The following is a 72,089-nucleotide window of genomic DNA, read 5'->3' as shown; positions in this document are numbered from 1 at the left end:
CTGTTTTTTCAGTTCAAGAGAACCATCAGGCTCTGTCTTTCAAAGAATAGATGTGTGCCCAGTCTTCCAGGGAACCATTGCCAGGGGAAAGTGTGACGTCATAAGAGTCCTTAGATTTTAATACATTAATATTTAGGTAACTCTCCAATGGATGGGCCATGTCTCCTTCGTTCACCACACTCTGCACAGCAGGGAAAGTCCACGTGTGAATTGTTAAGGTAGCAGATCTGAAAAGGTATTTCTCAACAGCAGGCACTTTCTCTAGTTCTTACTTCCAGTGATAAACACATATTTATTACTAATTTTGTATCATGAAGGGTTTTAAAAGCAGATTCACTGGCAGTAGGAAGACATTTTAAGAAATAAAATACTTTGAAAACTTAAAATTTTTTCTTTCCCTAGATTTTAAAGATTTTGGCTACATTTATGTTCAAAACATATGCCTATTCTCCATTAACATTAAATATTTATCATTATATGAAAACATGATGGTGTATTAGAATGTCTAAGTCAAACTTTAAAACCATTAGAAAAAGCAAAAAGGTTGTGGTTACTCTTTTTATGTAAGTGGAGACAGAAGAAATCTCTTTAAAAATTACTCAACTGCTTCGAACATAGTATTTTCAAATACAGCAATGTAGCGAGAGTTTAGAATGCAGTGTGAAGCCATGTTTTAATTATATTTCCCAAAGAAAATAATTAAGACTTGTGTGAATTTTTCTTTCAATAATATGTTGACCCATTTATAGAAACCCACTTCCTAGCAAATCTCTCTGCAAGTCCAGAAACATCTCAGTCCAGAAAAATAAAAGAAACCAACCAGGATCATCAAATGAACATAAAAGATGATTTCTGGGATTTAATCTGACATGAATATAAAAATATTTGTTCAATTGGGATCTAATTCAAGTCTGTCTCTTTTCTTCTCAAAGAAGGTTGACATCCCATTAGTGGGCGTCCACTATGTGCAAAGTAATACTAGGAAAATAAAGAATATTCAGCCACAATCTACTGTCTTCTTGGAGTTTCTCTTGGAGAGATAAAGACCTTGATACTTCTACTGCAGTGTGGACTGTCATATTGTTATAACAAAGGTAGTAATTACTGTAGAACTAGGAAAGAGAGAGATTGATTAGAACAGAATGGGAAAAGGCAATAAAGAAGTAAGTGTTACCCTGGGAGTGTTTAATTGGTATTGATTGATGGCTATGGATAAATGGACAACAAAAAGGACTTTCCAAACAGAGAAAACCATATTATAAAAAGTAAAGAAGAGTAAGGTGCAGGGGACTTTGGTTCCTGTGGTGTGTTTAAAGATTTTGAGCAGGAGAATGACACCATAAGATATCTCTTGTGGAGAGAAGACACTGGCAGGAGTTTAATTATGATCTCCTAAACGAAATGTGTACACTCTGATAAGAGGTGGGTGGAATGCAAGAAAATCACCTAGACAGTACCAGAACCTACCTCAGTTTCCTGGGAGAATTAAATGAGTTAATAATACACACTTAACATTTAGGTGAGTCCACAATATATTTATATGAGTCAATACACAAGAGCAACTACTATTAATTACTTACATTCAAACTCCCTACATTGAAATCCTTGATCCAGCATTTATAAACTGTTTTACCTAGGATAATTTGCATATATTTTCCAAAGCTGAGTTTTCTCACTGCATAATGAACATAATATTCCATTATTTAAAACTTGTAAATAAGGCAAAAGGATGACTTTGTGTCATTTTATTGTCATATTGAAACACTAATAGGTCTCTACAAAGCAACAACTATTAATTCTAAAGGGGATTGTACCTTTGTTTTACTTTATTATTTATTTGGGCCAGACTCTATAAAATTTCATGTTAACTTGTATATTTGGTTTTTTAGATACAATTTTTTTTATTTCAGAATATTACAGGGGTACAAATGTTTAGAGCTATGAGCATGTCCATCTCCCAGACAGTGAGCACCGCACCCATTAGGTGTGAATATAACCACCCCCTTCTCCTCCATCCCACCTGTCTAATAGCTGGTAAATGTTACTACCATATGTGCACATAAGTGATGATCAATTAATACCAATTTGATGGTGAGTACATGTGGTCCTTGTTTTTTAATTCTTGTGATACTTCACTTAGGAAAATGGGCTCCAGCTCTATCCAGGATAATACAACAGGTGCTAGATCACCATTGTTTTTGAGGATGAGTAGTATTCCATGGTATACATATATTGCATTTTATTAATCCACTCATGTATTGATCGACACTTGGGTTGTTTCCCCATCTTTGCAATTGTGAATTGTGCTACTATAAACATTCTAGTGCAGATGTCTTTGAGATATCATGTAACGCCAGTGAGAATGGCTTTTATCAAGAAGTCCCAAAACAACAAACGTTGGAGTGGATGCAGAGAGACAGGAACACTCATACACTGCTGGTGGGACTGCAAACTAGAACAACCTTTATGGAAAGTAATATGGAGATACCTCAAAGAGATAAAAGTAGAACTACCATTTGATCTAGCAATCTCATCATTGAGCATCTACCCAAAGGAAAAAAAGACACTCTACAAAAAAAAAAATTAACTTGTAGATTTGTATCTGTTAGAGCTGTCAGTGATTTCTGTCTCGTAGAAAAGATAGCCCCCAAAACAAAAAGTTGTATTGTCTTGTCGGACACTGACTACTTTTGTACTCCTGTGTGGTGATGTTATGCCACAATGCTTTGTTTCTGTCTTATATGTACTCCATTACTTCAATTCTTTTTAGCCAGCTTTAACATTTTGCTTTTTCCCTCATTAATAGAATAAATAAATCTTTGACATGTACTTAACTATAGATTTATGTAAGAGTTATTTTTAAACATTTTTGGAAATGGTTTTAAATAGCTAATATTTATTGAGTACTAATTAAATAATACATGTGGTGTGTAATTATTAACTTTCTGGTTTCTGAAAATAATGAGATAAAAATAGTATAATACATATTTTACAGATAAGGAAACTGTTGTGTAATCATCAGTTATTGATTAAGTAAATGTCAAAACATGGTAAGTGTACCTTGCCCTAAGAATTATTCTTCAATCACCTTCACTTCTTGATTAAAGAAACTTAACATATAATACCACAGAGTTAAATTATCCTCTTATGATTCAAAGCTCCATGGTTATCAGATTAAGGAGAATATATGGCACATTTATTCTTTGAGATCTTTATGTTATAATTTATTATTTTCTCCTTTGATTTCTTTTTATCCTGTATTCTGTGACTTTATGCTAGTTATACCATCTCAAATTTTGAAATTGCCTTAGGATCCCAATCCCCAGACACATAATCCAAAGAATCACATATGCACAAAATTCAGTAACTTTTACCTCTACAATGTTGTAGAAGATATAAAACAATAGGATTTCTAACTTCTGTCTCTTCTACTGTTATAGTTTCTAATTGGACCTGACTCCCATTTCTCCCCAGTGTGAGGCATACCCTGAACCAGTCATGTCTAACCTCATTAGAGCAAGGCATCACATTGTTCCTGGTGGGGTGGAGGCATTTAGAAGTAAGTTGAAGTTAAAAAAAAAAATACATGCACTATAAATGTATGTATGTTAAATATTTATAATGTTATTTATGTTCTGATATACTCAAATTTTTGCACCTTATAAAACAAACATAATTTAAAATTGAAATGAACATAACAATGAATATAAGTAAAAATTCAAAATTTTGTTTCTTCAACCCCAGTTGATTATCTGTTATCCTCCAAACCCCACCAGGATGAGTACATATGACATATCACTACCGACATTATCTTCCCCAAAGAGGATCTGATGAGCTCACTCTCCTGTTCAATATCTTCACAAACACACAATGTATCAGACATAACCTGAATCTCTTGCCTCCTTACTTTAGATAGTATTGGTCCCTTTGTTAGTAATGCCTCCTGTATACCCACCTCTCTTCATATACCCTTAACAAGCCCTAAACACTCAAGGAATGCTAAATATTCCAGGGTCCCTACTGTCTCGGCACTAGCTTCTCTCATTCCCCTGTTCCAATCCACGTTCCACCTTCAGATGTTTCTATATCCATTTCTATCTGTGCTCTGGCACTGTGTCCCAGGCGGAGTACTCCCTCCCCCACTAAAGACCTCTCTTGTGAACATGGCAAAAGAGACTTTTCAGATGTGATTGAATTAAGGATGCTGAGATGAAGGGGCTATCTTGGATTATCTGGGTGGACCCAATGACAAGGGTTGTTTTAAGAGGGAGCCAGTAGGGTCAGAGTCAGAGAAGGAGACGTGATGACAGAAACAGAGATAAAAGATGTTGTGCTGTTGATTTTGTAGATGGAGAAAGGGACCAGAAGCCAAGAAACGCAGATAAACTCTAGAAGCTAGAAAGGACACAAATTCCTCCCTAGAGCCTCTAGAAGGAACACAGCTCTGCTGACCCATTTAATACTTCTGTCTTCCAAAACTTTAAGAGAATAAATTTGCATTGCTTTAAGCCCTTACATTTGTGGTAATTTGTTATAGCATCAATAGGAAATGAATATATCTTGTATTGGCATGATTGGGCTCTTCCTCTTTATTTGGAAAGTTCCAAGATGATAGATCATGGCTTCTTTACAGACTTCTTTAAAATAGAAGCTCAATTAATACTTAAAGAAGGGATGACTTTGAGAACAAAACAAACAGTTTAATTTGTCCTTCCCAATAGAACAGGACATTTATTCTCAGTTTGGTTAATCTAAAGGGATACTGTTTATGATCTTGATGATTACCTTGAATAGTTTCTTATATTTTTCCTTAGACTGAGAGTTTGCTTGCCAAATTCATCCCCATGGTGGGTAATGTGTAGGTTTATTTATGGGCCAAGGCATTTAGATACCAAATGGAAAAACATAGCTCCGCATGCCTCCCTGTATTTTTTTGCAAGAAATAAAATTGAGACATATTTCCACAGTAAATCTAAATGTCTTCTATATTACCAGGTTTTAAAAGGTTATGTACATTAGATATTACATCATTGTTTGAAGTACATTAGCACTTTTGAAAACAGCTGCCTTCAATCTCCATTCTCATAAAAAGAGCAACCACACAGTCGTGCTTTTTCTAATGGCTTTAAAATGTATATTAACCTAGAAATTCTGATCCACACTAATGTTTGTGTACCATAATATAGAATATTAATGGAAAACATAAAAGAGGAAAAGTCTTTACAAAAGAGGGCAGAAGGAGAAACTTATGTTTCTCAAAGTGTTTTGGTCTCAAAATTCATTTCCTTTGGCAATGAGCATGTTTTCATAAAAGCTTCATGAGGAAAACGTACTAATAAACGTGTGTATTCGGCACATGATGTCGGAGAAGAACAGAGCCATTGATTTTGAGAAACTTTTCTAGATGAAAAAAGTTTTGACCTTTGTATATATAGCTGATCTGCCCTCTGTGACTTCACATTAAAGACTGTCCTACTGCACACAGGAAGTTGGCAGACACAGGTAATGTGCGCTAAATGTTAGCATCTTACCCAAATATACCAAATATAAGGATTCCTGGGGCTTTAAAACCAGCTTTACTCCAGGAAAAACTTCCTGAAATATTGGGTATATACTTTTTTTCTCTGAAGAATGTGATCTCCATCGTTTTGGTTCTAACTGGGAACTCTTTGTCTGGTTTACAGAGCAGGAAAAATGGAAAACACATTCTCATAGCAAAGCGCATTTCAATATCATTCAAAATACAAGAATGGAAAGGTACAGAGAGCTATTACTAACATCATCATCATTATTATTATAGTTACTAATCCTTTATTCACTTTGGCAGGGTAAATATGGAAGAAAATCCAATTCTTTGAATGGAAAGGATAAACTTGCCCTCAGCAGCAGGAAGTTCTTCCTGTGTTAACAACCAGAGAGAAAATTTAGGACAAGTGTCCCTAGCACTGTGCCATATTTTGCCTACAGTAAAGAGTCAACGAGCGTTTCTTAAATGGCTATTCCTTCCCTGAACCAGCAGGGAGAGGACATATACATGCACACTTGTGTACTTAATGACTGGAAATAGGGTTAAGTGCTGCATTTAACTTTCTCAAGGCTGAAGAAAACTTGATTTTATAAACATCAAACATGATGTTTGGGAGGTTTGTGGCTCTCCTGATCCCCTGCCCTGCTGTGGAGCTGAATAACACAATCTCAGTGACCCTGTGAACAATAAGGTCCCCTCTCAGCCACCTGTTGGTAATAAGGAGTATGGTGTATTTTTTTGTGTGTTTGACAAGCTCACAATTTACCTTGGGATGTAAATTTAATCAACAGCATTTAAAGGCTTTGAACATGAAAACAGTGTCAGAGAAAACTACAAGAAGGACATTTTGAGCCATGAAAATTGCCCATTGAGCTAATCTTTCACAGGTTAGTATGGAAAAAAATGTATAAATACTGAAATGATCTCCATTTGGATCATAGGGGAAAGGATATTTCATTGTAAAATTGGTTGTATTTGGCTTATTTTTATTTATTTGCATTTAATTTTTTTTCTGATACTATGCATTGACACTTCCCTTCACATTCACTTCTTAAAATGTATCCAAAATGTCCTAAATATTGATTCTCAACCTCTCTTGCAATGTTTCCTTAACACCCCTCAATTATTCACTGTCTCTTCATTGGTATTAAGGTAATAACATCCATAAATATTTTAAAATCTTGCTCTGTTAGTGATTACCAACAGAGACATAACTACTTTTACTTAATTACCGATATTGTTTTGTTTTTAGGTCCAATTGTATTGCTTTCAGATAAAGGCCTTTTACTTTTAAAGACTCAATGTTTAGAGATGCTTTTAAATATATTCCTCAGAATTATGCTAAAAAGATATATTTTGACCAGGCCTAGGATCATGCTCGCTTCAGTCCTTGGCAGCGATACCATGTGAAGTTATTAGAGTATGATTCTTGAGATACAAATTGGCCATCTCATACACATAAGCCCTAAAACAAGTTTCAAAGTTGTACAAAATAACTTCCAGTCTTAAGTAACTCGCAAAAAATCCAGGCTTGCCAAGGTAAGGTTCCAGAACAATTTTTATATTCAAATCAAAATAATTGATATTTCTAAAAAGAAAGCCCGAAAGACATTAAGTGTGGTTTTTATTAATCTATTTAATAGATTAACGTTTTCCTGGCTTAACCGATCACTTACATTATCACTTGAAAATTTTCATAAAAAAAGAAGTCCTGGTTTCCTCTGCCTCTGTGCCTGGAGTAGAAAGGCCTCTTCTAACACCCAAGAGGCACAAAGAGCATCTCAGATCTGATTTGCAAGACTCCTGGGAATAATCCCATGTCATGGTACTAAGGTAGCACCAGATGATACCTTTCAGGCTACTCTCCATCACAAGCCAAAGGATCATGGGTATGTGATTTAGGATGGCTTAATTTAGATTTTTAGATCTGTTTAAATTTTAAAGAATTCTTGCTTATTCATTCAATCAGTAAAGATTGCACACTCTCCATTGCTAAAGCACTGTGGTAGACAGCGGGTATGCAACGAGCAGTGAAATGGGCCCTCTCAAGCACCAGAGGAAGCTGAAAGTGTCCTTGGGAGAGAGTTGTTTATTACATCCTTACACATGGATACGGGGAAGTGCCATATGCATTCAGCTACATGGAAATCTGCCTCTGCCTGTTTCAATAGGCAACAATGAAGCTAAAATGTCAAGAAGGAATAAAATTATATTAGTCAAACCAAACATGAGGAAAGAACATTTTAGGCAGAGGGAGCAGCTGTGATAGCCAATAGATGACACATCTCAACTTATTTTTTAAATGATCATCTCAATATATAAAGATAAAAGTCACAATAGAGATATGGCATACCCTCTCTAATCTCAAGACTTTGACTATTTAATGAGCATATGATGTTATAACAACAATAGGTTCAGAAAAACAAATCTCCAGTGAAGCTCTCACAGACGTTATTATGTTTAATAATTAATAACAGAAAACATAAGGTCAATAGATGAAATAAACAGGTATCAGTGGACTTATATTCATATTAGATGAGTAAACATCTATGTTTATCATCCTATGATTCTGACATCTTCTCAGAATATTCGTTCCCCAAAATTGTAAGCAGAAAGCATGCTATATTTTTTGAAAATAAAATTTTATTTTCTATACCTTACTTCCATCATTTCAGTATTTTAACTATCATTTTAGAATATAACCTATTATAAACGTTACCCACAAGTATTTTAGAAAATTCTGGAAATATAGACAAAAGAAGTTAAAAGCAATCATTGATAATTTCTCCTCTCACAAAGATAACCATGTAAGTGTGTATTCCACATAGTTGTTGCATCACAAGATACAAACATTTTTAAGGCTTTGTCATACAGGACATGATGACTTCTCAGAATAATCACATTAATTACACTTACATCAGCATTGGGCAGGGTTAATGTAAAAAATTATATTTTTTATTATGGCAGCTCTTCAAATATAAGATATTTTTTATGTTTGGTGGACATTTGTATGTACAATAACTTTTTTGAAGTTATTGCTTCATATATTATATTCATATATTGTTTCATATATTATATTCATATATAAATATTTCATATATTTTTGTTTGCTATTTTAGAAATACTAATTAAATTAATTGGTTTCTTGGCCTTTGAATTTATCAATCTTAAAAACATTAAATTGTTAAAAAAGTTATTGTTTTGCCATTTGTGACAATTTGGGTTTTTTTTTTAAGAAAAGAGTATATCACATGGGCAATATTCCTTAAAATACACTGCTGCTATTTTCCAAAGAATATTTCAAAAGAGTAATAATTTTTGGCTTTTATTGTGTCTCAAATTGAGATTCAGCTTTCCATTTGTACAAGGGATTTTATTAATATTTCCAAATCATTAAATATTTGGAGGGTAATATTTAAACTTAGTATATTTTAATGGGATAACTCCTAGATATTTTGTACCAAATTAAAAAAAAAACTTTTATGATTTTGGTTTTTATTGTGTCTCAAACTGAGATTCAGCTTTCCATTTGTACAAGGGATTTTATTAATATTTTCAAATCATTAAATATTTGGAGGGTAATATTTAAATTTAGTATATTTTAATGGGATAACTCCTAGATATTTTGTACCAAATTAAAAAAAAACTTTTATGACAATGGAAATACATGGTATGTTTTTATGTTTTGCAAATTAGGCTAAATTCCAAATTCAATGTTTAGAACTACATAAAGCATTCTGTATATGTTTCTTGTTTCAGTGAATAGGGATTTCTTATTATTTTTAAATAATTTTATGTGATTTAGCCACAGTGTGTTATTGCATGTATGCTGTAATTACAATTCAAACCTTGTAATTTTCCTAATAATACATTTTCTAATTACGTATAAACAAATAAAATCATCCATTATGACATTATTAAATGCCCATGTTTAAGAGTAAAGCAAGCATATGTGATGTTATAATTCATTATATTCTAGATTTTATAAATTATCCATCATTGATAAAATCACATTTATTTTTAAAGTCTCTGAATTTGCTGATTTGATGAAAGAGGAAAACAACTAAACTTTATAAATTTGTTTCAGTTATAAAATCAATTTGAATTGAAGTCTCGATATCTAGTGCCCACGGAATCCACAGGGTAGATCACTAGCAAAACAGATTTTACTCTTATGGGCTTTAGCTAGCTGCATCTATTCTATCTACCCTCATTCTCGTAGGTAGGTGAGTTTAGATGTCTACCTGAGTAAGTTTGGGTTATATCCACACAAGTGTTTGGTTGACATGATGTACCTCAATATCACATTTTCTTTTCCTGATAATGACAGGTTTACTGAATTCACAGACTCTATGAGGCTGTTCCTTTGTTTTTTCTCTTACGGAAAATATTTTGGACCTAAAGGAATATATGGCAATTTTTTAAATACTCTATTAACATTGGGATATGAAAAAGATATACAATGCCACTCAAAAGGAAAGGGATTTAAATGGAAATCTACCTAGCTGAGTCTAAGATTCAGCATTTGTAAAATACATTTAAGTAACCTCTTTGTAAGGGTCAGTATAAGCTAATTATAATGTACTCTTTCTTTTCTTAGAGTTACAAAGGATTAACATTTACATGACTTTTCCAAGAGTAGTGCTGGCAAATTATAGCCATATATTCTAAAGAGGTTTTTGAGAGATGATTTCCCATCATCAACATCCATCAAAGAAAACCACATAGAAGCATTAATGTGTCCAACAGAGAGTACCCACTAATTTTTACACACAGCTGGGGGGAAAATAGGGTCACCAATATTTACACAAACTGTTAATATTATAGGTGTCCTGAGGATCACACTCCTCTTTAGTTTCTACTAATCATTATCAATTTTACAAGGTCTCAGAGTAAGCTGCCGCCCTTTGACTTGGTTATCCCACAAGCCTCTGTGAGCCAACGACCTTCACAGTTGAAGAAGTTAATTGCCACCACAGTGCTATCAGTCAGAGGAAGATATCTGATGAACTATTAAGACAAGCACTCAGTAGCTGGGATATTTTAAATAAATATGCTCTTTTTCCAACACTACAGAGGAAAAAACTCACATTGCATTATCTTAGAGCTCCTCTGGAGAAGGTACATCATTTGAAGATGCTGAGAACCCCTTAGAATAATTCACTGGATAAGGTTGAGGAATGAACCCAGAAATAAGAAGACTTTTAAAGATGCTTAATGAATCATTGAGGATGTAAAAAATGAACACAAATTGTTATCAGTATCTCCTGTTGTAAAGTCTCTAACATGCCTAGAGAAAAGTTTAAAGGTTAAAGGGAGTAATTATTCATAAGAAAGAATTAATATTCACTTTCCAAGAACATATTTTAAGGAAGATTTATTTGCATAGAGTAGTATTTTGCTCTAAGATCACGTAACTAGGTTGTGAATAAATACCAAAAATAGCATTTAATCCTAAGCAATCCTTATTTTTCCTAAAGAGTTACAATACCATGCAGGAAGAGGGAGCCAGTTTTCTGTGTTTTCTCATTATTTCAGTGGGAAATTGTGAAGCGTAAGTTACATGTCTTATTGAAATAACGTTTATATTTTTTAATAATATCTATCAGTCTATTTATCTACAGTGGGTTCATGGATACTAAACTTGAGTTCTTTCTGGTTAAAGCCATGTCAGTGATTGTCTAATACTCTATTAACTAAGTATGAAAATTAACAATTTTCCAAAAATTATTATTAAGAATTTAAACCTTCTTTGGAATTACTTTCGAATGAGCTATATTCTTTAGTTTGTTTTTTCCTAATCTTTTAGCAGAAATCTAATTAACAGAAACCTCTTTAATTATATTTAATATTTTAACATTCCAAGAAGTTTTCAGATTAATAGTTTGCAGCTAAAATCTGCATTGTTTTCTTTTTAGCCACACTAACATTCTCTAATTTCAAAAGTCTTCAGGGAACATTACAGAAAATGAAAGTAAGTTCTCCATATTAGTTTTATATTGCTGGGTAACAAATGACCACAAAATTAGCTATTAGAAAACCACACAGACACACACACACACACACACACACACATTTATTATCTCAGGGTTCCTGTGGGTCGGCTTAGGATTTCACAAGGCTGAAATCAAGGTGCAGGCTAGGCTGTGTTCTCATCTGGAGGCCAGAACAGGAAAGAATAAACTTCTACTCTCACTGGGACTAAAAGCAGAATTAATTGTCTGGTGTCTGTAGAACTGAATGTCTTGGCTTCTTGCTGGCTGTCAGCTGAAGGCTGCCTTCATCTCCTGGAAGCTTTTCACAGTTGCTAGAGGCCACCCCCACTTCCTAGAGGCAACCTACAGTTCTTTGCCATGTGGACTTTACCAACGTGGTGACATACTTCAGCCAGCCAGCAAGAACAGTCTCTACAGCAAGTGTGCTAACAGGGCAGGTCTGATATAACGTAATGTAATCATGGGAGTGGGGCATCCCATGTGTGACACCACATCCATCACCTCTGCCATCTTCTATTGCTTAGAAACAAAGTCAAAGGTCCTACTCAAACTCAAGGGGCTAGGACCACACAAAGCGATGACCACTAGGAGAAGGAGATCATGGGGAGTCACTTAGAGTTCCTCTGCCACAGTCTTTCCAAAAAAATTTCTTTCTAGTAGCGTTTGTTTTTACTTATCTAAGAATCAGTTGATTCTTAATTTTAAGCTTGAAGTGTAACTGTACTTTTATAGTTAAAGCATATCCATTTTTAAGCCTTTGAAGACATTGTGAAAGACAGTGACTATATTACCCTATGAGAGAAAGAATGTGTATGTATAAGAATCTATATAGAAAGAAAAAACATTGAGAAAATTTGTATTTGCACACAAATTTATATAAATAGACATACTGATGCATAGACATATTTAAATAAAAATTTAAATAAAAATGTAAAAAGCATTTGTATTTTTATTTTTAGATTTAAAATGCATTGTTTATCACATCTGCTAATATTTCATACTTACAAAGGCAAAGCCACCATCCAAATTAATGGTAGTAATTAACAGATTGGGCTTTTCACCACAGGCAAATGTCTGTCTTTTAGAGTTATAAATGAGCATTTAAGAGTTGAAGCAGCAGGTGGTATATTTTCTGGGAACAAAATGATTATTTAACATAATTTTATAAAGAATGAGATAGCCATGCTAATGCCCACTTAAATATAGATTATGTAGATAAGTTCTTAATATCACATTTTATTAAAATTTTATTTAATACTAATTTAACTGGCCTGTGAGATGCACTTGTGAAAGTTTTTATTTTGTAATTGTGCTTGGTTTCTATTCTGTTTATTTAGAATGTATTAATCTTATTCTAAGGAATCTAGGTGGAAAATTTTCTTAACCAATTATTATATAGAGAGATTTAGAAACTCACTTTGTTTAACATGAAAGATGGCTTGAATATTTAATTTATTAGTTGACACAATTTCTAATAAGATTTTAATAATTGTCTATGGATTATATTGATGGGTCAAAAGTTAGTTAAAAAATCAACAGATGGAACTGTATTTTATATTTGATACATTATATTGATAAGATTACCTTTGGTGATCTTCATAAACTGCAATATCTTAGACAAATTAACTAGCCTATTGACCCTTAGTATAAAAGATATAGTAATTATTACCTAATATGGCTACTTGATTTGTAAAACAATATGCAAATATACCTGATTCTAAGAAAGCTAAAACATTGTGCCTTTTTTATTCCCGCTCCTATCCCTCTAAAACACGTATAAATTAATTCACAGGAATTAAAAATTGAAGAGCCCAGATTATTAAAATTTTTATTTTGGAATAATTGTAAACACCAGAGAATCTATAAGAATATTACATAGATTGTTTATCACGTCAGATAACATTTCATATTTACAAAGACAAAGCCACCATCTAAATTAATGGTAGTAGGTAGGGCTGTAGGTCTCATTATGCTGTCTTTTCAGTCTTTTAATATGTTACATAACTTTTTTTAGCAATTCCTTATTTTCTAATACAAAAACATGTTGCAGGGCTCATATCATACTTATTTTGTTTCAGGCCTGGAATCAGCCATTTCTTCACGGTGCAGTGGTTCTCATTTTGTTAGAATTGTGTTTAAATACTAATATCTGGGGGCTAGATGTGCTCTTTGCAACTTGGGTGAGATCTCACATTCTCAAGACTTTGCATCTCCCCCAAAAAACAACAACACAATAACAACAAAATGTCCAAATGGTGATTACTTTTCTAGTTTCCTTCATTTAAAAAAAACATTTAAAATAAATTACAACTGAAGCATAATAGAATCAATAGCAAAATGCTTAATGATATAATTTGATGATCAAAAAAACCTATATTCATTCAAGAATAAAATAATGCATTTTGAAATTCATCTTGCGAAAATTATTTAATCGGATGTCTAAAAATAAAAATATTTCCCAAAAGAAATTTAAAGTCACATGTTATTGTTTGTTAAAATGTATTTTATTATACTTTTAATGAGAACATGAATAAAAGAGGGATTTCTTTACATAATATTGATATTATATTTAATATTGACATATTTGACATATTTTAGAATATGCTTTCATTTTTATCTGCATAATATGCATGAAATATGTGTATACACATACTTCATAAGTTATGTATGTAGTTTCTACCTTAAATCTTAATGAAAATAGAAAGCTATTTCATTTTTTCTGTAAGTGTAGGTAGTGCTCAACATATTGTAGATGCAAAGTTGTATGCTTATTTATTAAATAAAGGGTATTAATAATGTTTAAAAGATCCTTATCCTTATTTCTAACTGTCAGCTTTTTTTTAACTATAATAAATTTAACTTGTTAGCAATTTTTGTTGTTTCTTCCTATATTTAGTGCCTATAATGTTATATACTAATGTTTACTTCTTGACTTTCCATAACAGTTATCTATAAGCAACATCATTCTCTTTCTTTTGTAATATTTTATTCTAAATTATATTTTATGTGATGCTATAATTTATTCCTTTTGCTCTTTTGATTCACATTTTTGGGGAATAATGTATTTTACTATTAATTACGTAATTAATTTTATCTTTTTGTTACTGTCTCCTTAGTTTCCAAGCATTATTTATTTTAAGTTCATCCATAGCCTTTATCATATCCTAAATCTCCATATGTAGATGGGTCTAATTCTTGTCTCTATTGTACTCCACAAATCCATTTGTCAATCCATGTATCAGTACCAAATTATTTGAGTTATGAAGAATTTATAGTCATATCTGGAATGGTATGTTCCATCGTTTTTCTTTTTTATTATTTCATTGCTATTGTAGTTTTTTTTCCCGTATGAACCTTAGTATCAATTGGTTTAACTCCATGAAAAATGATTACTATTATTTTTCTTTCTGGCCAGTATGAATTAAAATTTAGAAAATAACTTAGGCATTACTAACATCTTTGTAATGTTGGGTTGCCCTATCTATAAACAATAACAAGGGATGGTTTCCATTTGTTGAAGTCTACTTTTGTGCCTTTCAGAAATGTTTTAAACTTTTCCTCAACTTGTCCCCTAACTGGTTCTATTAATTTCACGTTACTTACATATCTAAACAACTTACTGAATTTTTTTCAGTTAGTTTTGTTATTGATTTTTTTAGAGTTTTCCAGATATATATTCATGTCAGCTGCAAATAAAATTCATTTCCTATTTTTGTGCCACTCAGTCATTTCTCTTGATTAATTGCATTGGTTAATACTTGCATTAATGTGCTGAATAGTAGTAGAGATTGTGGGCATACTGCCTTGTTCTTAGTGGAAACATCACTACTCTTTCTCATTAAATAAGATGATACTGACTTTAAGTGTCTTATGCTCTACCAACTGAGCTAGTCAGGCGATACTGACTTTAAAAGACGTGTGTATATCTGTGCATGCAGGTGGATACATGAATATATATGTGTGTGTATATGTGTGTATGTATTATGAATATATACACATATATAAAACATGTACATATTATGTATATATACATAACACATAATATGTCTGTATACATGCACATACACGTATGTACAAAAGTGTCTGCGTGTGTGAAAAGGTTTTTTTGGATTACAATTTTAAATATTATTTCTGTTCTGTTGGTTTTCTTGCCCTTCAGGAACTGAGATAATATGAATATTACTCCTTTTCCTGAGTCTCATTTTTCACTACTTTCCACTTTACCTTTTTCAGTCCTTTTTTTAAATCTCATTTTTATTCTCTTGGTTGCTATCCTGTCTTTTTTCAATACTCATAATTAAAATTCAATTTCAATCTATTCTTCTTTGGACATCTTATATTTTATTATTTATTTCTGACATCATTTTGCCCCCCCCCCCATTTCTTTCCTTTGTCAACTGTCTTTATTCCTGGGTTTTCTTCATTTTTGTTACTGTTCATTTCTATCTTAGTTTCTGAACTTACGAACCAAGGTAGTTTCTCACATTCTTAAATGCTTTTATGAGTACATGTAACTCCATTTTAACTGTTGTTATACAGTTTTCTTTTTTATGATTGTTCTCTCAAGGAGAATTTTCCTCAATTGATAGATGTTAACTTAATAATTTTTTTCCTGTTTGTTAAGAGACATTCCTGTTCTTTGAACATGTTCTAAACATTTGCTTACAGAGTTCTCTCTTTGGAAAACAGGTCCATTCACTGAGAGAAAAGAGCACATAACGCATAGGATTAGGGTTAGAGTCAGGGTTAGTGTTAATTAGTGTTTTTACAAGATTCCCAGTTTAATGGTGCTCTCCCCTGTCAGTGTTGTGAAGTTCAATTATGTAGCTTATGTTCTGTTTGTTTTGGTAGTGTTCGTGAGAACAAAAATATATAAAATGGTGGAACTTCCTTATTTTGGGAGACTGGCTAATATATAATTTTCACAGAATAATGTCCAGTTCTTGTAACAAAAAGTTTTTTGTTATTTAGCCTAATGTATTTTAACAGGAAACTAATATCAAACTGAATAGGGCAATTTAGACGCTCTATACAAAGACGTGGGAAAATGTTAAGCACAACCAACAGGGCATGGTGCAGTGCTCTGAGGCCACCAACACAAGAAAGATATACTACATCTTTTCTATAGGGGCAAAAGGCCAACTGGTTGTCTGAAACCTGGTGAAGTTGCTAAATAGACAGTGACACCTTGCAGCAGCTCTGGCCATGGAAAGGACACAGAAACCAGCTCAGCTGACAACAAGAGATCCAGGGTAGTAAATATGCTCTCTCCTTTCTGTCTCATTAGGCACTTAATCAATTGGCAGAAAGATTTTGAGTACTCACAATAGCCTGGTATTTAATTAATATGCATTTTTTCATTACTGGTGAATTTATCTTTTCTTAAAAAAGTTTAGTAATTATCAGTATTTCATTTTCCCTTAAAATATCCATCCACACCTTTTTCCTATTTTCTTTTCTTTTTAATGTTCTTTCTCCAGATTCACGTGACATATGTATATTTTTAAATATCTCTCTACTATTATTGTCACAAATGTTATAAATATTTTTCTTAGTTTGCCATTGATATTTACTTTTTCATGATGCCTTTGATGTATGGAAGATACATTGTGTGTGGCTAAATATACTCGGGTTTATTATATTATTTCTTCTGGAGATTTTTTCAAATATCAGAAATACCTTCTTATTCAGTAGTGTAAGACATTTGTAGATTCTTTCTTTTTTTTTGTGATAGCTATGATTTAAGTATCGATTTTTTAAAAGTTCAGATTTTTTTCACATGTAGTTTGATAAAAATTCTAAGAGTATCTGTGTGTTTGTTTTGTTAAAAAGGTAAACTAAGGTATAATAATATTCTAAAGAGTTTACTTGAGGAAACATCAATTCATGAATTAGGCAGCTCCAAATCAGAAGTGGTTCAGATTCTCCACCAAGGGAATGCAAGGGAGAGGCTTTATAGGACCAACAAGGAAGTAGAGCACAGAAAATATTTGACTGGTTTACAGTTATGCAGTTGTGTTATTTGTTCTAATCATTGGAAAGTCACTAGTTGGATAAGTTTGTTGTCTGCTTCGGATTGGTTGTGCTTAAGTTCTGTTTTTCTTTAATATAGACTCTATGGTCTGAATGTGTCCCCCAAAATTCATGTGTTGAAAACTTAACTCCTAATGTTACAGTGTTGGGAGGTGAGGCCTCATAAGGGGTGCTTAGGTCATGAGGGCTCCACCCTCATCAACGGATTAACGCTGCTACATAAAGGGCTTGTGGGTGTGGTTTCACGCTCTCCCATGCTTCTGCCCCATGAGGACACAGCGAGAAGACCCTCACCAGACACCAGATGCTGGCACCTTGATCTAAAACTCCCCAGCCCAGAACTGTGAGAAACAAATCTCTGTTCCTTATAAATCACCTAGTTTCCGGGATTCTGTTCAAGTGGCACAAACAGACTAAGACAATGGGCATTTACAAAAAATAGCTCAAGTTAAGTTTCACTTATGTTTACAAATCACGCAAGGTCATTTCTGAGTCCTAACTGGCTTATCCCAGTATCTTTTTATTTTTTAATTTTTAATTTGACACAGTAATTGTACACATTTATTGGGTACCAAGTGATGTGATACATACAATATACAGTGATCACATCAGAATAATTAGCATATCGTATCCATCATCTCATACACTTATTTCTTTGTGTTGGGACCATTCAATATGCTCCTTCTGGCTACTTGAAACTATATGTTACTGTTAACTATAGTCCTCCTATGGTGATATAGAACACTAAAACTTATTCCTCCTATCTAACTGTAATTTTGTATCCTTTAACAAATCTCTCCCTAACACCCTTCCCACCGCTCCCAGCCTCTACTATTCTCTGTTCTATTTTTCACTTCTGTGAGATCAACATTTTTTTAGCTTCCACATATGAGTAAAAACATGCAGGGTTTAACTGCTTTTTTATTTTTAGAGATGGTGTCTCGCTATGTTGCCCAGGCTGGAGTGCAGTGATTATTCATAGGCACAATCATAACACACTGCAGCCTTGAACTCCTGGTCTCAAGCTATTCTGCTACCTCAGCCTCCCAAGGAGCTGGAACTTCAGAGGCTAGCCACCCGGCCTGGCTTAATTATCTCAATAATTTGTGAATAATGTATTCCTTTTCATTTTATTATATGCATCACATCAGAGTCTCTTTAAAGACTATGTAAATTGTTTCATTGATCTATTTATGCCAGCAACACCCTATTTTAATTATTGCAGATTTATCATTTTTGGCTTCCGATAAGGCAAGTCACTTTGAAGCCTGTTTCTGCTCACTGATCCCCACATTTTACACGGACTGAGTCCCTTATTCAGTTCTTTCAATCAATTTCCTACCCAGATGAAATAAATCCAATAGAGGCCTTGTGCTGAGAAATCTGAATTGTAGAGTAAGAACACAGAACAGTTTGCACAACACTTTATGAAAACTCAAAAATTCACCCAGTCCAATTTGGCAACATAAATCCCTCCTCATATTGCATTTATATAAACTAGTGAAGGTGATCAGATCATCTATAAACCTCTTCGAATTGTCACTCATAAAGGTAAAGTATAGGATGGCTTTATTCCTGTCAGAAAAATGTATATGAATAATTGTTTGGCTTGATGTCTGCACTTTCTAGTCAATATAATACAGTTTTGAATTGTGAGTTAAAGGTAACCTAAATAAGGAAGAAAATTATAGTCCAGCTTCAGCTCTGATTCAGATTAAAGCAAGAGTTGTTCCCACACTCTTAAAAACAAGTGTTGACACGTCCAAAAGCTATGCCTGCTTTCAATGACGAACGAGTCTTCTTGTCACACCTTGGGGAGCTGGGCTCATGAATGTGCAACATTCATCACCTCTCTCATTCTCTGGGCCACCTGCTAATTTGCTGTAAGCAACAGAATTGATGATAATATTTTTGTTTCTTAACCCACTAAATTACCTTCATCCTCCAAATGGTCTAATTGGTATTCTCTTCCTTGAAGCATCAATGGCTGATTTTTATAAGGAAATGAAAATGACAGGCAGAGTCCCCGTCCTGAGCTCCTGGCAGACAGATCAGTCTTGTGACGTGCCTGCTGCCTACGGCCCTTGCAGAAGGTGATGGCTTGCTCAGCATTACCTGGTGGGGTCCTACATTAAGACTTAAAAGCCCCAATTTAATTTGATTAACTATTCTTCTGGCAAGTGCTGTTGCCTCCTTCATCCCTAGACTTTAGAGACCTTTTACAGAGTCTGTTGTGAATAAATAAATCTGACAATCTACAGGATATGATTTGTCATTCTCACAATGTTGACAAAAACAACCGGATTTAGAAATGAAAGTGCATGGCATAAGGAGTTGGGGGATGGCAGGAATGCAAAGGAATGTTTAAAAATGTGAGGAACCACGTGCAGACAGAGAAACTCTGAGCCTGTCAGTGCCCCTGCAGGGGGGCTGGTTCACATGCTGATTGTGAGCAAGGAAAATCTCATTTAAAGCAAGTGGGAAATTATAGTTACCAAATTAACAATTACTTCATTCGCATATATATCTTTCACTGCTACATTTCTATCATTGCGTGGGTCACTTCTAACCTTAGGGCTCTTTATAATTTGCGATTTCATTAGTGTAAAAAATATGCACTCCGAACACTGACTGGAGAGACTTCCACGCAGAAAGATCAACTGCACGAGCCACGCTATCTTCAGCAGCCCCTGGACTGCTGTGCTATGAATGGGGTGTGCAGACTGCTAATGCTTTGTTGGGAGTTCTTTCAACGTGAAAACTATTTAATGCATTAGCTTTGAAATGATGATACAAATGCATGCTCTAGAACAGTGAAATGCTAAGGTCTGTCCCTCTGAAGAGTCCAATGGCCACACCAGTCTCACATTGTGTAAGAACGCAACTTCTTCACAATCTTTGACAGTCTCCACATTCTGAACTGCTCCTCCAGATCTAAAGCCCCAGCATGCTGTGTTATTTGCAACAAGCTGAAGGCTCTGCCTCACTTACATTCCTTGTCTCTTCTATGTGACTCATTAAAATATTTTGTGATCCATGATGAGTCTGATTTGTTAAGTGATTCATTTACTCAAATGTTTATGAGCATCTATTACAGGGAAGTTTTGGTGACAGGTGGCAGAATTTAAAGGAGAAACAAGATAGTCATTGCCTTGCCTTTTTCAAGCTAATAGCCTATAAGAGAGACAGGTGCATTGAATAAGAAATTATGGTAACAGTTGATTAGTGCTGTGATAGAATTTGAAGGGGCAATAAGAACATACATGTAGCAAGATCACCTACCCTGGAAAGGTGAGACCAGATAACAAAATGTCTAGTAAACACTTGTTGGGCATCATTAAATGCATAAGATGAAATTTAGGCTGGTGCCTGAAAGGTGATTTGGACTTGATTCAGTGGAAAGATGACAATGCAGGGGCAGGAACGGAGATCAAGGGAGGCAGAAGGACAAGCATGGGAGAAGATCAGAAGCCAAAGACAGCAAGGCATTTTGAGGAATTGAAATTAGATGAATACAGCTGTCACAAGAGAGCGATCAGACTGAGGCTGGAGGAGGAGGCCATGGGAGGTCTTCTGAGCCAAGTTAAAGAATCTGAAATGTATCTTTATATAGCTGGATGGTTACAGTGCTCACAGGTGCCTACTAAATGAGAGTAGACTTAATTTATACATTTCTTAGCGCTAACTGAAGGTGTCAATGTGTGGCACACAGAAGGTACTCAAGAAATATCTAATGATTCTGAAACTGAATGACTTTGCCAAATAAAAATTGTAACTTCATCCATTGGCAATAATTTTATAATACACATATGTGCAAATTTCCTATTGATCAACTTAGCAAACAGTATTTTATCTTTAAAAACAGTTCTTTAACCTTTAGCAAAAGCTTAATTTCAAAAAAAAACTTAAAGGCCCTGAAATAGATGATTGCAAATTTCCAATGCATTGAAATATAATTATAAGCACACTGAATGGAAGCACTATAAATAAAAATAACTCATCAAGTTGTTTTTATAGCCAGAGTAAGGCAGAGTAATTAAACCAAGAAATTAAAATATGTAAAAATAAAATGTAACTTTATACATCAGATTTAGCAATGATTTTCAAGGAAAACTGTGATTGATCTTACAGTTTTGGAACAGCCTGTTTTGGTCAAATTGTAGTCCATGCTTTGTTTTGCTTATCTCAAAGATTGCCTTCCATTAGCAAATTTACAATGTAAATTTTCATGTCAACTTAAATTGATAATACATATAGTTAAAAAATGTGTGTATCTGTATGTGTGTTTCTGGCAAAGAGCTTTACAGGAGCGACTCTCATTAAAAACATCTGCTAGTATGATTTATATTATAAACAGTCTTCATAGTTACAAAAATACAGGCTACTGCTGATGACAAATTATTCATTCTATTCTACTTAATAATATTCCAATTAGAGAATTATAAATTATTCACATGCATATATTGTGTATTTTTTTCTTTTTTTTTTTTTCTTCCCCTTTTTCTTTTTTATTATTTAAAAAACTTTTTTTTTTTTTTATTTTATTTTTTTTCCACACTTTTTTTTTTATTCATGATAAATTATTAAGTGAACAGTGCAAGTTAAAAACAATAGTTTCATATTTTTTCCCCACCCCCCCTATTGTGTATTTTTTTCTATGTGTACATGTAGAACACAATTCAATGACAGGTCTCTATACAAAAATAAAGAATCATAAATTGATTATAATTATCCATGAGAAAATTACAAAACTCTTCATAGTATTCCAGGTATCCTATGAAATATTTTCTTACAGATTTTTTAGCATGTACCAATAATCAACCCATATTATTTTCTATATGTAAATGACAACGTCATTGATTTAGCCTCTTTTCAATGTCTCAGTGTTTCTTGGAGAATGTATAAGTTTTTATTTTTGTTTCTGTATTTATAGGGAGAGCTTAAAAACTGCTGAAAATGCTAGTTTTTGAAAATACAGTCACATCACTTAATAATGGGAAAACGTTCTGAGAAATGCATCAATAGGGGAGTTCATCATTTTGCAAATATCAGAAAGTATATTTACCCAAACCTAGATGGTGTAGCCCGACTACACACCTAGGCTATACAATATAGCCTATTGCTTCTAGGCTACAAACCCATACAGCATGTTACTGTACTGAATAGTGTAGGCAATTGTAACACAATGGCATTTGTATATGTAAATATATCTAAACATAGAAAAGGTACAGCAAAAAATATGGTGTAAAAGATAAAAAAACAGTATACCTGTGTAGGGTAGTTACCAAGGCAAGAAGTTGCTCTGGATGAGTCAGTGAGTGAACGGTCAGTCAACATGAAGGCCTAGGACATTACTGTATGCTGCTGTAGACTTTATAAACACTGTACACTTAGGCTATACTAAATTTATAAAAACTAAATTGTGGTCTGGGCACAGTGGCTCACCTCTGTAATCCTAGCACTCTAAGAGGCCAAGGCGGGAAGATCACTTGAGGTCAGCAGTTTGAGACCAATCCAACCAAGAGCGAGACCCCATTTCCCCTAAAAATAGAAAAAATTAGCCGGGCATGGTGGTGCATGCCTGTAGTCCCAGCTACTTGGGAGGCTGAGACAGGAGGATCACTTGAGCCCAGAAGTTTGAGGTTGCAGTGAGCTATGATGATGCTACTGCACTCTAGCCCAGGCAACAGAGCGACACTCTATCTCAAAAGAATAAATAAATAAATGAATAAATAAATTGTGCTATGACATTATAACAGCTATGATGTCACTAGGCAACAGGAATTTTTCAGCTCCGTTATAATCTTATAGGACCACCATCATATATGTGGTCTGTCATTGACATGATAGTACATATTCATATATATGCATGCACTCACATAAACACACACACAAAAGAATACCAGTTTATTTCTATGGATAAGGACAAAACGAAAAGGTTTGTCTTTTCTCCTCCACTCCCCTCCCAATTAAAAGAGATGAGCCTCTGTCACATGGAAAACTGGAAGCAAAGAGAGGAAGTAGCTATTTCCATGCAGCCACCCTCTCTTGGAAGTTGCTGCCTCCCCTTGCTTCTTCAGAAGAGTAAAAGTTACAGGTTGCAGAGAGTAAAGGCTTCCTATAGTTGCCTCCTCTTATGTCATGCTATCCTTTCTTGGTGTCATTAAATCCTGTCCACACTTTGGTAAACAATCCCTTTATCAAATTCTCCATAGTTACCCCCATTTATGTGCTCTCTGCTCCTTGCAAGAACCTTGGCAGATACAGTAGTTGGCACCAGAAATGGTCCCAGGAAGCATACTTTCAAATGGGATTCTGAAACTGAGTTGCTCATATTTTTGAGGGGTACACAGAAAGCCTTTTGTCATGGGAACGTAGTACCACATTAAGCCACAGAATGAGGTGGCATCATGTTTACTCAAGTTTTCCCTGATGATGACCTGGGATGAGATGCCGGTGAAACCAAGGTACGAGAGATCACATGGCCACAGCACTTAGCTGCTAAGGTGGAATTAGTAATTATAATGAAAAGAGTGCCAGATGGCTGCTTTCGAGAGCTCTTTTTACCACGGAGAAAAAGAAACAAAGACCGAGAGTGTCCAACTTAGAAAGCGAGTGGAAAATCAGAAAATCTTGACGGCAGCTTTGAAGGAACACCTCATCTCCTATAGTCTCAGATTGAATATAGCTAGACACCATGACCTGCCTCAGGACTGATTTTGAAGGTTGAAGAGTTGTAGCCATGTGCCATCATCCCTGGACTTAAAGAATGACTTGCCCATTACCATTTCGTCCCATACAACGTTGCCTCTGACCAGGAAAGGTTCAACAACAGGCTCACTCCCATATATGTCACTGAGTTTACTACATACTCTAGTCTCAGAAGCTGGTTGGGAGACAATGCCTTGCATGATCAGGGGAAGTCCAACAGAATGTGGTATATGCCTTATACCAGCAATCATCATACTGTGCAGGGATCCATGGGACTGAAAATTAAGAGATGGAGGTAGGAGTGTCCCTCTCACTATTATACCAAGAAATATACTTGATAAATTTTTGTTTCTTTGTCTGGTAACACTATAATTGAAGATGTTTGAAAGTCCTAGTGTCCGAGAGAGTAATGTTTCCACCAACGACTACAGTCAGGTATTGATAGAGTTAAATTATGAGTCAGGTCCCTGGCCATTCTGGGGTCCTCATGTGCTGAACTAACAGGGTGAAAAAGGGACCAAGAAGACTGATTTTATTACTAAGGGGAAATTGTGTTGCTGCTACACAATGGTGAGGATGGGTATGTACAAATAAATATGTCTGGAATCCAAGAGATTCAATGGATGCCTCTTAGTACACCATTGTCCAATCGTCCTGGTCAATGACAGACTCAGGCAACTCCACGAAGAACAGGACCACCAAAGATTTGGGATTTTTTTTTTTTTTTTTAGAAACCAAAGTTTGGCTACCACTCCAGAGAAAGAACACTGTTAAGCCAAGGTGGCGATAGACAGAAAAGTAAAACAAAGAATGAATGGTAGGGGAATAAAATTCTGATTGTTGACTTTCGCTTTGTGATACCTACAGAAATGGGGACTGTACCAATGATGTTTTGTTGTTATTAATTGCTCACCCCTTTTTTTTGCCCCTGCTATCTTATATAAATAGCAATGGAGTCATTAATATTTTAGATTTAAAGATAAGAATATATCCTAATTGGTATTTCCCTAAAATGTTACTTGGGAATTCACTGTGTTGAGTGCATAAATTTTCTACCCATAAAACAATCGAGTGGATATAAAAGATAAAAGTGATGGACTATGCTACACATGTCCTATTAATCTCCCCAGTAGTGGGAATTAGCAAGAGATTAGAGGCAGGAGGAGAGGAGGTTGGTGGCTTTATTTTCTGGCTTCTCCTTTGTTGGGTCCCTTCAGTTGGCCCATAAACAAAGGCCATATCTCCTTTCCTTGTAACTGCTATCCCTGAGTCTCCTCAAGTACAGGGGAAGAAAAGATTCCCTCTCTGTTGCTAAGTCTGTGGCACTGCATTATTCTTCATTGATTTTCCTAAGCCCTGCCTACCCTTTGCAAATACTCCTTTCATTAACCTCCCCTAATTTTCCTGTTTGATTAACTGCATAATGGTTAAACAACTTTTGTTTAACAAAAGTTAGCTAAAGGTAAGAGCATGAAATAGTCATATACTTTAAACATTTCAACTTAAAAAACACAAAAGATTTTCCAGTCTTTCAGAACAGGTATACTGCTTTTTGTTTCCCGTTAGCTTTCTTGCATTAACTTTACTCACAACGCATTACTTAATTGTTTCTGGTTTTGGGTTTTTAAAGTGGAATAAGAACATAAAAACACTTGTGAAAAATATCTGAGTACAGAATTCTAAATTTTTATTATTCTTTCTTACTCCTTTGTACCTTTAAATCAACAGAAAAATTTTTTTCCACTGGATTATTTCTTTTAATATCTTTCTTGTAGTCCAACCATATTAACAGAAAGCAAAATTTAGTAAGAGTTATTATACTAGAAATCTAACTTAAGAAAATTCTAGAAAATCCCAAATAGCTGTACTTGAAAAATATGTGAATTTTGCATTCTCTATGATGTTATAATAGATCTACTAACATTTGCAGTTTATAAAATGCTTTCATATGCATTCTCTTCCACGACAACTTTCAGGCAGATATCATCGTCTTCATTTTAATGCTGAGAGGATCATACATGTTAAATAACTTATCCAAGATCTTCTAGCCAGGGAATGAGAAAACCAATACTGGAATAAAGAAGGGTTTTTTTATTATTATTTTAATAGAGGGTACAAGTGGTTTTTGGTTACGTGAATGAATAATGTAACAGTGAAGTCTGGGCTTTTAGTATACCTGTCACCCACATAGTGTACATTGTCCCCAATAGGTTATTTTTCATCCCTCAACTCCCTCTCACTCTCCCCTCTTCTGAGTCTCTGATGTCCATTTACTACTCAAACAGCAAAAATTTTTAAGTAACTTCCTCTACTAAATCTCTCCAATGTTTTCAACTTGATTTTTATAGAAACAACTCTACCTTTGACAAATCTATTTCAATTAGCACAATTATATAACTAAAATACACACAATAATAATATGTCCAACTGGCCTAAATAGGGAACAAAAACCACTGACCTAGATAAGCATATAACTCTACTGGAAGAAGGAAAAGTGGAAAATGCAGGCTACCAGGCACAATGGTTTAACAGACTGTGGGGATCAATGAACATGTTTTACTGATGAATAGTGAGCATCAGTGAAGCCAGCACATAGTTGAGGCAAAGTTTGGTTAAGAGAATTATGACAAGTGCATCCATGGAAGGAATGAGAGTGCCTGGGAAGAGGGTGTGGGTTTAATCTAAAATATCCAGGACAGAATCACGAGGAACAAACACCAGCAGGTAAGAGATGAATGAAGAGGAGAATCTGAGAAAGGGAGACAAGGTCAGGAATATTGGAGACTTGCCAGGAATTACTGGTTACATAAAAGAGCATAGTCTATATTTTGCATCCTAATGCAGTTAAATTCACAAATTAATTTTTGGTTCTGTCTTAGTTTGGCTGCTTCCTGCTGACATATAGGGGAGTGTTTGCTTTTCATGGAACAAGATGTTTTGAGATGAGCACGGGATCATAGTTAAAGGGCCCTGGCTATGAATTCTGCCTCTGCCTCTAATGTGTTGCAATTACTCAGTGTCTCTGAGCCTCATTTACCTGAACTGTGAATATGAATAATTATCACTCAGCACAACCACGAGGATCATATAAGGAGTCTTGCACAAAACTTACTCTTCAAAGTGCTCAAAAAAATATACATTTCCTTCCTTCTTCTTCAGTCTATTATATCTAGGGTACATTATAAAGTGGCTGAACACTGAGAAGAAATTCCTAACCACTCTTTCAAAACAAATGTGTGAATTGCTGGTTCTTGTTCACAGTGTAAGTGGCTCGGTTTAATTTCTCTACAGCTGAGGGGAAATGTTCTGCTTCGTAGCCCAGAATACATGCTTTGTGATCTCCTGATTGATTTTATTGATTTTATTTCACACTACTTTGGCCATATTTCTCAATTCAGGTGTTCTTTCATGCTATGCCATTTCAGTAGTTCAGTCAAGCCCCTTGTCTTAGTTCATTTTGCATTACTATAAAGGAATATCTAAGGCTGGATAATTTATAAAGAAAAGAGGTTTATTTGGCTCACAGTTCTGCAAGGCTGTACAAGAAACACAGTCCGGCATCTGCTTCTGGTGAGAGCTTCAGGAAGCCTCCACTCATAGCAGAAGGGGAAAGGGAGCAAGAGAGAGAGGGGGCGGTGCCCACACTCACTCGCTCTTCTAAACAACCAGATTTCACTTGAAATAATAGAGTGAGAACTCACTACAGGGAGGGCACAAAGCCATTCATGAGGGGTCTGACCCCATGAACTAAACACCTCCCACTTGGCCCCACCTCCAACATTGGGGATCAAATTTCAACATGAGATTTAGAGGGGACAAATATACAAACCACATCATCCTTGGTGTGGTGCAGTGTGGCAGCCCTGTTGAAGCCCAATTCCTTTCAGGAGGACATCTTCCTGTGGCGAGTCATAGAGCTAACCTAGATGTCCATAAAAGTATCTGCTGTAGAAACAGCACCTCCTCCAAAGGTATGATAGAAAGTCCATCACTTCCAGATACCCTAACCAATTCTTCTTCTCATTGTTAAGCTGATTAATAGTTTATTGGAGGCAAAGATGGAAAATTTATCTCACTAATCTATAGCCCCACTCTATTTTGCATGTATTCTTATGCTTTCTTATTTTGTCAACCTTTTTAGTTTTTTAGTTGTTTACATTATGTATAGGCTATAAATTACCATGAAGAAAAGATGTCTACACTCTATTCCTTAACCACATTCTGGTAAATAGTATGTTTGAGAATAGGTTAAAATATGGAGGAAATATATTAATAAATGTGTAAAACTAATGTAATCCTTTATGTAATCTAACAACTAATTTTAGGCACAAAGTATTAAAAAAAATTTGGAAGATATAGCAATGTTCTTTCCCTCTCATATATCATTATAAATATAGGAATTTAAAACATAAGTTTCAAAGTGGTCTTGGACCTAAATTTCCCGAAGATAAAAGCCAATGTAATTCCAGAGACCCATCTATTCATGACTTGCCCACAATGACCCATTGCTCTCTCCACTTGACCTTCGGGATTCTAACTGTCACATCAAACGAACTTTAGAGTCAACAACTGTGGCAAAATCCGGCTGTAATAAGCACTGGAAATGATGATTGTCCATTTCAAAAATTCAGGGGTTCAGTTACTGAAATGTACCATAGATTTTTTATATTTAATTGTAATTGTTCTTAAATAGAAATTGGTGGATATTACATGATGATTTTTATATGACAGATTCTGAGATTTATAAGACTCCAACCTGTTTTGAAATTTTTATTTATCAAAATATCTCCAAAATGATAATTCAAATTCAAAGTCTTACTTCTGAAGTAATGAAAGGGATTATTAAACTCCATGCCCCCCAGCTACCCACCTAAGAGTAAGTATAAAAAAAAAAAACAATTGCAGCTGTTTTATCCAAATTTATAGTCTTGCACATGCTGACTTTATTTTTCCATGATAGAAAATAATATTTTCTGTGTGACACATTTTTTATGATGTGTATCAGTTAAAATCTTTGACATGAGGATGGTCTGACTGAAGCAAGGATGTACCTCAATGACCATGATTGCTATGAAGTGAGTCATCTTAGGCTCTGTGTACCAAATGATTGCATGAAATAAGGAAAACACCTGAAATTCTTTAACATTAGTTCAGCCCTGTTTCTACCTGTTGTACCAAACCCAGGAATCACTCTGATGAAGAAAACACAACACTATCATTAAGATAGAGAAAAATTGGAGTAATCACTGTGGATGTCCAGCTTTTCAACAGGACTGAAATTTGCTAAGTTTATAATAGGATGCAGACCCTGTGCTAAGTACTCTGTATAATTATCTAATGACAATAAATGCAAGAGGTGAATGTCATTATGATCCCACTCACCAGGGGAAAAACTGATTTAGGGAAGTTTTCCTGTTTATCTATGGTCACACACCTGGCTCATTAAATCCAGGTGGACTAACTCTAAAGCCCTTGCATTCTCAAGAAGCTAAACAGTGACTCAGGCTGGTATAGAGTAAACAATGACAAGCTCCTCCAATTAGTGTTTAAAATAAACAATTCAACAACAACAACAATATCTTCGGAGGCACAGATACATGAAAAGAGTTTGAAAACCAAGATCAACCCAATGGTACTGTCTCCTCTCCTCTACTTGATACCCCACACCCTACAGGAGGGATGTTCTGCATTTGTAGATTCTTTTCTTCTTAAAGATTTCCCCAGTGCTCATTTTTTACCTGACTGTAATCTGCAAAATTTGTAGTACAAGTTTCCTGCTTCAGGAATACTAGACTACTGGACCCTACAATAAACCAAATAAGCTATCTATTTGGATCTTTCTTCTTTCATTTGTGAATATTAAAAAATAATCTCACACAAGACTGAAATGAAGAATCATAAACAGACCATAATGTCTTGTACAGAAAGAGTGTGCTAAATACTTATCTCTGCTATTTAATTTGGCTGTATCTAGCATAAGTAAATGTAAGATTAGCATAAGAAAAAAATGGGCAATTAAACATTTGAAATAATTTCTGTCTTATGACTTATGATGAACTAAGTATTTGCAAGGAATTTCATGTTGCCAAAAGGTGCAGTATAATTTTGAACCAGCATTAATATAAAATAAATCTTACAGTATGCTAATTTTTTGCTGACATTATATCACATGAGTAAGATCAGTTAATTCAATTTACAGAAAATCTATGACATCTTAATAAAATGTATTTCAGAAAGTGAAGAAGAGGAGATTACTAAATATAAAATATCATTATCAAGAAATAATTGTTTTAGCATATTGTTACTAAGAGACTGCTACCTCCCTCTCTAATAGACATTAGCACTTTGTGCTGATAATGGAAGGAAACACATATAGCATGTTATTTAATGAATAATATTTAGAATAGCATCTGCAAAATTTTTTAAAATATTTATGGTATTTTCCATCAGTCAGTGAAATATTTTCAACCTTATCTCTTGGATTATGCTTATTTTAAAAATCCCAAATAAACATGCATGTGTGTGAACGTGTATGTAAAATCTTGTTACTACTAGTCTTTTTAGCTGGAGACGCCAGCATGATTTAAAAACAGGAAAAATATATGCAATAAGAAAATTTTTTCATTTAAATGAAAATAACTGCCTATATCTAACTAATGATTCCTTTGATGAGCACAGATTATATACTCTGCAATTATTTCCTTCCACCATAAGTATGACACCAGAGAGATTCAGTTCTTGACACTCATCTGGGGTTGGATATCAGTCCAGGGAGAAGAAACACTGTACATAGGATTTTCCACTGTTTTTGTTTTATGTATGTATGTATTTATTTATTTTAGAGACAGAGTCTTGCTCTGTAGCCCAGGCTTGAGTGCTGTGGGTACGAGGATAGCTCACCACAGCCTCCAACTCTTGGTCTCAAGCAATCCTTCCACCTCAGTCTCCAGAGTAGCCGGGACTAGAGGCATGTACCACCATGCCTGGCTGGTATTTTTGCTTCTACCAAATAATTCAACCAGAACTCTGAACAAAGTTCATTTTTTTTAACGAATTATTTTATGACTCTCTAGGTAAACTTCTAAACAAATGCATTGAGTAATTAAATGAAAAGTAGGCAACAATTTATAGGCAGACGATGCTGCTGGGAATTTATTTTAGGAGCTGAAAGATCTCTTAGCTCAAATTAGCTGGGTCAGCATTTTTGCACTCTGTCGCCATCTTGGCTAACTCAATTACATAAGAGTTCATGCTTTTACTTTCGCTCTCATTCATTTGAAATTGTCTCTTTTTTGTACCTCCCCTTGCACACATTTTCTGCATACTTTCCTATGGACTTTGTTTCTCTTGCTTCTTTGCTCAGCTCCTGAAATCTTCATGCACCAACTAGTTCTCTCTCTCTGCTGTGCTCTCACTAACACAAAATTTACAATTTTTTTCCTGATATCATCCAAATTGAGGTCTGTGTACTTCTTGAAAGCCTGCTCATCTGCACTTTGTCCCTGAATGATAGCCTTTCTGCATGGTGAGAAGAAACCATTTCCCTCGGTATATTATGGTTTCTAGCAGAAAGTCATGATGAGTAGGGTCACTCCTCTGCTCCTACTCTCAAAGGAAAAAAATAACCTTCCAAAACATTCTTGCTTCTATGGTGCATTAATTTTTATACACTTTTAAATATTCTCTAATGGCAAAAGTGGGATGTCAGAGATTTTTTAGTGGCTGGCAGAAGCACTTTCTTAGTCCTTTTAAAAGTTCACTCCTGAAACATGTAAGTATTTGAATTTAACCAAGACATTTGACAAAACTTTTCATTTTGAACTGACAAAATGGTGAAATGTGGACTCCATACTCTTTAATGGCTTTACATTTTAATTTATCTACCATTCCCCCAAAGCTGCCAAAATGATTTCCACCATGAGTGACATTTACATTTTATGATAGGGGACTCTGTCCATCCTTGTTCTGTTCAAAATTTTTATTAATAATTTGAATTACAATAAAGAAAGAATGCTTACAATATTCAATAAAACACAAGAAAACCCTGCCTTAAAGTTTACATGGATGTACTGAGTCTACTGAAATAAACTTGTGAGACGGATTTATGTAAAATACTACAGCTAGTAGGTAACCAGATATTTCTCCATTTTTGTTAATTTCCAAAATGTTACATCACATGTGAAAACCAATTTTGGGTGCTAACAGCTGTTGAACAATGAAATAAGTTATTTGGATGAGAATGAGATACAGCTCTGACGTCAGACTGCTTGAGTCTAGATTCTATATTCCATTCTCACCAGCTATGTGACTACAAGCTACTTAACTTCTCCGTGCCTTTAGGGATAATGCTAGTATCTATCGTATATAATTCCTGGGAGAAATAAATAATATAATAAATGCACATCATTTGAGCATGCCTGGCAGATGGTATTAGCTCAATAAACCCCAGTAATTATTATTATCTTCTCTTATTATCTTTTCTAAATATCTTTGCATCTGGATTATGTTTCCTTCTATATCCAGGCTTAAATTTTATCTGCAATAAAAATGATGTGGTAAGAGAAATCCTCTGCTAACTGCAACTCTTTTTTAATTTTTATTTGAATATAGGTTTATGTATTCGCACAGTACTGAAGAATTAGGAAGTTTTCTTAGATGAGACAGCACATACTTCATCACTGTGCAAAGAAATGAGCAATTCAAGAGAAAATTAGATTAAATCCTTAAATTAAATTCCAGATTTTAAAAAAATGCCAGTAGAAAATGTACCCACATGTCTTGCTATTAAGATCTAATATTTTCCCAAATGTGTAGTAATGGGGGTTGGAAAGACATCCCTTAGGCATTCTCATGAAAAGATTTGGACAAATAGCTTAAATAGTGTGACTAAGGCCTTTCAATAACATCAAAATCACCTCCAACTTAATTCTACTCATTCAAAGAAAGAATGTACTTCATTTGTAAGTTAATACCAGATTTCTTATTAATGTAATAATTGGCAAACAACATTATTTGGCCTTGATATGCAGTGAACCTAAATATGCTTTGAGGATTATTAAACCAATGGGATCTTCAAAGCTAAGAAGAATAAGAAGATACAATTGCTTTATTTTTCTCATGTTTTCCTCTGTGACCTGAATGTTCAGATCTTATTTACAAAGTGATTTTTGTGTTGGAAAGGTAATTTTTAAAAAATCATGATTTCATCAGAAAAGACTAGGAGTGAAAGTTAATATAGTAAAAGAAAAAAAATGAGCCAGAATAATATGTTCTATTTCCATTTCACTCACTTCTTATCCCTCATATGAGTGGAGAAAAATGGATATTTACATTGAATTTCCAAGAGTTTGACATGTTCTTACCTAAGTACATCTTCAATAGAACATTTTCAAAATTCTCTTATAAACATCTCTCTATGAGCATTTTTCTAAGAACAGAAGAGGTCTATTTTTGACTACGTTTGTAAGCTCTGCCAGAGGGAGACGCTTTGCCTCTCAGAGGAGGCCTTCGGAGAAGCCTCCTCCCTGAGCACTCAGCGGTCATGAACTCGCTCCTCTTTAATATATAAGCTGTGCTCATGGCCAACTTTATCAAAGGTATGCAAAGGACCTTAAATATCTGAAGAACACTGAATACAAATATAACTACAAATGATATTCAATATTTTAGAAATTTGAATTTATTTTTGATCCTAAACAAAACAAACAAAACCAAAACAGAGTCCTTTAAGTTATGCACACACATCACACCCCCTCCTCAAGCTGTCTCAGTGTTTCCCTTCACCATCAAATGCCTTAAATATGATACACTATCTCTTAACAACTACACCACCATTCATTCCTCTGTTACCACAAACTTAATTTTTATCTATGTATGTATGATTCTCATCATTCTATTATAACTTCTCATGGGCAAAACAATGCCTTCCAACATCAATGATTTTTTCCTCTTCTCCCTCCTTATTCTGTTTGTCCTCTCTGCAGTATTATTCGCAACAGCCAGGCATGAAAACACCTCAAATGTCCATGGATAGATGAGTGGGTAAAGAAATTATGATATACACATATGATGGCATATTATTCAGCCTTAAAAAAGAAGAAAATCCTGTCATTTGCAGCAACACAGATGAACCCAGAGGACAGTATACTAAGTGAAATAAGCCAGGCACAGAAAGACACATACTGCATGAGCTCACTTATATGTAGAATCTAAAAAATGTGAACTCATAGAAGCAGAGTAGAATGGTGGTTCATCATAGTGTCCCAAGTTTCAGTTATGCAGAATAAATAAATTCTGGAGATCTAATGTACAACATAGTGACCATAGATAATAATACTGTATTATAAACATAAAATAAGAGAGTAGGTCTTAAATGTTCTCATCACATGCACACAAAAAGAAAGGTAGTGACGAAAGGTGATGAATATGCTAATTAGCTTGATTGTGGTAATTATTTCACAGTATGTATATATACATATCTCTCTCTCTCTCAAAACATCAGTTTGTACACTTTAAATACATACAATTTTTATGTGTCAATTATATCTCAATCAATCTAGAAGATATTTTTAAAAACAGATGAATGAATAAAGATTTAATTTTAGTATCCTGATGATAGTATACTAAAACCCATCATCAATGGGATTATGTTTATCAAACACAAAATACCTTTCTTGGACCTCAAAAAGTGTCCACCATAATCTTACTAATGTATAATTCTATGTTTTTACTATCATTACAATCAAATTCACACACTGATATCCTTATGGAGTGGTTTACTGACACATCATGTCATTTTGTTTACAGATAAAATACAGTGAACGAGGTGACGCGTCCCATCTCTGAGAAGGTTGATAAATCTTAGTGTACTCAGAGCAGAGTTAACATTGTAAAAGACTATTGGAGGTGGAATAATAAATGCAAATTAAGGGAAAATTCAATTTCTATTCAACCAGGCACTGAATTTCAACAATATGTACTGTTATGTCAACTTAGGTGCTATTAGAAAAAGAAGAGTGATTTTCAAAGTTTAGTATTATTACTGGGGGGAAAAGCAACATTTTTTTTCATTCAGCATGGAAACTTAAGACAAAGTAACCCCCTTTATGTCAACAATTTCAGGGTTTGTGTTTCAGGCTACTTTATAAAGGCAAACTGCAATGTAGATTATGTTCAAAACAAAAAAGATGAGAGATGCATAGACAATCTTCCTCATTATTGAGGCTCATGACTAGGACAGGATGCTGGTAACTTACTAAAAATTCTACCAAGGATCATTTTAAGGGACCTCAAATATTTTCCCAATTGAAAATATAACTAATAACATGAAAGAGAGCAGAGGAAAATAGATATTGATTGTAGTCGTAAGATTAAATTCCACCTCCAAATGTCTTCTTTTTCCCCTTACTGTATGTTACAAAAGTTATTTTCTCAGGCAGCAAAGGTAAAGGTCAATTTGGTCAATGCAGACATCAGAGCGTTGATAGTTTTAAAGGCAAAATGTGTTGGTGCCTTAATTACGTAGGCAATTGCCTCAAATGCCATATCTATTTGCCAAGACATTTGAACAGAACTTGTGTATCTCAAACCGAAGCTGCAGGTCATTTGTACCCAGTTCACTGCAGAATCTGAACAGGCACCAGGAGTCAGAGAGAACCAAGAATGTTTCATTATCATGAAGGAAGAAGGTATAATAGAGCATTATAGTCAGCATGACTCAGAGACGTGTTTATTTCATACTAAGTACCGAGGCTTATAAGTGCAGATTGAGTTATTTTCCCAAATTATTTTCCTAATCATTTAAACAGTGTTGTCTCATCATAAATCATGTTTTCTCAGGACCAGTAACATATGGCCTTTTCAGGATTTCCCTTTTGAGTTAGATAAATATATTATTTTGTAGCAACAAACTCTAGATTATGATTATATCCTATAAAGGGAGAATAGACCTTAGAGAAAAAGGAATGAAAAAGAAAGGACTGATTGGGTATAAAATTCACAGTGACTACATACATAGTGACTTGAACATGTTCATCAAATATAATCATGGTATAATTTGTTTCTTAATGTAGTAATAGAGGAAAGCACTGATAAAAGAATAATGGTAAGATGAGAGAGGGAATGTTATTTAGGTTTTATATACATAATCAAACAGACAGATCTCCTCTATGCTTGAGAGAATTACAGCTCTGTAACAGAGTCAAGTACAAAATTACCTAAAGAATAGTCTGACTTCTTTTATTTTTCTATTTGCAAAAAGTGACTGATTTAATGTCAGCAAAGCAATGATTCTTAAAGTTTGTATCCCTCTTTTGTAAAGAGGTAGAACAATAGAACATTACGCATTAAACCAATTGGAATGAACCATAAACTGCACAGATATTGTTAAAAATGAAAAAGTAAGCTCAGCACAGTAGTATGTGCCTTTAATCCCAGCTACTCAGGAGGCTGAGGCAGGATGATCACTATAGCCCCCAAGTTCAAGGCCAGCTTTAGCAATATAGTAAGACCTGCCTGTAAAAAAAGAAAAGAAAAGAAAAGAAAAGAAAAGAAAAGAAAAAGTATTGCATCCAACTGAAGAATAGAGAAACTAAATAATCAAGTACAGTTATACTGGCAAGCTTCAGCACAGTTACAAGGGTGATTAACTTTCTTTTATTTGGCTAAAAACAAAATTAAAATCTCAAGGATTATATTTTAAAGAGGCATACTTACTTTTTAGTTGTACAGAAGTTTTTATGAAACATGAGTCAGTCTACTTTTTAAAAACTTTATTTGAAAAAGTTTTATTAATTAAAAAAAACCAGAAAATTTCAAAAAATAAAAATCATCCCCAAATCTCAGGACCCAGATATCTTTACTGTTCTCAATGATATATATACACACATACATATATATATATATATATATAATGTAAGTACATTGGTAAAGAAAAATCATCATATGTACTACAAGAAAATGACTTGCAACTAACTTTTTTCACTTAATACTATATAATGGCCTTATTTTAAAATCAATACAAATAGATCTATCTGCTTTTTTTCAAACTACTTTTATGAATAGTAATTTATTTAACTACTGTCCTTTAATGGAACATTTAGATGAGTTTAACATATTGCTACCACTAACAACATGCTAACAGACATCTTATATGCTCACATTATATGCACATTTTAAATTTTGAGAAACTGTTAAATCAGCAACACGTTTGAGAGTATTTATTTCCCACATTTTGTCATTGCTGAGAACCTTTAATTACTTTAATCTTTGCAAGTTTGATAGTCAAAAATAATGTCATGATTTTTATCCACATTTATTATTAGGGACATCAGTGATCTTTTTAGATAATTTTAGGGATCCTTTGACAAATTTTCTATTGATCTGATCATCATTTTCCTTATTTTATAATGGCATTTTTTGTATGCTATAGATTTACATATTATAGATCATTTATGAAGTGCATGAAACTCTATGAGGAAAGGTACTATTAGGGACTGAAGGTATGTGTCCCCCCTAAATTCATACATTGAAGCCCTAACCCCAAGTGTGGCTGCATTTGGAATAAGGAAGTAATTATGGTTAAATGAGGTCATATGGATGGGGCTCTGATCTGATAAATTAGTGTCCTTTTAAGAAGAGACACTGGAGAGCTCTTTCTCTCCACATGTATGCTCCAAGGAAAGTCATGTGAGAACATTGTGTGAAGGGGAACATCTGCAGGCCAGGAAGATAGGCTTTCACAGGAGACCCAATCAGCCAGAATCTTGACCTTAGACTTCTGGCCTCCAAAACCATAAGAAAATACATTTCTGTTGTTTAAGTCACCCTGTCTATGGTACTTTGTTATGGCAGCCAGAGCCGACTACAACAGGTACCATTAATTCCTCCACTTTACAACTGATGAAACTGAAAGCCAAAAAGGTTAAATACTTCCTCAAAGTCACCTAGTAGTAAGTATTGGATGCAAGATCCCAACCCAGAGTCTCTGACTACAGAAGACATTTCTATCACAGAAAGCCTCGATCTATTATTTCAGACAACTGAGATCTTTGTGGATCATAATTCAGTCCAGTTTTGCTTTTTCCATAAAATTAGTGAGTGTATTCATTTACTTTGTTGCATAACACACTACCACAAATTTAGAAGCTTAAAACTAAACTCCTTTGCTATCTGACAGTTTCTATAGGTCAAAAGTTCAGTCACAGCTTACCTGAGTTACCTGCTTCAGGGTCAGACCAGGCTATAATTCAGGTGTCATCCAGGGCCATGGTCTCATCAGAGGCTCAAATGGGGAAATATCTACTTCTAAGCACTCTCAGGATGTTGGCATAATTCATCTCCTTGCAGTTGTAGGACTAGGATTTCTGTTTTCTTTCTTTGTTATTGTTGCTGTTTAAATATTTATTTTTTCCAGCTTTATTGAAGTATAATTGAAAAATACAGTTGTATATAATTAAGGTATACAATATGATGCTTTGATATATGTATAGATTCAATACAGTGTGCATTGCTATACCATTTTTGTTCTTCCCCCACAACCCCTGGCTGACCAACATCTCCTCTGTCCCTAAAATTCCATAGTAGAGATTGTCAAAAGTTAGTGGAAAAGATCATGGAATTTAGAGTTCAGGACAAAGGAGAGGCAATTGGAGAAAGAGAGACATATCCATGTAGCAGTGAGCAGAGGAGGCATATTGGAGCAATGATTTTATGTGAAAGAAAAGAAGGAGATAAGTTTTAGCTCCATCTTGTCCCACATCCAACTTGTCTTACTTACTATGTGAGAAAATTACATGTTTTTCTCAATTTCATTTTCCCTCTATGTCAATGAGGCACACAGTTTTTCTTGCCAATGACAGCATCCTCATGGTGTCACTTACTCATCCTTTATCCCTCCACTGAAATGACAAATTGCACTCTCCCACATAAATTTGTTTCTTCCTCCTTTATAATTTGAAGAATAGGCCTCATAAGTATAACTCAGATTTCAGCTGGGTCTTCTGTGCCCCTTAAGATAAGCACATGAGCCCAAAACCACATCCTGGGGTAGCAGAGAACCTCAAATGTCTGCAAAGACACTAAGGGCTTCTTTCTTGGATCCCCTCTGCCCGAAGTCTTCTTTGACATTTCCAGAATTCTATTTTCTATCACATCACTCTCTGCCAGTTATCTCTCCACACATCATCCTGAGGTTACTAAATCTGAGGGTGTTTTTATATGATAGAAATGTACACCATTTGATTTTAAACATGAAGAACCGCTTAAAATTTTGGCTAGCTACCCACCACCACCACCAGCCCTCACACAAAATAATCTCACTGGGTCCTTTTTCTCCATGTCTCTCTCATTTATATTTTTCCCCTCTTTCCAAACAGAAAGAAAAAGTGAAAATAATAGAAAGTAATCTGATTTTCTCATATGGAGTGGCTCCCAATGTGATTGCAGTGTTGTGGATACTCAAGTCCTGGTGATTGCACCTCCTCACTCAAGCTGCTGATCAGGATATTTTAGAATATTGCCTTCCCTAAATAGAAATCTCATGCTTGCTGTCACGATAATAAAAGTAACACATTGGTGGCATATTTATACTCTTCCTAGATTGGAGGTCCTGTAGGATGCTACTGGATTTATCTTATTCATCTTAGAACACCCAACCCCCAACCTTGAGTCTCACAAGCCTTCTATATGCAGATGATGTTGTACTGAGCATTGGAAGGATATACTGAAACTTAGCAAGTACACATAAAAAATACTGTATGAGTTTAACCTGTGTTTCTTGTTAATTTGCAAGAATTTACACTTCCTTTCATGTTTGCAGGACTTCAGAAACATGGAACTTCAAAATTGTACCATAAAATACACCACATCTCACATTTCCAGACCTATCATCCTCAATGCACCATATTTTATATGACATGCAACCATGTCTCAGAACACACCACCTATATACCACATTGACCACTCCTACTGCATTACATGCCACGCCAAAAACCACACCCCACAACACCCCCACACTTACCATCCCCATCACACAATACTGCACCACAGTGCACAGCACACACTTTATCACACCTCATCACACACCCCACACCTACCATCCCCAATAGACCATATTATGCCAACCAAACAACACAACATGCTATACGATGCCATTTCCAAAATATCATGCATCACATTACATCACACCACATAGCACACCATGTCACACTTACCATCACAACATAACACGCAAAGCATACAAATACAAATTTTGTGGTGCTGGTTCAAGCCTGAGTGAAAACAGGGAATGCTGAGATTTAAAGATAACTCATTCTTCTATTGTTTCGTAGCCACAGAATACTAACTTACATAAAAATTATTATGGACTTCAGGGAGAGATACTTATGTCTATACTTATCAAATATATTAATAATTATAAGGACAACTGTAGTTATTGTAGGTAAACCAGAAAACTGGGATGGGAGGGGAAAGTAAAGTTGAGGCCTGACAATTTGTAGGTAATCCAAAGTGACTTTTAAGATAGTGTGTTGGTCTAGCCCCAAACCACTCTTCTCTGACCAGATATTAATAGCATTTGTCACAGATATTGTAAATGTTAGTTTGCTTGTCCCTTTTCCCAGTCTACTCAATGAGGACACCAGTCAACTCTCTTGCTTCTGTTTGCTCAGAATATTACCCAGCACCTGACACACAGTAGGCAATCAAACAATTTTTACTGAATCACTCCCTTGAACAGGGAGATTAACTTGCTTTTTAAGAAGTTATAACAATGTAATTTCAAGATACATCTACACTAAGGAAGTCTATAATATTATTTAATATTGTTAGGGGACTTTTCAAGCCCTTGCTCCCTCATTCATTTTCATCCCCTTTCAAATTTCATGGGAAATTTTAGGGCACTCAATTTCAAACACAGTTGTGTAACAGATTTCAAATTAAATAAAAGTAGATTTCCCTGTGATTTAAAAGTGGAGTAAGTTTCTAATCAATTATGCTTATATTTCGCTTGGCTTGTCTTTCACAGCATAGAATTTCTAATGGTGTATAAAGTTGGGAAAACCATAAACAGTCTCTCTACCATATGCTATCGTTTTCTTTAATTACAATCCTATTTGGTTTCTTAATGAAGTAAAAATAAAATCCAATATATAAATGTTATGACATTTAGGGATATCTAATTCATGTTCTCATCCTGTGATTGATTTTCCTTGATGAAGAATTAGAGTGGGTTAAGGCCTTTAAAACCCAATATATTCTAAGCCTCTCAACACATCAGTTTTCAAATAATTGTATTTTATTTTTTTCAAAGCCATCCAAGTACAGCATTTTATAGCTCCTGTGAGGCCATCTCTCTGAATGTAGGTATCTTCATGAAAATGCAATCAATGTAATTCATCATGCACTTGAATTTGAAGAAGATCGGTCCAAACTATACATTAACTCTAAAGACAACCACAGTGATTCTTATTTATCATGAAAATATTTTTTCTGTCACCTCATTGTATTCATTCTTATGAACTATCTAATGGAAAATGAGACAGTAAATATTACAAATAAAAATATCTTTAATAAATCCTAAGATCTGACACACCCATTGCCTAACATTAAATAGTGATTATAACTGTTTTAGTTTGAACAATCATATATTAGAATACATAAGGAAGGGGCAGAGCAAGATGGTAGAATAAGAATCCTCAGTGATTATCCCCTGACAGAAACATTAATTTTAACAACTATTTATGCACAAAAATTTCTTCAGAAAAACTAAGGGAACCAAGTGGGAGATCATAGTCCCTTGGTATAGCACAGAAATAAGAAAACCTGTATTCAAGAGGATAGGAAGGACAGTTTTACATTATCTACATTACCTCTTCCACAACCCAAGGCAGCACGGTGTGGAGAAACATACCCTCTGCTTGGGGGAAAAAGAGGGAAGTGAGCACAGAACTTTGCCTTGGACCCCAACACTGGGCCTGCTAAAGAATAACTCAGCACCAGGCAGGCTCTCGTGGTCCCAGACTACAGACTGGTACCTCTAGGATCTGAGCCTCTAGGTTTTCTCCAGTGCCAGGCTAAATCCTGCAACACCAGGCTTCAGGTTTGCAAAGCAGATACAATCTCAGTTTGCACCACTGTCAGGCTGACTTCAGTGGTCTCAGCCTCTAAATAGTCCTCAGTGACAAGCTGGTCCTAGTGGCCCTGGGCTTCAGGCTGGCCCCAGCAGCCCCAGGCTCATGCCACCCCCAATGGCTCCAGGCTTTGGGTCTACCCCAGCACAATGCTGGCCCCTGAAAACATGGAATTTCAACCAGCCTTTGGAAATACAGGCTCCAGACCCACCCTATCAGACCCAATCAACAGGTCTGCCCAAGTGGATCCAGGATCCAGGCCCACCCACCTGCTGATCCAAGCACCAGGCCAGCCAGCCCAAGGATTCCAGCAGCAAGTCTGTGCATGGACCACGGCAAACGGTCTACCAGAATATCTGGACAGGCTGACAATTGAACGGCTTTCCCAGACAAAGCAAGTCTACAAATACTAGAATTAGTACCTACTTCTTTGTATGTGCTGACATTGGCCCATAGCCACAGGATCAAGAATAATCAGGGAAAAATGATATCAGCAGACAAAATAAACTGCCAGTAACCAACCCTAAAGAACTGGAGATATATGAATTGCCTGACAAAGAATTTAAAATAATTGTTTTAAGGAAGCTCAGGGAACATTAATGAAATAGAGAGAAACAATTCAACAAAATGTGGGAAATAATAAATGACCAGCACAAGAAATTTAACAGGGATATTTAAATAAAATAGACAATCCAGAGATGAAAAATACAATGAACAAAATTTTTAAAATGCAATAGTAAGCATCAAAAATTAGAATTGATGAAGCACAAGAAAGAATCTTTGAACTAAAAAACAGGTTATTTGAAGATATACAATCAGAAGAGAAAAAAGGAAAAGGAATTAAGAAACTTATGGGACTTTGGGGACAGCATCAAAAGAGCAAATTTTCAGTCACAGGAGTTCAAGAAAGAGAAGAGAGAAACAAAGGTATAGAAAGTTACTTTTTAAAAAAAATCAGAAAACTTTGCCAACCTGGAGAAAAATTATCATTATCCAGGTACAGGAAGGTCAAAAGTCTCCAATTAGATTCAATCCAAACAAGGCTATGCAAGACATAATCAAACTGTCAAAAATCAAAGACAAAAAGAGGTTCTTGAATGCAGCAAGGGAAAAGAAGTAACATATAACGGAATGTCAATACAGCTAGCAATAGATTTCTCAGCAGAAACCTGACAGGTCAGAGAGAGTGGAATGATATATTCAAAGTGCTGAAGCAAAAGTGCCAACTAAGAATACTGCACCTGGCAAAGCTTTCCTTCAGAAATGAAGAAAAGATAAAGATTATCCCAGATGAATAAAAACTGAGAGAGTTCATAACCACCAAATTTGTCTTACAAGAAATGCTAAAGGGAGTTTTTCAAGCTGAAAGAAAAGGATGCTAATTAGTAGCATAAAAACATATAAAAGTATAAGACTGGTAAAAGTAATTACACACTCAAATTCAGAATACTCTAATGCTGTAATGGCAGTATGTAATTACTTATAACTTTAGTATGAAGTTAAAATTAAAAAAAAAAAAACTACTAAAATCATTGGCTGGGTGGCTCATGCCTGTAATCCCAGCACTTTGAGAAGAACAAAAATAATAAAAAGACAAGTCTTAGAGTAGGAGAAATCCATGTTAAGAAACTATAAAGAATTCTTAAAACTAAGAAATAAGAAAACAACCTAATTAAAAAAGGACAAAAGTATAGAATATACATTTACCAAAAAAGATATATAAATATTTATTAAGCACATAAAAGACAGCTGACATCATTAGTCACTAGGGAAATGTAAGTTATAATAATACCACAATGTGATACCACTTCACACCAACACAAATGGCTATAACAAAAAAAAGCAGACCATAACAAGTTTTAGAAAGGATGTGGAGTAAATAGAATGCTCACATATTTCTAGTAGGAATTAAAATGATATTACTACTTTCTAATATCATGTAAAATGTAAAACATTTTGGTGGTTTCCTAAAAACTTAAATATACATTTCCCATATAACTCATCAATTCCACTTCTAGGAATTTAATCAAGATAAATGAAAGTCCACCCAAAAATTTGTAACTGAAGGCTTCTAGCAGCATTATTAATCATAATAAAAAGTGGAAACAATTCACATGTCTATCTACCGATGAATAGATAAATAAAATGTGGTATGTCCATGCAGTAAAAAATACTGCTTAGCAATAACAATTAATAAACTACTTGTACATGCAAAATATGAGTGAAATTCAAAAATATTATGTCAAGTAAAAAAAGGCAGACAAAGAAGATTATACATTACACATTTCCACTTATAAGAAATGTCCAGGAAAGGAAATTCTATAAAGAAAGCAGCTTCTTTTTTTCCCTAGGGCTGGGAGTGAGACTTGAGACTCACTCCAAATGGGCATGAGGAATCTTTCTGGAGAGATAGAAATAATGAAATTATGTTGTTATTTGCAAAACTGTAGATTTATTAAAAATTATTATACATTTAAGGTGAGTAAAATTTATGGTATATAAATTCTATATCAATAATTCTATTTAAAAATTCACACAAGTAGTGTTAGACAACTAGTAACTTAAAAATCTAGGCATCTCTGTCTTCACAACCTAAGCTACATTACACAGATTCCTTAAATATACCACGGTCCACAAAGTGTATTTTTGTCATTGGACTGCTTAGGGTGTGGTGCACATGCTTAAAGACTAATTCCTAGCTAATAGCCACAGGTGGGGTAATAATTAGGTATTGAATCAGACTACAGTGAAACTTCTCTTATTAACATAGTCATAGGCCTATATTGAGACACAATGCCAATGAAAGAAAAAGTTGGGCCGGGCGCGGTGGCTCACGCCTGTAATCCTAGCACTCTGGGAGGCCGAGGTGGGCGGATCGTTTGAGCTCAGGAGTTCGAGACCAGCCTGAGCAAGAGCGAGACCCCATCTCTACTAAAAATAGAAAGAAATTATATGGACAGCTAAAAATATATATAGAAAAAATTAGCCGGGTATGGTGGTGCATGCCTGTAGTCCCAGCTACTCGGGAGGCTGAGACAGGAGGATCCCTTGAGCTCAGGAGTTTGAGGTTGCTGTGAGCTAGGCTGACGCCATGGCACTCACTCTAGCCTGGGCAACAAAGTGAGACTCTGTCTCAAAAAAAAAAAAAAAAAAAGAAAAAAAAAAGAAAAAGTTGGCTGAGATAAGGTTACTGATCCAAAGCACAACATATGATTTTTGCAAACACACTTATAACTATTAAAAGCAGCTTTTACTCAGGGATACTAATAACACTGTCAGTTTTTTATCAATAGAAGTATCAATTAGGCATACATTAAAGAATTTGCTGGAAGTCCTTCCTTGCCTTGGACATTAACCAGGCAAACTCTGACTATTTTATTTCTAATTTATGCTGAAATATAAATTAGGTCTGACTGAATAACACTAAATTGGAAAGCATACTTTATAACTTTCAAAATCATATTTAGCCTTCTTAATATGTCCCTAGAGCAAATTCCCTTCAGGGCATATTAAATTTATATGGCATTATATAATGACTTGTGAATTGCGAGCAACACATATTAGTAACAGTGAAAAAAGCTGAACATAATATTAAAATCAAGTTACATGAGATATGCTTATCCTATTTTCAGAAACCAGTACCATTTTTTTTGTTCATTCAAAGGGTGCTAAAATTAGTTTAATGCTTATAAACCAACTGCCTATGTTTATCTGAAAACCTGTTCCTCAAACATAGAAATTTTTATAGGGCATATGCTTCTCAGTCTTTTCATTTTAATATTTTCTTTATGCCAACTAATGTTTAATAATCAAGATATAATAAACCAAAATAAATGTAGAATACTTAATACTGAAACATTAAATTGAATTAGAATTACTATACCATACTCAATAGAATCGAATTTAAGTATAAATTAGTTTGGTTAAAGATAAAGAAAATTGTGTTTCCTATCTCAGAATAAGGTTATTTGAGATAAAAATGGTAAATATCTTTAGTAATACATATTTATATGAAAAAACTGATAAACTTTATATAAAATGTTACAGAATGTTATAAAATTTAGCAGATAGTATATGATAGTAAAGTGTATAGCAGAGGAAAATATATTAGATTCCTATCACGTTGGAAGATGAACATAATATGTCTGGATTCTAGAACTAGGACTTCATTTCCAAAATAATTTCTCTTGATATGGTGTCTAAATGTTATATTATCTATAAAAAGTATTTCACCTATTTTTATTTTCTATTCTATGACTAAAGTGACATGATTTTTCAGAAAATTCTTATTTTAAAGTTCTTTACGCAAACCTGAGTAAGATGAATTAAAGTATTAAATATAAAATATTAGACTATGAATAATATCTTCTCACTCATTTACTCTGGTTCTTGTCACAGGCAAATACTAAAATTACTTTGATCTTATCTCTCCATATTGGTCACCTGATTACATGCAATGGTTAATCAATTAGGTTTTGCTTTAACAAGGGGAACCATTTCCTTCTGCATGGCAAGGATCTATAATTTGTGTGCAGATAAATCATGGAATAATCTATTGGGGACATTGGTCAGACAATAGTAATAAAACCTTCATATGGTCATATTGATCTTAGAAGTAAAGTGTCCTTGAGACATGAACTTAGACTAGATAATACAAGTATACAGAGTAAGCGTGGCTCATAAACTAAACAATCAAATAAATACCATGTAGTATATAGACAAGTATAATCCTACGTATTTCAGCATAGCTGATATTCTTGCTGCTGCCATTGCTCTTAATTACAGTTACCATATCCATAAAATGGAGAGATTTAGTGACAGTCTAAGCTTTCTTCAGGTCCAATGTTTAATAATTCTTTTTTAAAAATCATTACATTTTAAGCCCATAAAATTAACTATGCACATAAAATTAACGTGGGACATAAGTCAGAATTTTGGTGAACAGTAATAGATAGATGAGTTGATTAAAATTTTTATGGGTCACCAAATATCTTTGCCTCACAGATTTAAGAGTAAGAAATTAAAAATAAAATTATACTTTTGTACATTTGTTTAATAAATAAGTTTTATAAAATTTCTGTTACATATAAAGAAAAAATAAGAACTCTGGTTTTGATAATGACCAACCTTACTCTGAGAAGAACTTCCTAATTGAAAACAATAAGAAAAACTTTTGTTGTTTTTAACAAAAACAAATTAAAAATTTATGTGTGAAGACATCAAAGAGCTACTGAGAGAAACTATGAAACTACTATTAATAAAAGAAAACATAGGGAAATGCTTCAGGACATTGGTCTGAGCAAGGAGCAAATTGGACAAATGGGATCACATCAAGCTAAAAAGCTTCTGCACAGCAAAGCAAACAATCAACAAAGTGAAGAGACAACCCATACAATGGGAGAAAATATTTGCAAACTACCCATCTGACGAGGGATTAATAATGAGAATATATAAGGAGCTCCAACAAATCAATAGGAAAAAAATAAAATAATCTTATAAAAAATTAGGCAAAGGATCTGAACAGACATTTCTCAAAAGAAGACATACAAATGGTCCACAGTTCTATGAAAAAATGGCCAATGTCATTAGTCATCAGAGAAATGAAAATCAACACTACAGTAAGATATCATCTCAACCCAGTTAAAGTGGCTTTCATAAAAAAAAAAAAAAAAAAAAAAACAGGCAATGCCCATCAATTCGTGAATAGATTAACAATGTGGTATATGTATACCACGGAATACTATCCAGCCATGAAGAAGGATGACTTAATGCCTTTTGCAACAATCCAGATGGAACTGGAGACCATTATCCTAAGTGAAGTACCTAAAGAATGAGAAAACAAACACAGCATGTACTCACTATTCAATTGAAACTAACTGATGAACATACATAGAGAGAAGTATAACTCAATGGAAATCAATCAGGGGAAGGAAAGAGGAGAGGTTGGGTGAAAATCTACCTAACAGGCACTACTTAGGTGACAGGCACATTTATAACCCTGACTCAAGCATTACAAAAGCAATCCCTGTAACCAAAAGCATTGGTACCCCCATAATACTTTGAAATAAATAAATGATGGTAAACAGGTGAAACTGGAAAAAAAAAAAAAAACAGGCAATAATGAATGCTGGCAAGGATGTGGAGAAATGGGAACCCTCCTGCACTGCTGGTGGGAATGCAAATAGTGCAACCACTATGAAGAATAGCATGGAGGTTCCTCAGAAAACTAAAAATAGAACCAGCAAATAGAACCAAAAAACTAAAATTATGACCCAGCAATCCCACTGCTAGGTCTATATGCAAAAGAAGGAAATTCAGTATACTGAAAAGATATCTGCATTCCCATGTTTTTTGCAGCATTATTTACAATAGCCAAAATTTGGAATCAACCTAAGTGTCCATCAATGGATGAGTAGATAAAGAGATTGTGGTACATATACCAATGGAATATTATAGAGCCACAAAAAGAATGAAATCCTATCATTTGCAACCATATGGATAGAACTGGAGAACATTATGTTAAGTGAAATAAGCCAAGCATAGAAAGACAAATCTCACATGTTCTCACTCATATGTAGGAGTTAAATATTAAAACAATTGATCTCATGGACAGAGAGAATAGAATTATAGTTACCAAAGGCTAGAAAGGGTAGCATGGAGGGGAGGATAAAGTAGGGATGGTTAATGGGTGCAAAAATATAGTTAGTTAGATAAAATGAACAATATTTGATAATACCAACAAAGTGACCATAATCAACAATAAGTTAGGGTATACTTTAATATAACTAAAAGAGTGGAACTGGAATGTTTCTAACACAAAGAAATGATAAATGCCTGAGGTAATAAATACCCTAATTGCCCTGATTTGATTAAATCACATTGCAAGCCTTTATCAAAACATCACATGTACCCTATATACAACTACTATGTACTCATAATTAAAAATAATTTTTTAAAAAGAAGAGTTAATGAGACAACAAAAATTATTGACTGTTTCGCCTTATTGTTAATGTTTTAGACAGTCAATAATTTTGGTTATCTCATTAACTCTTTTTTAAAAAAAAATTATTTTTAATTATGGGATTTATACCCCTGTAAGATGCTGAAATAAAAAATAAATAAATAAATAAGGCACTGTGAAGTTTAAAATATATAATATGAAGAATTTATATATCTAAAAACAATAACACATGAAGTTAATGTATACTAAGAACCTTATTTTCTCTGGGAAGTAAGGAAAATTTTATCTATGTTAATTTTGATAAGCCAGATATACATGTGGTATAAATCTGCATCTGTAGGGAAATCACTAAAATAATTTTCAACGAATGCATAACTTATGAACTTATAAACTTATAGACAGGAAAGGGATAATAAAATATACATTTTTAACTTATGGTATGAGAAGAGCAAAAAAGAATAGGGAGGGGTTATAAAAATGAACAATAATTTAAACTCAAAAATTCAAATAGTAATAATATTATGTATATGGACTGTGAGACTGAATGATAGAACAAATCCCAACCACATGCTCTTAAGAAGAGACACCTTAAATATAAGGACACAAAGTAAAAGAATAGAAAAGTTTATATTATAAATACACTATATAATAGGAAACTGGAAAATGTTTTTATATATCTTGAGGTAAAAAGGAACATGTCACATCAATAAAAAGTTTAGTTCACAAGAGAGATGTAATAATTTTAAATCTGTATGTAAATAATATACATAGCAAAATATAAGTGGCAAAATAATTAGTAGAACTAAAAGGCAGAATAGAAAATCCATCATTAAACTGTATGATATTTTAATTGATCCCAGTGTCTGATTAAAAAGCAAACAAAAATTAGGAGTGTATGGAGGACTTGAACAACAGTAACAAAAATAAAATAAATTGACCTAACTTTTATATACTGAATATTATGCCCCAAAACTTTGGAATATATTTGTTTTTTTTTTCCATTTCCCAAAAGAACCACTAAAAAGTCATTTCTTAAAGTATAAAGCAATTCTTAAACATTCTGAGAATTGATAATACATGGAACATAATCTTGCACCATGAGTAATTAGGCTAGAATTTAGTTACAAAAATATAAATAGAAATCTCCCTTATATTTGTAAAGTAAGAAATTCCTGCTTAGGAATCTGGTAGGTTGTACTTCCTGTTTCTTTGGACACTCACTCTTGGACCCCAAATACTATGCTATAAAGAAACTGGGACAAACTGTGCAAAGACCATGTAAAGAAGCCCACTTGGAGGAACAAGGCCCAACTTGTCAGTCACATGAGTCATCCTAAAGTGGAATCTGCCCCTGCTTAAACCATCCTGGCTGATGTCATGTACAGCAGAGACATGATTTTCTCATTGAATCTGACTAAATGGCAGACTCATGAGCTAAATAAATGATTGATACAGAAACCAGAAACTATATGCTATCAGCACAACAGGGATGCTCACAGGAGCAAGCTTGGAAAAGTGTACGAGTGTGCATTTCACTTGTTTAGCAATTCATTGAACCAGAATATGAAAAAGAAGATCCTGCTTTAGTAGGTGTAGGATTAAAGAACATATTCTCCCATAAACTACTGAGATGCCAAAATTGTCTCATCTATCACACAGCTTGCTTTTTAGCTGAAATACCAAACATGTTTAAAAATAACAGAGTGATTAGTAGCACTGAATTGCTTGCTTCCTTCCAAGAATTCATAGACTGTTGTTTCTGTGCTGCAACTTTGTGTGATCAAGGCAAAGGCCACATAACTTACCTCAAGAATACCCGGAAAGAGTAGGATGTAAAAGTTGCATTCTCAATTGTCTCACATATACAAGTGAATAAGCAATTGAATTCTTGAAAAAAAGGACTGTAGCAAAAACCTCTAGAACTCAGTAATATAAGCGAGATACTTTCATAGAATGTGAGCTAAAGCCATTGACCCCATACATAGAATTTTTGTTTTCATTAAAAAACAGACACGATTAAAAATCAATGGGAGGAAAACAAGCCCAATTTGTAGTGTCTATGCTGGACTTACATATTTCAAAGACAGAGTTTGACAGATTATGATTGAAAGCCTTCTAAGGATTAGAGAGTGCGACTAGAAATCAAGTGAAAAAGACAATGGCAAAAAGTCAAAAAGTTGGATCAGATCCCAGCCCCTCAAAATCAGCAGATGATAAAGATTTTCTACTGAGTTATACCTAATTACAAACCAGTGTGAGTGGAAAATACAGGTATGGAAGGAGTTGAGAATTTTTCATTAACGATCCAAGGTGAAGAGATAGGCAGCTCTATCTCGGCAGCAGCAAATTGGTAAATTCTATATCAATTTTAAAATAATTACAGACCTCTGCAGCATTTCATAACTGCCCATTTGATCTTCAGACTATAGAAACCCCCAAATCTCTTTCTAAAAGTCTAGGTACTTCCAAAATTTGTAATCCTTTGTTAGATGTTTTTCTCTCCTAAACTAAAAAATACTTTGCCTCCTTTTCTCCTTTCATTTCAGTTTGACATGCTCTTCCAATACTTTAGGCTGAAGGTAAAAGGAATTTATTTTAAATTTTTTAAAAATATAAACACTTCTTATAGCTTAGTTAAGGAAAGGCAGCTATGTTGCTTACAGTTACATGCTATTTATAGATTTAGTTACTTGGATTCCCTATATCTTCAGCATAATAGCAAAGCATTAAATGTAAGTATTTGATCTATACAATATTCCTGTTTATACTATATAACTGTTTTCAAAGTGTGCAATCAACAGTGATAATTTTCATAGTTGCCACCTTTGTATTTTCAAATTAATATAGGTTATATATTCTTATAAATTACATAGGCACATAGCTAGATAGATTATGACAGATAGAGAAAGGGTGAGAGAGGATAGACAGAAAGGCACTTTCTCCACTCTGGGAGGCTGAGGCAGGAGGATCACTTGAGCTCAGGAGTGCGAGATCAGCCGGAGCAAGAGCGAGGCCCCGTTTCTTAAAAAAAAAAAAGAAAAACACACTTTCACATTTTCAATGACTTCCATTTGACAAACATGTTCTGTTAATCAATGCATGTTATTCTTTTTTTTTAAATCATACTGGTCAATGTTGATAACCTGCTAGAGCTCATGGCTTGTATATCATTCGTTAGAGTGCTGGTCACTGCTTCTACAATCAGGTGCACACTTACTAAGAATGTGTAAAGTTGTTTCTTATGTTTCAGCTAATTGTGCTTGATATAGCTCTGAAACTTAAATTATAATAAAATAAAATAAAGAGGAGGGAGAGCTGATAATTGTTTCTTCTAAGAAAATTAATCTGAATGCTTTAGGAAGTTATATTACTTAAAACCACTTTTGAATTAAGTATGCATGAGAGTCCAGGAAAAGTTTAGGAAAATAATAGGAAGATTTTGCTCTTAGATGAGTGTCCAGGTATTTTTAATATTTTATTTCACTTTTCTTAAAAAATCCATGGAGGGAGGTAGAAAGGGGGAGTTGTTTAATGGGGATAAAGTTTCAGATTTACAAAAAGTTCTGGAGATCTGTTTCACAAAACTGTAAAGATACTTAGCACTATTGAGCTGTACACTAAAAAAAAAACAAACTTCTAAGCTTGTTATCACAGATGATAGAATTATGAGCATATTTTTCCTAAGAACTGTAATTGATTGAATAATGCCCCTTAAAAAAAGAATTGGTTCCTATATCAAAGACTTACACAAAAATAATGTATATTCATGTGTTTTGAGTAAACATACAACATTAAGCTCATATGGGTGATTATTTTTATGACTTTCTACTGTAACTAACTTGATTGTGTCCTTAAGTATGCTTGTGGTGAGTATTATTGTATATAAACACTTGATGTCTTTCTAAACTTTGGTGTTGGGGTTTTCAAATGGTGTTTCTTGGATGGAGTCCTGGAAAACTGAGACAGGGTTTCTAGGGCTTTCACTATTACAGTGAGGATGAAGATGGGAGACAGGATGGGGAGTTGGCAATTGAGTGCAAGTCAGAGGGAAGACCCCAGGACCCCAAATCCTGGACTCAAAATTCCTCTTCAGTCAAAAAAGCTCTGATTTCATCTGTTATATATTGGGTTCCAGACAAGAATTCACAGGAAAATAAAACGTTCTGTGGGTTTAAAAAGTTTGAGAAGCATAGTTTTAAATGGCAGAAAACAAGGAGAAGAAATTAACTTTTACCATGTGCTTATTATGTGGCAGGAACTATGTTAGACCTTTTCAAAATGTAGACACTGCTTTTGTTTCATCTTCACAGCAAATTTAAGAGTTATTATTATCTAATTTTACTGAGAGAAAAGTATGCCTCAAATACATTTATTAATTCAGGCAAAATCACAGTGTTTATAATAAATGTCAGGTATTTGATGAACAAGCCAGTTTCCATGCAGATCTACTTAGTTTTATCGTTCTTTACGTGTTTCCCTGTTCTAACTATAATTTAACAAATTTTGCCAGTTTTCTTCACTATTCCACTCTGATTTTTCAATCATCAGTTCTGAAGAAAATCCCAATTATTTTTCAAATCCTTTTTGTTTCAACTTTACGTAGCAGCTGGCTATGTCTCCCAGATGTCAATTAAGTATTCGTGTTACAAATTATCACACAGTAATGTACGCATATATGAATATGTTTTCTTGCAACATTAAACGTCATTAACTTTTTATTTTCAAAAGGCATTTAGCATTGGGAAGAAGTATCAACTCTAGCATTGGGAAGAAGTATCAACTCAATTATGAGTTTAAATAAATGTGAAAGCAATATTCTGAGGCAGGTTATGCAATGTGTCAATGAAAGTATTTTAATGAAATGCCCAGGGAAATTCAGAAAAGGAATCACAGACTGATGATTCTCTCATTTGGATTTAGGACTAAGTCTCATTGCATTAATATGTCAATTCTCAGACTCACAAAATAAAGGCATTTAGTGTAAAGAAAAGCATTGGGTAATTTGGGCTTTAGGGCTTTGAAACCCCCCATGAAAGATGCAAGCTAAGAAAGGCTCAGACATGTATGATTCTGCACAGTTCATTGCAGTTGAGTTGGTTTCTGCTCTGAAACAAGTTATCTTGAATGAATAAGCTCACAGCAAAGCCAGGAGAAAGCACCCATGTTTCCAGCTAGGAAATTGATTATTTTAGCTAAAGGATATTCAAATATTCATTTCACCAAAATAAATTTATATACAAACAAAAACACAAAAATGTTTCCTTGGGGGTATGCCTATACAATGAGTGCATTGCACACCGTTTGGGGAATGGTAACACTTGAAGGTGCTGACTCAGGAAGGGGGGTGGGGGGGGAGGGACATATACCTACATGATGGGTGCAACGCGCACTACCTGGGGAACGGACATGCCTGGAGCTCTGACTCAGGGGGAAAGGCGGTACATGGGCAACGTATGTAACCTGCAATTCTGTATCCCCCATAACAATAAGATGAAATAAAAAAATAAATAAAAATAAATAAAAAATAAATAATAAAAAAAAAGTCCAACCACAGATTGGGAGAAAATATCTAAAAAAAAGAAAAAAAAATGTTTCTTTACAATTTAGATATTTTCTGAGCAATAAAGTTGATTATTTTCTTTTGACTCCATGAAGATGAAAGGGTTGAGTGCAAAAAAAAATTTGTTGAAGTCCTTGATACAAGTTCCATGATACTCAGTTCATGTTTTATAGCCACACATGCAGGTTTGTCCTCAGAACTCTTATACAAATTATATTTTTATGTATCTATTATTCAGATATATAACTCTTAGGATTTAATAAGCTTATGATTTTTATCTCTTGGACAGATGATAGAACCACACTTCTGCTTCAAGTTATCTCCACTTTTCTATTATCTGATAACTCTCAACTCTTGAATAAAATTTGAAGTAACAAATACAAAAGACACAATGCAACAAAAAATAGTCCCATGACCCCTAAACTTTCTTTACTATATTGCTATGCAATCAAGGGCAGGATTTTTCTTTGTTCTGATACTTGTTGAATAATGATACAGATATGTGATCTACCACTAGAAAAAGAGGAGGGGGAAAGGGCAATCTCAAATCAATTTTACATTAAAGTAAAGAATTTTGAGAGTATTGCTTTCCCTTGGATCCCAGATAGGCACCAACAAAAGAACCACTTGTGATGGTGGGGGGAGGTGTTTTAAGAAAAAAATAGCTTTTTCAAAGCTATTTTATGTTTATTGCTTTAAATGTTGTTTAAAAGCTTTTTAAAAAGCAGCTTTTTTCTTCTCCTTAGGCATCAACAGGGGATAATTGCCTTAGCATGCTTTTAAATAACCCTGTTTAAGACACATAGGAGCATCAAAAGCCTGTGCTTAGAAAACTTTTTACTTAACTGGATTGTGTGGGTGTGGATCTAGGGTCACACACAGAACCTCTCTACAAATAATGACATTCTGAATTTTCTTTTAGGATGATTTATTTTATTTTATTTTTTAAACTGTCATACAGTAAAATGGACTTCTTTGTATACACATCTATGAATTTTAACACATGTATAGATTCATGTAATCACCATCATGATTGGGATATAGACAATTCTATCACCCCAGAAAAAAATCCCTGTGATTTGCCTTTAGAGTCACACCCTTCTCCCCTCAAACTCTGGCAACAATTGATCCATTCATCACTGTATTTTTGTCTCTTTTGAGAACGGCATTCAATGAGTAACATGTTTTGTCTGTGACTAGGAAGATGACTGACTTGAGAGCTGAAATGTGCCTCATGACTTTTTGCGCACAGACGATAAACTGAGGCAATGAAACCAGCTATGAAATACAAAACTCTTGAGCCATCTGTGGCACCTGTTCACCCAATGTGCCTTAAATTGTCTAAGCCAAGCAGTTTGCACGTTCCAGAAGGATATTTTGGTCCCTGGGCCAATCAGAATGGGTGAAGTCCTTCTACAGAGGAGGGACATTCAAATTCTGCAATGCTGTGAGTTATGACATCAGGACTAGAAGCACAAATTGTTTTACATTTGAATAACTACTGTATTAGTAAGTAGAATAAACTCTTGGGTATTTTTGTCACCCCAGAAGTGAACTGGGTCCTCTCTTATGTACAGTAAGTCAGGACACGTTATAGCACCACACGGATAAGAAAGAAGAAAATCAAGTGGCTTTGTCTTAAAGCTGAATTCTAAATTTCCATCTCCCTTAAATATAATTGACCCTAGGGTTTATTAATTTTATATTCTGTTTCAAGAAAGTTTAAGAAATGATACAAACCTAAATTAGGAAAAGATATTCAACTGTTTTTAATATAATTAAAGAGCTGTTCAGGTCAATTTAATAGTATTTTATGACTTGAAAGTAAAAATGTTTTGGGGTCTGTTTGAAATGGACTTCCAAAAAAATTTAATAGTGTAATAATTTCAACTAGATTGTATGAATTTTAGCATTGTAAAATGTTATGCATTCCCTTTTTTAGATTGTGCTAGGGTGAGCAGATGTTCAACAATTTGAAGTCTGTTCAGAATCTTCCTACCTGCTGGGTTTAATTTCAGAAGCAAGCACCGTTATTGAAGATAGACAAATGTTATTTGTTCTTTTATCCGTGCACCACGTTGCACTAACTTTCATCTTTCCCAGTGCTGTTTATGGCAGGTCATTCCTAGTCTACATAAAATCTAATTGTAATCCTTAAAAGGAATGGGTAAATTTTGCTCCTGTGTCTGTTAAATGAAGTATTACAAAATCATTTGAGATATACAGAAAGTACATACTGATGCGTGGTTTTTGAGTTGAAAACAAAAACCCATGGATTTTCCAACTATGTTAAAGGAATGCAAAGATCTTGGGGAAAATGTTTATTCACCTTTTTTACAGGTTTGTAAAATATCAAATAAAATTATTTTATATTATTAATAATTTTAAATATGGTTAAATATGAGTATTCTAATTTTAAAAAATTAGATTTTTAAAATAATTTATATGTACATATTCATATTTACAATTACAATGAGTAACGACAGTTTTCCTCCTTCTTGTCCTTATTCTGTTCACTTCGTTGTCTGCATGACCAAATTGGTTGAGCCCTCTAGTACTATGCTGAATAGAAGTAATGATGTTAGACCTCCTTGTTTTATTCTCTTTCTCAGAATGAAAGCATTCAGTGTTTGAACATTAATGATTATTTAGGACTTTGTAGACTCTGTCATATTAAGGAAGATTCCTTCCATTGATAGTTTGCTAAATGTTATAAACATAAATGAGAATAGAATCAAATGATTTTTATTCCTCCATTGCAGTGAGAATATAACATTTCTCATTTATTCTGTTAATCTTTGAATTGTATGTATTGACTCCAGAATGCTAAATCAACTTTGCATTCCTGGAACGAATCTCACTTGTTTGTGATATGTTGTGTTTTACAGATATGCATATATATATATGTATATATACACATATATATGCACACACACACACAGAGAATTTTATTTACAAATATTTTATTTAGAATTTTGTGTTTATAGTCATGAACATGTTGGTTTGTGATTTGCCTTTCTTACAATGTTCTTGTCAGGTTTGGGTATCAAGGAAATACTAGACTCCTGAAATTATTTAGGAGTGTTTCCTCCTGTTCTCTTTAATGAAATAATTGACATAGGAATTGCAATATTTCTTTGTTAAATGCTTGTAAAAGCTCACTGGGCGAATTATGTAGGACTAAAGACTTTTTGTTGATAAGCTGGACTTCATTAAAATTAAAAACTTCTGTTCTTTACAAAACAATCTCAAGAGAATGAAAATACAAGCCACAGGCTGGGAGAAAATATTTGCAAAAGAGATTATCTGACAAAAGAATTGTTCAACATATACAAAAAACTCTTAAAACTAATCAATAAGACAAAAAAACATCCAATTAAAAAACAGGCAAAAGACCTGAACAGACACCTCACTAAAGAAGGTACACTCACCATTAAATTGGTACTAATCAATCAACACTTATGTGCACATATGGAAGTAATATTCATCGGAGAATGGGCAGGTGGGAGGGGGTAGAGGGGATGGGTAAATTCACACCTAATGGGTGCAGTACACACTGTCAGGGAGATGGGCACACTTGTAGCTTTGACTTGGGCAGTGCAAAGGCAATTTATGTGACCAAAGCATTTGTGTCTCTGTAGTATTTTGAAATTAAAAAAAAAATTAAAAAAGAAGATATACAGATAGCAAATAAGCATATGAAAAGATGCTCCACATCATATGTCATTAGGAAAATGCAAATTAAAACATCAGTGAGATAACACTACATACCTCTTAGAATGGCCAAAATCCAGACCACTGACAACACTAAATGCTGGTGAGGATGTGGAGCAACAGGAACTCTCACTCATTGCAGGTGCGAATGCAAAATGGTATAGCCACTTTGGAAGACAGTTTGGCAGTTTCTTACAAAATGAAACATACTCTCACTATATGATCCAGCAATTGCACTCCATATTTACCCAAAGGAGGTGAAAATTTATGTACACACAAAATCCTGCACACAGATGTGCATAGAGGCTTTATTCATAATTGCCAAAACTCAGAAGCGACCAGGATGGCCTTCAGTAGGTGAATAGATAAATACACGATGGTACATCTAGACAACAGAATATTATTCAGCACTAAAAAGAATGAATGAGCTATTAAACCATGAGAAGACATAGAAAACCTTAAATGCATATTACTAAGTGAATGAAACCAATTTGAGAAGGCTACATACTGTATGATTCCAACTATATGACATTCTGGAATAGGCAACATGATGGAGACCGTAAAAGGTTAGTGGTTGCCAGGAGTTGGGGGAGGGATGGATGAACAGGCAGAGCACTGGGGGATTTTTTAGGCAGTAAAACTATTCTGTATTATACTATAGTTGTGGATATCTGTCATTATATATTTGTCAAAATCTATAGATGTACATCAAAAGAAAACCCTAATGTAAACTGTAAATTTTGTGTGATAATTTTGGACCTATAATAGATTCATCAGTTGTAACACATGTACCACTCTGATACAGGATGTTGACAGTGACAAAGCCTGTGCATGTGTAGAGGCAGGGAATGTATGGGTACTCTCTGCAGTTTCTGCTCAATTTTGCTGTGAACCTAACACTCCTCTAAAAAATAAAATCCCTTTACAAGAAAAAAAATAATATATTTTGGAATTTAGAATATTACTGTGTATTTTATGATACCATGAAATTGTTAATTATTTTAGACTTGGTAATACTGTTGTGATTGTTTATAAAACCTGAAAGTCACTTCTTTAATTGAGAAATATAATATTTCTGTCTGTTGGTCACATTGTAAAATGTTCTGACATATTTCCCTTCATACCCTATTTCTCTTAATATCTTTTACTTATTTAATTTCCAGAGAATCTTTATGCATGAGTATATAAGGACATGCATATCCTTATATTAGTATTGTCTGAGGTGGGCATTTAATTCATTTTTTAATACAATGAAAAAGGTACTGCTGATAGTATGTGACACAAACAAGGAGGAGAAAATGGTAGCAAATACAGATTTAAACAGTTCACTTTTGTCTGTTATCTGTAATAAAGTCTTCCATTGCTTTTAAATATACATTTATTTCCAGAGGATTCTTTTACATTTCACATGTTTCAAGGTTTCATCATTTTCATGGACGATAAATACTTGTTTTGTTTCAGTTCGCTGCTGTAATGGATATTAATACAGTGCATATTTATCCTTTAAAGAATATACATCTATATTCTAGGAGGAATTAGTTAATCTGCTTCCATTTTCTCTTAAATATCTAAACACTGTGATGCCTAATTATAAAGTATCATGTATTTCTCAAAATTATAATGATTCTTGAGAAATCTAATGCATAAGAAAATCTCTTTGTATTTGAAAGAGTCCAGTTCTCCTCTTCTCTGGCTATGAAGAATACTGTACAAGGTTCCAGAATGTTCTGGCACATGCCATTGTTTGTATCTACTCCTATAACTGTTCAGCCTAAAGAAATAGCTGATTATCTGCATTCTTGCTTAGACATTTATTTTTCATATCTGAAAGAGAGATGCTTTCTTCTTTTTATTTTATGATTATTAAAAAAACTAAGGTCAGGATGGGGCTCTGTAATTTGCTCCAGCTGTCATATGCTGTCATAGACATACAATTTATACATCCCAGGGCTGGTGTTTAGCTGTGATAAAACCTAGTTTTAAAAAATAAAGATATTGAACTCTAACTTTTACCCAGGTTTCAGTGTCAAGGACCCTAATATATTTATAACATGAAAATCTCTTTTCTCATATTAAGATTCCCTAACCTCAATCAATAGGTGAGAGAAAAACCAAAACTCAGTGTTTGTGTCAACCCGTCTCTTTGTCATGAAACATCTAGACTAGTATAAGGACTAAAATTTTAGCCAATCCAAGCTAAAGTATTAAAATAAGTCTGAGTTATTTTCTCTCATTCCAATAGTTCAAATAACCTAATTTGAAATTAAAATATAAAACCCTTCAACAAACCAGTAGGATATAAAGGGAGCATCCATTTGAAAGTTAGGAACTTCCTCCATTAAGTGGAATTAAAATTGTGCTGGCCAGGCGCAGTGGCTCACACCTGTAATCCCAGCAGATCAAGAGCTGAGGCAGGAAGATCGCTTGAGCCCAGGAGTTCAAGGCTGCAGTGAGCTATGATCAGACCACTGCAGTCCAGCCTGGGCAACCAAGCAAGACCCCATCTCTAACATATATACATACATACATACATAAAATTGTGTCATTGAAACTTCAAAGAAGGAAATTAATCTTGGCATACATTGAGGTCTACATCAAGTGTACTTACACACTGATATTTATATAGATAGTAGTAATTAGTTTTCTAACACATGTAACCATTCATGACCTAATTTTCTAAACTTTGCCCCTGCTTACCACTCTTCACTTCACCTGAGTTTCAGGTCTATCATTTTATATGCTATTACTAGTTATCTTAAATATGTTTGTCCCGGCAGTTCTCTGCCTGAAATATACTTCTTCCAGATTATCACAGTAAATTCCTTCTCATTATTTACACTGCAACCCAATGATCACCTTTCAAAAACATTTCCTTCTGTCAAAAACTGTTCCCTTCCACCACCACAGTTATAATTTTAAATACTGTTTTATTTACTTAAAAGCAGTGATAATTTTCACATGTGATTTTATCTATTTTATTATATATGTATTGTATGTTCATTAACACAAAATGTAAATTTCAGGACAGCAAGGGTCCAATTTATAGGGTGTTTTGCCTCTAACTCAGAACACTTCCCACTGACAGCAAAATAGTAAATATAGAGTAAATACATTTTAAATGAGTAAAATAATTTATAAACATAGTACAGAAGATTTAGTGAAGGTCACATAAGATAATGTAAGTTTTTTAACTTCGTGAAAGAAAAATTAAAGTTACAGCTGGAAGATGGGAGTTACTGAGGAGAATGAGGGAATTATAGGGCCAATAATAATACCTCTTAAAAGAGGACATCAAGGACGGAGGACTCCTGGAATGGGGAGGTGAAGAACTCAACAAACCCTATTCCACGAAGTCACTAAACAAACAACAAACAACAAAACAGCAACAACAACCAAAACAAAAAGTCAGTGGGTGGGATGGAGCAGTAAGACTCCAGAGATGCTGTGACATTAATATGTTACCTAATATGTTCAGTTTTAAAAAGAAAATTACACGATATTGCAAACAAACAGGAAAGTGTGACCCATACTCAGGAAAGTAGTAATCTATGCAAACACTCTCCGAGGGAGCACAGATCAAAGGCTGCAATCAGACAAAGGTTGCAAATAAGTTATGATAAAAATGTTCAAAGAATGAAAGGAAACCATGTTTAAACAATGAAAAGAAAGTATGGTGACAATATTCAGTAAATAGAGAGTATCAACAAAAAGATAGAAATAATAAAAAAGAATGAAATGGAAACTCTGAAGTTGTAAATTACAACAAACAAAATTTTTTTAAAAAATCACTAACGTGTCGTCAACAGCAGATTTAAACTGGCAGAAAGAAGAATTAGTGAACTTGAAGATGATATCAGTAGAAATTATGCCTTCTGAAGAACAGGAGGAAAAAAGAAGAAAAACAGAGCCTCACAGACCTGTATGACCCAATACATAATGCCAGCATAGGAATAACGAAGTTGCAGAAGGAAAGTAAAGAGAAAGAGGAAGAAAAAAATATTTGAAGAAATAATGGCCCCAAACTTCCTAAATTTGACTTAAAACATTAATATATACAGCCAAAAAGCTCAACAAATTCCCAAGTAGGATACGTATCTAAACACATAATAGTTGTTGTGTGTTGAATTGTGTCCCCAAAAATAATATATTGAAGGCCTGATCCCTGGTACTAGACAATATGACCTTATCTGGAAATAGAATCTTTTAAGATTTAATCAAGTTAAGGTGAGGTCATGCTGGATTAAGGGGGATCCTAATCCAATGACTAATGTCCATATAAGATAAGAAAATTTTGGACATAGACCACATGATGGAGGCCGAGATAAAGCTCCAAGTCGAGGAATGCCAAGGGTTGCCAGCAACCACCAGGAGCTACAGACAAGCAACGAAAAAGCCTCCTAGCACTTTCATGAGAGCATTGTCCTGAAGACACCTTGGTTTCAGACTTTTAACCTCCAATACTACCGTGAGACAATATATTTTTGTTGTTTTAAGCCACACAGTTTATAGTAATTCAATAGACCCAAACATATATGAGATAAAAAGATAATCTTTTTCAATAAATGGAGCTGATACAATTTAGTGTCCTCATGCCAAAAAAAAAAAATTCCAATCTATGTCTCTTGCAGTATATGAAATTACTAAAAATGTAGTTTATAAATATAAAAGAATGATACAGAAAAGAACAAAAACTATAAATTAAAATTCATGAAAACTAAAACTTTCATTCATTGAATGACACCATTAAGAAAATGAAAAGACAAGCCACATATAAGGAAAAAATATTTACAAGCTATATATTTAATAAAGGATTTGTATCTAGATTATATAAGGAATCCTCAAAAGTCAATAATAACAAAACAAAAAAAAATGGCAGAAGTTTTAGACATTTCACCAGAGAAAACAAATAATCACACGAAAATATGGTCATTAGTCACTGGGATAATCCAAATTAAACCACAATAAGACACAATTACATACCTATTAGAATTACTAAAATTAAAAAGACTCATCATAGCCATTGTCAGGGAGAAGTGAGGAAACTGGAACTCTAATATACTACTGGTGGAAATACAAAATGGCGCAACCAGTTTGGAAAACATTTGGCAACTTAGAAGTTTAAATATATGCCTACCGTACAATTCAGGCATTCCATTTCTGTGTTTTATTTTTTTCTCAGAGAAAGCAAGCACTGGTCCATATTAAGACGTGGATGTAAGCAGTTATGGCAGTTTTATGTGCAAAAGCCTGAAATGGAAAACAACCCAATGTCAATCAACAGGTTAATGGACAATAAGATGTTGGTGTATCCCTGCAACAGAATACTGCTGAGCATTTTAAAGTATGAACTACTGATACATACAATATGGATAAATATCAAAATAATCAAGGAAAGTCAAAGAAGCCATACAAAAAAAGAGTATCTATGGTATGATCCCTTCACATAAAGCTCTAGAACAGGGGTTGGCAAACTTTTCTGTAAAGTTAAAGATAATAAATATTTTAGGTTCTGCAAGCCATGAAGTCCATCCTAACTGCTTTTGTAAGGTGAAAGCAACCATACAGGATAAGTAATCAAATGAGTGTGTCTGTGTTCCAGTAAAATTTTTACAGAAACAGGTGGTTGGGCTAGATTTGACCAAAAGGCCATTGTTTGCTAATCATTGCTCTGAAAAATGTGAACTAATCTAATCTACCGTGACATAAAACAGATGAGTGGGTATGGGGATGGAAAGGGGCAGGAAGGAGGGATTGCAAAAGAGCATTAGGGAACTTTCAGGAGTGACAGAAATGGTAATTATCTTGATTGTGGTGATTGTTTCACAGGTGCATACATATATTAAAATCTAATAAATTGTGAATTTTAAGTATGTTCAGTTAATTATAGGTCAATCATACCCAAATAAAGCTATTAAAAATCAATTAATGCATTTTACCACATTAACAGAATAAATTAGAACAACCATATGATCATATTAAAAGATGCATAATATTTTTTCAAATTTGACATCTCTTATGATATATGATACCTAACACTTGAAAAATAGTATATATTCAACAAAAGTAGTTTTTAACATGGGAGGCAGGGGCATAATGGCAAAGTGTAATGGTGTAACACTGGATTTTGAAGCAAGTAGGCTATTGTTCAAGTTCAAACTAAGCTATTTATTAACCATGTAAATTAGGGCCAATAACATTAATAGCTACCTCATTGGCCTAGTTACCATAACCAATAACATATCTTACATAAAGTGTGTTGTAGAACTCCTGACTTTGAGTGGGTAGCTGTTATTGCTGTGGTTTTCTAAATTTAACATTTTAAAAATCCATACAGAGCCTGACATGCAGTGCCCAGTAGACTTATCAATAATTAATAATAATGAGTTGGTTACAATTTTAAACTATTTATTATGTCAACTTCCAATCATACACTTAAAGGAGAGAAAATAAGATGATAAATTTTCATGCACTCAAACACCACTTTCATAGTAATTATTTTACCATTCTTTATCATCTGTCTTCTCTCTCTTTTTTTTTTTTGGCTGGAATATGTCAACATAAATTCCAGACATCATAGCATTTTACCTGTAAATACTTAAATATGTCTGAGATGGATTTTTTTTAGCGAAAGACTTTTATCTGTTAGGTCCTTATATTCGTTTGCAGGTGGCTTAAAGAACAGAAATTTATTTTCTCAGAATTTTGGAGGCTAAAAGTGTGCAATCAAGGCAGGGTTGTCTCTTCTGAGGCCTCTCCCCTTGGCTTGTACATGGCCATCTTCCCCCATGTCTTCAAATGGTCTTCCCTCTGTATGTATGTGTCTGTGTCCTAATCTCCTCATCTCTAAGGACACCGGTCAGATTGAATTACAGCCCACTCTAATAACCTTGTTTTAACTACCTCTCTTCAAAGACACTGTCTCCAGTTATAGTCACATTTTGAGGAACTGGGGGTTGGAACTTCAACATATGAATTTTGGGGGACACAACTCAGCCTATCACAGACTTATACAATGATAGAGAATTAGGACAGCCAGGGAAAAGGTTGACTCTTATCTTCCTGTACAGCCACCAGCTCCTGTACCTTGAGATCACCACAGCATTTTTACCAAAGCCACACTCTCTGAGCTGCTATCAGCCCACGATGAGGCACAGTGGAGACACCAGAGCCAGGCCATTTCCACCCTATGTGGACCTTTTCTAATGGGCAATACCTGCTCTGGGTCTCCTCAACATCCTGGTTGAGATCTTCTCAGAGCTGCCCCACAGCATGAGGTTCCTCCTAAAACCCATGCTTCTTTCCTTTTCTTTCCTTTCTCTTTTCACAAATGTAAGACCTGCCTCGTTGCCTTAAAAACTCTCCCTGCCTACTCCTGGTCCTTTCGCCTTTTTCTCATTCAGATGTCTTCCCCAGTAAACCTTGTACACCTGTAATTTATCTTGCCATCTGATTCTTGAACACAAGAAGTATGCTAATAGTAATGTTAAAAATCTATAAGAAAGCAATTAAACAGTTAAATGGTGATCACGAGAGTCAGTTTTCTCACTGCTGGAGCAAAAGATTGCAGATAAAGTGAGAAGGCTAGAATGATTCATGTGGTAATGGATTATAGTTTTTAAAGACATCAAGTAAAACATGTTTATCTTAATGTAGATTCCAGTGGTTACACATAAAATATTTATAATTATGTTTCTACACTCAGTTTAGTATACATGAATATATTTCCTTGCTTTGTTAGTGGAGGAGGCCCAGAAAACGGACACTCCAGTAGCCATGAGCACACCCATCACTCAGATCATGGTTTCTACTGCCATTCTTCAATAAAAAGAACCAGGGCTTTGCTCTGTCCATAACATTTTTATTTTGTTTTACCTAAGTGTGATCATAGGAGATACTATTTTAATGGCAACATAACAGGCCATGACCAGATGTAAAACATTTGCTAATTTAATAGATGACATGGTATCTAAGTTGTTATGAACAGAACAAAGACTAGAAGGAAATATCAATATGCCAGTAGTAGTTGTACATGGACATTGAGCCTATCTTTTTCCCTCTCTGGATTGTTTCCCACATTTTTTCATAGGAAATAGGTGTTAAAATACCACGTTGCCCTTCTGCAGTTAAAGACAAGGAACGTATTCACATAAGCTGGGAAAGGGAAAACAAAAGAAAAGAGAAATGCATTATTTCATTATCATTAAACTATTTTTAAAAATAAACAAATAAATAGAACCAGGGCTTCTTGAAGAAATGGTTGATTCCAGTACTAGGATAGGACATCTACAAGGTGAGCCTGGAGCATCTTGTAGTGCCAAGAAGTCAGGGAGTGCTAAGCCAAACAATGAAACAAAAACCAAGTAAACAAACAAAAAAATACTCTCACACACCATGATGCAAGTATGTCAAAGGGAACTAAGAGCCAACATAAATGGTTCCCAAAGCTGGAGTAACTTCAGCAACAAACTAAAGTTGTATTGGATTATAACACTAGGTAAAAACTAAAGATGAGTCTATATTGATATAATTACATGATTCAGTAAATAACTAATTGGGTGAAGAGGGAAGAAATCTCCTGAGTAGAAGAATTCTGAATAATCCACGAAGATACTCCGCACTCGAGAAGGTGGAACACAACTCCCCACTCCGCAAGTATAAGTTTCTTCCTAACAGTACAGTATGGAATGGAGCAGGGTGGTGAGTACCGTACAGTGGAGAAACTGACAAACACTACCTTAGTCAAGTGATTAACATCAAGTGTGATGTCATGTTCATATTACGTACCCTTGATATGATGTGATAAAAATAGCACTTTGCTTCTATGATTATCCTTTCAAAACCTCATAACCTCAGCCTAATCACAAGAAAAACACCAGACCAATCCCAAATGAGGACAAAATACCTGACCAGTAGTCCTCAGAACTACCAAGGTCATCAAAAACAAGCAAAGTCTGAGAAACTGTCATAGCCAAGAGGATCCTAAGGAAACATGAGAAATAAATGTAATGTGGTATCCTGAATGGTATCCTGGAACAGAAAAAAATATATCAGGTAAACACTAAGGAAATTTGAATAAAATATGGAATTTAAATAATGTATCAATATTGGTTCATTACTTATAATAATTGTACCCCATACCAATGTAAGTTGTTAATAATAAGGGAAATTAGGTGTGGGGTATATGGAAACTGTTCTGTTTAACAATTTTTCTGTAAATCTAAAACTGTTCTAAAATAAAACATTTATTTAAAATTTGAAAAAAGTCTGTAAGTCTAATGCCATGAGGATTTTGATTGCAACAACTAATATTTATTTAGCACTTTCCAGGCTCCAAAGCACTCTCTACTGCATTAACTCATTGAATGATAAATCCATTACCGTCCAGGATTTTATGATGAGATCATGCTGTAAAGCCTGTCTAAAAAGCACATTAATAAAACATGTAACTGTCATTATTTCAATAAAATCATGTTCTGCTCAGGAAAAAAAAAAAGAATCATAAAGGACTCAAATTTACCACACAGCTTTTAATTTCTGGCAAATTTCACATCTTTGCTCTGTGTGTCAAGCCTGTTCTGGGCATGTTGGATTTCTATTTTGCAGATCTCCAGTGATGTTAACAGCAGTTGTGAATACTTAATGAAATTCATCATGCACTTGCAACAAATTGCTCACCTCTCCCAACCCCAGAGAGCAATGTGGAATTAGAAGAAAAGGAGCTGGCAATGAATTCTCTCCCTCCTCACCAGAGCAGGAGGGGGTTGCTGACAGACTGGTGCCTGCCAGAGATCCGACAAGCACTAAGGTGTCTCAGAACCGCTCTGCACCATATGGACCTTTTTGTCCATCCTTCTTTCAGATCTCATTCTCCCTGTCATGCTGCTTCTCCCCTCCTTCCCTTTGTTTTGTTAATGCATCACTTTCCCCTCTCCTCTCCATTACTTTAGGCCTGCAGTCTCCAACCCCTGGGCCACCTACTGGTACCAATCAGTGGCCTGTTAGGAACCAGGCTGCACCACAGGAGGTGAACAGCGGGCAAGCTTCATTCGTATTTACAGCTAGCTGCTCCCCATCACTCGCATCACTGCATAAGCTCCGCCTCCTGTCAGATCAGCAGTGGCACTGGATTCTCATAGGCACAGGAACCCTACTGTAAACTGCATGTGCAAGGGATCTGGGTTGTGCACTCCTTATGAGAATGTAATGCCTGATGATCTGAGGTAGAGATGAGTCAGTGATGCTAGTGCTGGGGGGCAACTGCAAATATAGATTATCATTAGCAGAGAGGTTTGACTGCACAATAAATGTAATGTGCTTGAATCATCCCAAAACCAACCTCTCCCGACCCACTATCCATGGAAAAATAATCTTCCATGAAATCAGTACCTGGTGCCAAAAAGGTTGGGGACCACTGCTTTAGGCCAATCAGGAAAACACAGAAAAATCCCAAATCTTACTGATGCCTCCATGTCATGCTCAGGAAAAAAAAATAGGTAGCTAACTTTAGATTAGAGTATGAAAATATACTTCTCTAATCTCACAAGTACCCCAAAGCACTTATTAACTTTAACATACCAAACTTCTCATTTCCTTATTTCATTTTCCCTTGAACACATGAGAATCAAGCAGGAACCAAATACAGGTACAATATCAAAGTAGGGGATGCCCTACCACCTAAAACACAAGTAAACATTTTGATGGACATTTGATGTAAATGATGTGTTTCTTGACTATAACTCATCATAAAGCTATAATATATAAACTGATAAAATCTTCACACAAATTCCAAGTATTCTTGACAATTCACAAGCTCTGTTTCCTTCTTTGTAAAATTAGAATAGTAACAGTAGCACCTCAAGGGATCATAAAATGTAAAGGCGATGATGTTTTTAGAGTATGTATTTAATGAATAATAAAGGAGAAAAAATACAATTTGGGATGAGAGTAACGTGCTACATGGACTCTTGCTTCTAGGTCCACATTACATAAAAATAACAGAAATTCATCTTGATCTCAGGATAGTGTTAGGTAAAGATGAGAGTATGCATGTGGCAGGGCAGGCAATAAGGGGATGTGGTCAAGGGCCAAGGGTCAGGACCAATAAAAACAGAGAAAAGAAACCACAACAGCAAGTACTTGAGGTATAGGGACTTTCCCAACGAGGAGCATGCACAGAAGCTAGGAGCATGTGACCAAAGGTAACCTTTCCCTAATTAACATAGTAAAACTCACACCCCTAGAGCCATAACAGTTCCGGAGCCAGCCATACAAGGACAGAAAATGGGAGGGTACATGATTCTGGGAATCTCCACCCACATCCCCAAAAAGGCATGAATACTCCAACACCAGCTTAACATATTATTAGGGATTAGCATAAAGGACAGACACCCTGGGATGACACTGTTTCTTATTGGACCAGTCCGCTCTCTACTGACCTTGAAAGTTTTCTGTACTTTGTCTTTAAACTCAGGGTCGTCTCCACTCACGGGACAGACCTGTTCCTCTCTCCGGAACTTACTTTCACTTTGTAGTAAAAGCTGCTTCTGTGGAAGTGCTTCGTGTCTGTCATCACTCCATCACACTGGCCCTGCTTGCAATTTTTCCAAATAATGAGCCAAAGAACCAGGACAGCACCTCTCAAAAACCAAACCTAATGATAGCACATGCCAGATTTTCTACTCTGGTATCCTTTTGAAATAAATATTGAATATTAGCTTACAGAAATTATGTAACATGGTATTCATAAACAGAGCATAGACAAGTCACATATCACAAATATTTAGCCCTAAATCTGGCACTTATTTTTGCAAAGGCAAACACTAATGAAATATGCATGTGACTTAGAAATAGATATTATCATTGTTCAGGCAGTTCTCTGAAAGCAAATCATTATTTTTTAATCTTTTTAAATCAACCACCTAGCAATATTCTTAGCATGTAAGTTTTCTATATATTTTGAATAAATTATAAATATATTAAAATTTTACATGATATCTAGAAGGAACATCCAGTGACATGTTATCTCATGTAATATATAAATGGGATAATACTAACTTTTATGTCCCTTATATGAAGAAAAATTTTAAAAACTATTTTGACCATATCAAAGCAGTTTCTTGGATAGCTGTGCCAGCTGCAACCAGATGGTCACCCCACCAACACAAAAAAATTTAGAAAAGATCATTTCCATCTTTCAAAGCATTTGATTTTAATTCTGCTTTAGAGTTCAAGTTGCTTCGAGGTATATATGCCAATTGAGCAGACACAATTCAGTGGTGGGAAAGAACTGTTAATTGAAATTGTTGTACATCTTTTCTTTTCTCAAGGAATTATAAAGTTTGGAGCAAGAGTACTAATGCCAGGATAAGGTAGAAGGGGGGTAAGGGGTAAGGGGTAAGAAGGGGGAAACATAGAATTTAAGACAATGGGCTAGCTTCCTTTATCCTGCTTTTACACATTAGATACTAATCTAATAGCATTTTAGATGCTCTTCCTCAGAGGAGTAAGGAGATATTTTCATACTCCTTGAACTCAGAGTGGCACTTTAGAGGGAGAGAAGTGAATATTATATCAGCAAATTGTATTATTTCTTAAACAGAATAGAAAAGACTCTTCCTATATTTAATTGGCATGATGAAAAAATGTGGGCTTTTTTTATCCTTTTTGATACTATGGGATAAATATTCAGAATGTGAATCCTCGTGATCAATGAGACATTAGTTGTCTCTCCTCTTATTTTTCTCCAACATGAAAGCAGTTGTTAAAGGGTATTCCTTACACCAAGAAATGAGATGGTACCAATGCTGTGCCCAACTTTTTAATATAGAGACAATTCATTAGGTAGAATTTGTCACTCTTCAGGAAACAACCAACCTTCACAGCCTTCACTAAATGACAAGTCACATGGTACATGATATCTGTGACTCAGCTCACAGGCACGGCTTCCTGAATGCACGAAACTGAAAACTACAAAGAGAACGACTCATTCATGGAGAAGCCTTAGGCAAGTCAATAAACTGAAAGCTGGAAAAGAGGTCACAGGAAAAGCCATCCTAAAGCAGAGTTCCAAATTCAATGGGGATGTGGCTTTTTGACCTGCTACCAACAAAGACTGAAATGTTATTCATTTTTCCCACATTTTTATGTAAATTTAATTTTCATGAAATTGTTGACTTGCTAACCCTGGAGACTGGTGATGTCTCTATTAATCTACAGAATGAGTCTTAATGGTGAACTCTTAAAATAAGCACTTTTTCATTCCTTTAATGCCTCTCTTTCCATGCAAAACACTACACTGTGCCCCTCTTGAACTATATTTACTGGTAGAAAATGAAGAGAAATATGAATGCTTTGTACTTGCTCCCCCTACCCCCAAAGGAATGAGTGAATGATCCTTGAAAGCCAGATAATTACTCCCTAAACATGTGATGAAAACAACAGAAAATCTAAAAGTCTTTTC

Source organism: Eulemur rufifrons, chromosome 23, assembly GCF_041146395.1.
Source record: "Eulemur rufifrons isolate Redbay chromosome 23, OSU_ERuf_1, whole genome shotgun sequence".
Lineage (NCBI taxonomy): Eukaryota > Metazoa > Chordata > Mammalia > Primates > Lemuridae > Eulemur > Eulemur rufifrons.
Note: the sequence above shows the minus strand (reverse complement) of the source record.